At 38.7% G+C, this 72,089-nt stretch overlaps 1 non-coding gene across 1 annotated transcript; it reads right to left on the reverse strand.

Annotated features, from left to right (window-relative positions):
- Window positions 1-11,772: 11,772 nt before the first annotated feature.
- On the reverse strand, window positions 11,773-11,900 carry LOC126058045 (small nucleolar RNA U109). Its single transcript, XR_007513063.1, has one exon. It is a non-coding gene; the product is annotated as a small nucleolar RNA U109 (small nucleolar RNA).
- Window positions 11,901-72,089: the final 60,189 nt, after the last annotated feature.

Consider the following 72,089-nt stretch of genomic DNA (forward strand, 5'->3'; position numbering starts at 1 on the left):
TTTGAAATAAAGGGGACATTTAGCCACTAGGTGGCGATAAATGCTTTATTCTCTGATTGATGCTTTTCCCTAAATCCATCGTATTTGGTTTGGGGAGGAACTCAGCAAAGAGAGCATACGTGCTTCTTCCCGCTCACCTTGTTGTGGGAGCTACAGTATTTTGATTGAAAAATGTATGAAGAATGGACATATTTGCATAGTGGGAATGAAAGATATTACGCGTTAGGATGTCCTGTGAAATGCAGTAGATGGCTTCGTGGAATCAGACTGCCTCACTTTGAATTGAATTCCATGACTTGTTAAAAAAAAAAAAAAAAATTTTTTTTTTTACTTGTTAGCTGCGTGAAAATGCGAAGTTATTTAACCCATCAACTTTTAACCTCTTTCAGTTTCTTTATCTGTTAAATAGCTGCTTATCAGGGTTGTTTATGGAATGAATGAAATAATCTATGTAAAGTACTTAGCCAATAACCTGGCGAGGAGTAAACCCTCAGTAGGTGTTAGTTGTTACTATTATTCATATTCCTACTTTTCATTTCACCCAATGTTAGCTATTTTTTTTTTTTTTTTTTAGCTGACAGAAAAAGTCACTTTTCCATATGAAAATTTAACAGGGTTTGTGTTTCCAACTGAGCCACCTGGATTTTTTGGCTACCTTTTGGCATCCTGCATGCCCTTAACCTTCTTGTTGTTGTTGTATCCTATCAAGTCAATTTCGACTCATAGTGGCCCCATGTGACAGAGTAGAACTGCCCCATAGGGTTTTTTTTTTTTTTGGCAATAATCTTTATTGGAGCAGATCACCAGGTCTTTCTCCCCCAGAGTATCTGGGTGGATTCAAACTACCAACCTTTTGGTTAGAAGTCCAGTACTTACTCGTTTCACCACCAGGGGTCCTTTTAACCTTCTTAATCCATGGCATGACCTCTCATTTTCCCCCAAACAGCATTTTTCAAAAGTTTACTAGTAACCAGTTGCCATTGAGTGTCCTCTGACTCATAGCAACCCCATGTGTGTTAGAGCAGAACTGTGTTCCAGACGTTTTTCAAAGGCTGATTTTTCAGAAGTAGATCTCCAGACCTTTCTTCACAGGTGCCTCTGGGTGGACTCAAACCTCCAAACTTTCAGTTAGCAGCCCAGTAAGGTAACTGTTTGCACCTTCCAGGGATTCCCCTCAAATATCTGTATGTACCGAATCACCAGGAGGGCTCCTTAAAACTTGCTTGCTGGGCTCCATCCAAGAGTTTCTGATGCTGTAGGTGGGGTGGGAGGAGGGGAGGCTGATGATTTATTTGCATTTCTAAACAGTGTTCAAGTGCCACTAATGCTGGTCTGAGGCCCAGCGCCCCCTGCTGTAACCATGGCTTCTACCCTGGCTTTACCTTCCCAGGGAAGGCCTTATGTATAGGTAGTGTACCACTCTAAGGCAAACAGCAGCAACTACAGGCTGTAGCAGGATTTGATGTGTTTGTTTAAAGCTTTCCCTGCCCTTTCTTGGCTGGCCACCATATCTAAAGTTCTTTCCTTCACAGACTGATTTCCTTGAAAAAAACAGATATATTTCAGTATGAGGTGTGCAATTCCTCTTTGTCATTTTTCATATACCCTCTCCTACCTGCACCCCCCAATTTTGATCTAATTCAACTCATATTGGAAACATACTTAAAGGTTTCCAAGTTAATTGCTTGGAGGCCAGCAGTTAGACAAGAAATAGTGTGTGATTCTTCCACATTAAAAAATATCTTTAGCACCATGAATGGCACATGGTAAGTGTTCAAAAACATTTGCTGAATGAAAAGCTTTTCTAGGGAAGGCACGTATGGCTAATGAAAGGAGATCTCATTAGTCAGAAAACTTGCCATTTACTGCTGCTGCTTGACCATGAGAAAGTCACTTGGTCTCTCTGAGCCTCCATTTTCTCTTCTATAAAAAGGAGAATATTATTAATGAGGTATCAAATGACATATACTTGCATTTTATAAACCAAATGCAACTTGACAAATATTAGTTATTGTTGTGATTTACAACCAGAGTTTAATTGGTGCCACTTACATTCTTTTAGGTTGAACCATATGAAATTGCCTCTACTTGACCACTTTTAGCCTGCAAAGATGGCAGCTTCATATGGTTCCGCCTAATAAATCTTCAGTATTTTAAATTAGGCACATGTTTAATGAAACTATTTTTCCAATATGCTTTTAATTCTGAGGAACTGCATTTCTGCTTCTCTCTTTCTGCCCCCACACCCGAGTACAAATGTTGAGGGAATATTTTAAAAATAAGCCCAGTGCTGGCACTGTAAAAATTCAATTTGATTCCCAGTCCAAGATGATCCTTCATCACTATTTTCTCATTGGAAGAAAGATTCTCCTTCGCTTGGAAGCAACTGCCAGATGTTCCCTGCTGAGCTGGCTGTGGGTTTCTGTGCAATGCCGTGGTGCTGAAAGTCTGGTGTAGAATCGTCTTTCCTCACTCTTCACTTCCCACCCATGTACCGGAAGCTGCCTCTACTCTCCCCAATTCAAAGAGCACGTTAAACATTTGTTGTAATCACCCACAAAACCATGTACGCCCCTTTCCTGTCTCTTTTTTAATAATTACAACTGATTTGAATATAGTTGAATGAGATGATTCGCTTTGTAAACTGCGTAACTTGACTCTGAAGTTAGTTCTTATTTCTGTTATGCAGTGATTTAAGGAGCATTGTGAAGGCTTTAAGCCTATTTGCTGCTGGTCCTAGAATGTCTGGTGCTTAGAAAGCCAGTAGGAAACCCTGGTGTTTTAGCGGTTAAGCACGACGGCTGTTAACCAAAGGTCGGCGGTTTGACTCTGCGAGGTGCTCTTTGGAAACCCTATGGGCAAGTTCTACTCTGTCCTATAGGGACACTATGAGTTGGAATTGACTTGAAGGCAGCGGGTTTTTGGTTTTGTTTTTTAGAAAGCCAGTGAGATACTTTTGGGCGAGGCAATGGCTTAGTATTCAATACTTATTCAACAAATATTTATTGTGTACCAACTATATCCTAGGAGGTTCTGGCCACTGGCTCTTTATTGAAATATGTTTATTAAATCATTTTTACAACTGACTGAAGGGTTGGTTAGGGGGAAAGGTAGAAAAAAGTACAAGACCCCTGGTTGTCAAGGGCTATGGGAGGAGGGCTCTCATGAGGGACAAGGCTCAGAAGACAGAAGACGGTCATGAAGAGTATGAACAAAACAACAAATTTCACAATTTTGCCTCAGTCTGATCTCGTGTAGGATAACAATTGCTGATGGATAAATTAGCTATGTAAACTTGCTGTTTTAAACCAAGATATTTGTTATGCCAATCTCTACACAAGAGGTGTTGTGTGACAATGAAGGATACCAATGCCTGAGCCATACACCCTGATTTGAATCCTTCTTCCATGCTCAATAGCTAAGTTATTTTGGATAAGGTACTTAGCTATATTGCCTCAGTCTCATTATCTGTTGTTGTAGTTGTTAGTTGCTATTGAGTCCATCCCAACTCGTGGCGTCCCCACTTGTGCAGAGTAGAACTGCTCCACAGGGTTTCAAGGCTGTGAACTGTCAGAAGCAGATCACCAGACCTGTCTCCCGAGGTGCCTCTGGGTGGGTTCAAACTGCCAACCTTTCAATTAGTAGTCGAACCTTTCCATTAGTAGTCCGGCATTTAACTGTTTGTGCAATCCAGAGACGACTCCTCAGCTATGAAAGAGAGAGAATAATAGTCATGAGTTCATAGGGTTGTTTTGAGGATAAAATGAACCAATGTATCTAAAGTGCCGAGAACAATGACTGGTAAATAAATTAAAAAACCCTGCCGTCGACTCATTGCGACTATATAAATATTAGCTATTTTTAGTTTAAAATAATAGTCTAGAAGATGCTAAATTATGAAAATATAAATATAATACCAACTTTTTTCTCTAGGAGCTGTTGTTGCCTTGGTTTATTTGAAATTCTTCTGTATTTTTTCCTAAAAATCCAGTTTTAAATGGTTTTGAGATCATTATTTCCATACTCTTAAAAACATTCCATACTGTAATCCAGTGGGTTTGTTATTATTAAGTTCTTTCTTTCCCCCTTGATACTTAGGCTAAAACTTTTCTTAATCCCAGTCTGTTTTTTTCTCATTAACATGCTTTTACTGTGCAGGTGACTTACTTTCCTTCTTCATGTTTACCTCTTCCTGATATTTACAGAAGCACAAGAGAGGATTTGTGAATTTAGGCAAACTCTCCTGGAGACAATTTCTTGGGGGTCTTTTACAGACATGGCGGCACCTCTCTCCATTAGGCGGGCGGCCAGCAGCTCCAGCTAGGCAGTGCCACGGCTATTTCTGGAGTTTCTCATGAATAAAAGCAGTGAAAAGTAAAAGTCGCCCATTCGTGAATTAGGAATAATCGGGTTCTAGCCTTTCTTTAGAATTTCCTCGAGGGCTTCAAATTATGTGGGAAACTCACAAAGAACCACATCTAGTTTTTGGCGTGTATATCATTGCGTTTGATAGGAGAATTGTGGGAGAGCTGAATACAATCATGGCTCGCCAGGAATTGCTTAGTAGGATTACAGGGGCCACCTAGACGCTACCCTCATTTAGACAGGAATATATTTCATGCTTTGACATTTCGCGATTATTTTATTTTGTTGTTATATCAGCCATGTTTGGGGGAAAAACACCCACTTACGAGTATTTGTGCTTTCCTTGCATTCTATATTATGATTTAATTCGGTTGCTGAACAAAAGGTCGGCAGTTTGAATCCAGCAGCCTTTTCTTGGAAACCCTGTGGGGCAGTTCTACTCTGTCCTGTAGGGTCACTGTGACTTGGAACTGACTCGATGGCAGCAGGTTTTTTTTGGGGGGGGGGTTTAAACACCAAAAGAATACCCAGATATCTGCGCTGAATTTTATGAAAGAAATTACTTTTTATGACTACTGATTTTTTTCACAATTTTCCCATGTATCATATTACCTTATTGGTTGACATATTTAAAGATGCCATGTTCAGAACCTAGTTAGGTTAATTTTTAGCATCTGTTAAGAAGTTGTGGTGTTTTGGTTGATTTTCTTAAAAATAAACACTATTATCTAATCTTTGTAACCTTCAATAGACAGAAAAAAAAAACTAGCACTGTTTTTATTCTATTATAAAATTAATAATCTTAACAATAGAGATTTTGAAGAAATCCAGAATCTGAGAGATTATGCAAGAGTTGATGGATGGAAAAAACACATATTGATTTATTGAAACAAAAAGTCAGAATAAGCCAAAAAAAGTACTTCGTTGATGGTCCACAGTGCTTTATTCTAGCAGCACAATAAGGCTGTATCCTAACCTACATACCCAGTTTGGTGGTTGCTAGGATGTGAGACCAAGATTCTTAAATTAGGGCTTTTAGAAAGTATAAATCCTCATTTTCTGCTCCCTGTGCAAGTTAAGGCTATCTTTGAGGAAAGTGTGGCATAGAGGCAGGTGAGTTAAAGCAGAACACAACAGGAATATTATCTTGGTCCAGCCAACACCCTAAATCAAGTGTCACCAACCTCTCTGCTCTTGATCTAAAGCCATGTGATCCTCTAGGTTCTTAAAGACAGACAGAAAGGACACCGTGTGATGGGGTTAAGGGTGGGTAGTGATTAAGCATTCAGCTGCTAACCAAAAAGGTCAGTAGTTCGAATCCACCAACTGCTCCCTGGAAACCCTATGGAGCAATTCTACTCTGTCCTATAGGGTCACTATGAGTCAGAATCTACTCGACGGCAGCGTGTTTGGTTTTGGATTTTTGGTCATAGTGATGGTGGTGTAGGGGTAATGGACCTGGGCTCCAGGACTCTATGCCCCTGGCATTTCTGATGAAAGCATAGTTTATGGCAGAGTCCTCTTCCACGACAGTGTGGTGGACGAGTTTACTCAGAATGCGTGGTTCTCTTCATTTATCCATAGCCGATCTAGGCATTTGGAAAACAGATGTACAGGTCACCTTTCTATTGTTCTGTTCTCCATGTAAATAATCCTGGGGTCCTTGGGCCAGAGATGGTACAATGAATCACCAGATCAACTGACCTGCCTTAGCTAGTGGTAAGTTTAGGGTGTTCTGATAGGCCTGAAAGCAAGGAAAGAGATGTTCAGTCTTGCCTAACTATCTCCAGGATCTAGACATCTAAAACAGGGGATTTAGGCATCAGAAGCAGGCAGGCAGATGGTTGAAGGGGGTATCGTGGCCTTAGCTTAGTAATATGGTTTGTTCATTTAACTGCTTTATGTATAAAATTTTGAGCATTTTTTAATCAAGATCTTAAGCCTAGTAAAACAAAGTAGTCATCTGATTTTTCCTGTACAAGGAAAAAGTGAAGCCCAAATAGCTTCAGCATGTCACTCAGTGTCACTAACTATAGAATGGACAAGATCAAATTTGGAAATCCCTCTGGCCCTGTTTCCTAATCTACTCTTTCAGGCTGTGTGCATTGTCTTTTATGCATATTTTATGTATATTATGTATAGTGAACAGAATAAAACCTTTCCTGAATTTACTATGCAACTGAAATAGACTTGATTCTCTAAAATATTTTTTTTTCTAAGAGAAGATTTCCAACATTAGGACAAAGGCTAAACATTTCTGAATTCTAATTGTGAAGCACTAATGTTATGTATTAGTGCCTAGCCTCAGGAAATTCTTACTTTGAGTGCCAAATTAAACTAATTTACACTTACTAACTAACTAAACATTTTGTTAACATGGCCCAATGTTCACATTTCTATCATAATATTATACTTTCCCTACTATTTTATAAAATTTGTAATGAGTGAAATATTTCAGGCTTTGAACCACAAGTCTCCAGAGCTTCCTGGAAGAAGCAAAGGCCCCAAAGATATTACTGTTAACTGTCAGATGATGTCATGAACTGTTCCAATGGCTGGCATAACCTGCTGAGTAGGACGTCATTACTATGAGGCATATCCTGAAACTTGGTGGAAGGGGAACAATTTTTCTTGAGCATTCTCTTATATCTTTTCTTGCTAATCCTTCAATCCCACTAATGCATAGTGCAGTGTTCTTTAAACAGAAATGATGCTGCAGAAAAATTAAATAAACTGTATATAATATGGGGAGAAGTCCTATATAAGCTGATTTGGGAAGGCCACCCAAAGTCTCTATTATTTAAACTATTCTCATCTAGGTTCAACATTTTGACCTATAATATTTTTCTCAGAAAGAAACAGCCAGGCTGCCTCTACATGATTTTGAAGTCTATAGGGTTCATCTGGAGTCCCTGTGCGGTACAAACAGTGCTACTAAAAAAGTTGGTTGTTCGAGTCTACCCAGAGGTACCCTGGAAGAAAAGCCTGGCTATCTACTTCCAAAAAATCAGCCACTGAAAACCCTATGGAGCATAGTTCTACCCTCACACACATGGGGTCACCCAGAGTCAGAGTTAACTCAATGGCAACTGTTTAACTAGTTTTGGATGTTCATCCTAGGCTTTGGAGGTGACCCAGGTGAACAAGTAAATGGTGACTTTTCATTCTGGACTGATGCCTGGCCATTTCCCTGGAACACCCAAGTCATGATCGTGAGTTGTGAAAGAGCAGAGGTTGTCTTAGGATGATGATCTACCTGGCTGAGCATTAGTCGCTCCATGCTGGACTTGGAACACAGGATGTTTCATTAGCTGTGGGAGGAATAATATGATTTCTGACCTATGTTCCCTGGAAGTCAGATTCCAAAGTCCCCTTTGTCCTTGGGTGGTTTAATGCCTCACACATATGCCTTGCTTTGTTGGGGCCTGGCCACCTGCCATTCCTACGATAAAGACAGTGGGGAATGTCTCACCTATCTTGGTAATTTGAGCTTTTTTCCCATTTTCCAGGCAAGATTTCAAACTTTTAATTACCCACTTAGTAAAACCCAGATGTCCCATTTCAAAGACCTATTCCCATTAGGGAATTTTCATTTCCAAGCAATAGTTGGATGAAATCCTAGAGTTTTACTGCATCCTCTTCCAGTACTTTAGCTTTGCTCTTCTTTCTTTTTTTTTTTAACTGAGTAACTATGACTATAAACTTTAAATTCTGAAAACTTTTTTGGGTAGAATTGGGAGTATCCCACAATCTACTGCATTGAAGCTTTCTATCTAAGCCCTAACTGGTTCTTTTCAAAATATTTCTTAGCATGCATTTGGTTTATAAACCTTCTTGGTTGGCTAAGAGGATAAATGACTTCCAATTAGAAAATATGTTACAAAGTGTTCCATTTCTTATAGTTTAAAGAACACTCAGGTCAACATCTTACCACACTTACCTGAGAGTGATTTTGATAAACAGATTCATCATTGGGTTGGAAAAGGGCCAGAGTGAAATGGCTCTTGGACTGATTGACTGTGGTCATGTGTATTGGCGGAAGAGTGTGGGTCTTGTGTGACCTTGTTTACACAGGATATTTTCCACAGCTGTGGTAGTTGCAAGACTCAACTTCAACTGCTTATCTCCAGCGACCAAACTAGCTGGTTGAATCACCTGTTGGTGATGTTCCACGTCAAGCAGCCATTTTCCAATTTCAAGAGAAAATATTTGGGAATTGAAACTGGTTATATGGATATGTAGGTACAATAACAATGTGAAGGATTTAACTTTAATAATCACATTAAGATTTAAATTAAAGCACAGATGATTAAAATCGCTATTTCAGGGTAGACTTTTATGTGACCTAGGGATGATTTACTATGCCTGATCAGGGCAATTTCAGGATAGGATGCAAACTGCAACTCTTGACTGGGTGACAAGTGACATTTTATTTACATTTTACACTCTTCAAAGTGCTTCCAAATGTACTTAGGATCACAATAACTTTTTTTCCTACACCCAGAAAATACACAAATAGGGAAGACCACACAGTGGCCAGCAGAACCACAGACTTTTAAAGTCCATGAGCATCAATCAAGGTGAATTTTGTAGGAGGGAAGAACGAATGTACAGAGTGATGAAGTGGCCAGGCAGAGGACAAGCTTCCAGGTTTGCCCTCCCCTCTTCCCCCTCCCCTTTCTGACCTCATCACCTATTACTGTCCCCTCAGCCAGCTCCAGCCCCTTGAGTCTTCTTGCTGGTAATTGAACACACCGATGTGGTCCAGCCTCAGGGCCCCTGCATTTGCTTTTTTCGCTGGCTGTCCTATTTAAAGTTACAACTCTCCCCACACTTCTTAACCTTTCTACTCCTCTATTTTTCATCACTTCGCACATATTCGCACATATTATATTTGTAGTTTATTTATTTTGCCTATTTTCTGGGCTCCCCTCTTTCTACCCCCACCTCAAGCCCTTCCCTCCCCAAAGCCTATAAGCGCAGTGATTTTAGTCTGTTTCTTTTCCTCCCCACTGGTGGCACAGTGGTTAAAGAACTCGGCTGCTAACTGAAATGTTGGAGGTTCGAACCTACCAATTGCTCCGTGGGAGAAAGATGTGGCAGTCTGCTCCTGTAAAGATTTATTGCCTGGGTAACCCTATGGGGCAGTTCTACCCTGTTCTATGGGGTCCTTATGAGCTGGAATTGACTCGATGGCAATGGTTTTCTAATGGCAGTTGTAGTCCTGGTGCCTAGCCTAGTCCTGACACATATTTTATGAATAAGTAAGTGAAGTAAAAACGTTTTGAAACATTAATAAAAATAGCTCAGAGTCTCTAGCACAGTAAGAGACGCTAGGTAGCCTTGACCCTCTGCAACATTATTAAGAAGGGCCAGACAATTTGATTATTGCGCTTATTTCAATAGTGAGACATGTGGCTAGGTAGGGCTCTGACTTAGAATGGAAGGTTCCATCTCTATAGCTTGAACCTAAGAGACAATTACAGAAACCTGCAAGTATTTTTTGCTATTTCTCAAATGACAAGCATTCTGACATGGAGGTCTGAGATAATAACCTCAGTTGATGTGGCAGCTTAAGAGTAAACAGCCTGATGTCACGGTTTTTATGTAAAATAAGATTTGATGTTAGGGAGATGATAGCCAGCCCCTTATCTATGTCACAGGTACAGCCATCCTGATTCCTCTGATCCCAGGCTTTGCCTACCTTCCTGCTGCTGGACATGATTTACACAAACCTGCTTCATGGAACCTGTTTGCTCTCTTCTAGAATATTGCATTTGTGGAAACAATGTCAGTCTTACCATTCTGTCTAGTTCATAATTTGGCATCGTTTGGCCAGATCTTAAGGGAATTCATGATTTGCAAAACAAATGTAGTTACTCCGAAAACATGTTTTCTTTCATGGCATTTTATTTGCAATATGTTTTCTGTTAAGTATATTTCAAATAATTGATCACGTGTCGGGAGTTGTAAATAACATTATATGAATCTTCTTCATGTCTTTGTTATGAATATCTAAATGCCCATTCTAGAGGAGTGGCTTTTTTCTTGCTCTTTGAGCACTAGAGACATACATATGCTCTGAAATTGGTAAATATGTATGTATACAGAGAAATGCATATAATGTTAACACTATCATTTTTGTGTGATAGACCAGTTTCTGAAACTATCTGGCACAGTTTCTTTGATCCCGCTGCAGAAGCTGAGCGCTGCTTGCATGATTAGGTGTTGTGATGATGGATGCTAGAAGCATGGTGTTTGATTCTCACTGGCAGGTTCCCCCAGCACACTGGCAGAGGGGATGGACCATCTTTAGGTAACATGTGCTCCGATCTTAATGCATATGAGTTTGTAGCATTTCTTTAATTGTCCAATTTGTTTTATGTTGCCAGGTGGTTTTGATTAATGAACCAAAACAAGCGAATTTGTGTACAGGAGACAGAAAGAATTATAACTCAGATGGTTGCTTTTAGGTCAGGACAAGTTACAATAGAAATATATAATCTGGTTAGTGATGCAACGTTAATTCCTTCCATATTGAGGGGGATGAGGTACCTCATTAAAATTCCAACATTTCCTTCCCTCTTTTAATCTTCCTACATACTAGTAAAAATCTACAAAACCATGAATGAAATATTTTTGCATTCCAGACACTGTGGATATTCATCAAAAACAGCTTCAATGCTACCAAGCACTGGACGGTGCAAGGAACCGTCTCCAATGCCACTCTTCTGTCTTTTTAGGAGAGGAAGGCAATAGGCCATCTGCTGCTTTGCTTCAAAAAAGTGCAGAGCGTAAAAGTTGTGTTTCCTCCTTCCTGTTTTTTTTTTTTTTAATATTTTTATTAAACAGTTCTTCTTCCCTTGATTTATTTAAATAGTGCAAATCCAGTGTTAACTAAATGGTAAACAGTATTTCAGTATTCTAAGTGCTTTATATACTTTGACTTCCCTTCCTCTTTCCTTTGTCCTTTTTTTTTTCTTTCCTCTATCTGATTCAATTAGTTTTACTTATTAGCCAACCTTGAAGAAAATTTGCTGTCTAATTTTTTACTTTGGATAAATTCAAATAGTGCACAGATTTCTCCTAAGGGTGTATGTGTGCTGCAAACAATGACAGGACATCTCCGTGTAAGGACAGGGGTAAGTTGTCTGGGCTTTTTGGGTGGCAAAATGTCCACTGATCGTCTGTGCCCAGTTTACACTTTTGTCAGATCGGGCTTTCTTCTTTTCCCAACCACATCCACCTATTCAGTTTTACAGTCAAGTTGAAACTGTTTCATAGTCAAATGAAGTTGGTGAAATACTGCCTTAATAAGCCTTCTTTCTGGAAAGTTATATGTATGCTTGTTTATTAAAAGGCCCTACAATTAAGAAATTGGGTTGTTGTTTTGTTTTGTTTTGTCTTTTATGTTGGAAAAAATATGGAACTACTAACCTCTGCTGTAAGGTTGGGATTTCTGAGAACTCCTTTTTCATTGCAGCCTGTTATGAATGTATCCCGTTCCTAAAAAGAAGAGGTATTTCCACACGTAAAGGAAACCTGTTTTTAACATTTCCTAGCTTATTCAACCATGAAACTGATTTTTTCAAGGAACAATTACTGATGTTTGAGGAATAACTAGAACCCAGATATGAAAAATCTGGTCTATACATTTTTTTTTTTTTATACATTCAGCTATTGCATTCGGTAAGTGTGAATTATAATAATTTTACTTCCACGCCTAAAACCCTTCTATGATTCTTCTTGTTCACACAAGTTAAAACTCCCTGCTTGTATACAAGCCCACCTGCTACCTGACCATACCTGTCTCTACAGATCATGTTTTATCCCTTTTCTTTTATCATGTGGTCTAGTTCTATCAAAGCACTTAGAATTTTCCAAACCTGCTATGCTGTTTTCTGCCTGCATGCCTTTGCAAGTGCTATTTCTTCTGCCTGGAATGCTCCTTTATCCCTAATGTTTTCAGCAGATTCCTACTCACCCTTTCAAGATCCTCCCAAAACCCTAACACTTTAATAACCATTGGGATATATGGTTGCCCACCTACATTTTCTGCCCCTCAGGCTTATTAGGAAGCTGCTTTCTCACAGTGCATGCTGCTGCAGGGGTGGGCTTCTATGGCTATTTGAATCTGAAGAAATGGGTGTGTACTACAAATCACTGTTTTTACAGGGTCTTTTATGAGGTGTCTGAATTTTGGGTTGGAAAATCAGAAATTTTGAAGAAAAATTTTTGGAACATGTTTGTTCCAGTGGACTCTGCAGGGGGGGAGCGGTAAGAATTATTGGGGCACCATGTGTCCCACTGGGCCCTAGGGTAGGCTTATGGGAGGGGGCAAGAAAAAAAACAGTCCTTACTACCTACCAAAAATTCAGATACATTTGATTCAGCATGCTTCTATTAATGAAAACACATGGTATCAACAAAAAATTCAAAGCAGAAAACAACTGGGTCTTGAAAGAGCTAAGTCCTTCTCTGTGATACCTAGGAGGTAGTGGTTCCTCCATTGTGTCTAATATCTTTCTCATCTTTCTCTATTGTCTCACTTATCATACTCTATTTTCATGATTGATACATATGTTTGTCACCTACTAGCCTAAGAAATTCTTGAGGGTAGGGTAACATTCATCTTTCTATTCTTAATGTCAAGCATAGTGCCTGCCAATTTTAGGTGCTCAATAAACAAGTTTTGGATAATTTAATGAATGAATGCATACAGACAAGACTACAATCAACCAAAAATTTCCCTGCATATCTACTCTATGTAAGGCTCTGTATTAATGACTATGGATGGTATAAACATGAGTAAGATATAGCACCTGCACAAAAGTAGTTTATAATCTAGACAATGATTTACAGATTTATAGCCAACAGATATGCAAGTAATTAAGTACACTACAAGAAAAGTGAAGTAAATATTAGAGAATGCATTGTACTTTGGAGGGGCTAAATATGCAGGGGACTGAGAAAGGCTTTAGGAAAGAAGTATCCTAGCCTTAGAAGATTGCACAATGGTTTGCAGGCAGTGAATAGGGTTGGAAGGTGGCATTTCAAGTGAAAAAGCATCATGGGTGAAGGCTCTTCTTGGAGATTTGTACTGATCTTTTTTTGAAAAACTCAAGGCATGGGTCAACAAGGTAAGACATGTGGCTGCCATGATAACAGAAAACCTGTGATGGAAGCTCTTGGATGCCTTTCCAAGATTTTGGATATTTCCTCACAGATGTTATATAGCTATCAAATGTTTTTAAGCTGTAAATGTGCATTATTATGTCTTTATTTTAGAGGGAAAACTGGCCATAAAAAGGAAGATAGATTGGTAGACAAGAAGGAGGAGAGAGAGAAAAGATCAGTTTATACTTTACCCTTTTTACCAGTTTATATGATTGCCTTTCATAAATAAACACCCATCAATAAATTAAATAAATCTAGAACTCTAATCTGACCCAAAAGTCCCTGCATGATGTGAGTCATCCTCACTTTTTCAGCCTCTATGCCTTCTAGCCAAATTCCATTCAATTATCCACAAGTATTTATTGAGTACCTCCTCTGTTCTATGCAATGGGCTAGAATCTTTTTTTTTTTTTTTTTTGTAACAAATACCGCCTTTTGCCTCTTCTCATGGGGAATATATTCTAGTGGGTAAGTGAGTGAAGCGGTTAAAATTCCAAGAAAACAAATGCATTAAATAATTATAAACTGTGGTAAACATGGAAAACATGGTGGCATAGTGGTTAAGAGCTATGGCTGCTAACCAAAAGGTTGGTAGTTAGAATCCACCAGGTACCCCTTGGAAACCCTATGGGGCAGTTCTACTCTGTCCTATAGGGTTTCTGTGAGTCAGAATCAACTTGACAGCAATGGGTTTGTTTGTTTGTTTTGGTTTTGGGTGGTAAACATGATGAGGGAAAGGAAAAGGGGCTGAGCTAAACTACACAGTTTGGGCACTACTTTGAATAGAGATGTCTGGGAGGTCTCTCTGAGGGTGTGGTGCTTATGCTGAGTTATAGAAACATAGTGCATCAAAATGCGGCAGGAAAAAGCCTGCTTCTTGGCAGAGGGCAATGCACAGGCCAATGCTTGGAGACTGGACATAGATCACAGTACATAAGGTGTACAACAGGAGGTAAGGTTGGTGAGCTAGGGAGAGCCAGATTGAGCAGGGCTGCATAGGTAAGGAATTTGGGTGTTTTTCTTGTTACAAAGGAAGGCTTCGCTGTTCTAAGAGGAACATCAGAGATGCTGGGTGGAAATTGGATTGGGGCAGACAAGAAAGGTGGAGGGAGACTATTGCGGCACAGAGCAGAGCCAGGTCTACACTAACCTGGGGACAAAGATTACACTGGGCTTCCCTCCGGCTCCCTCGTGGGGCCCACCCCCTGCCTCAGCCCTTTCACCGGTTCTCCTCTGCTTGAAACCCTAACCCACCCCAGTCAGCTTCTGCACATTTCCCAGCCTGACTCTTTTCCTAGGGAAATCTTTCCAACTTCCCAGAGTAGCTCAGTCTCCCTTGCTATAGATTCCATCACTCCTGTACTTCTTCTTCACAGCATTTATCATGGATATAATTATCTGTTAATTAGTCACCATCAAGTCAATTCCAACTCATACCGACCCCATGTACACGTCAGAGCAGAACTGGGTTCCGTATGGATTTTTGTGACTGATTTTTTGGAGTAGATCACCAGGCCTTCCTTCTGAGGCACCTCTGGGTGGACTGGAACCTTCAACCTTTTGGTTAGCAGCCGAGCACATTAACCTTTTCCACCACATAGGGATTCCCAATTTTCTGTTCCTTTCTTTCTTAATTTTAATTAGAGCTTACACCACGTGTCTGTCAATTTGCCATATTGTGGTAGCTTGCATGTTGCTGTGATGCTGGAAGCTATGCAATTGGTATTTCAAATACCAGCAGGGTTACCCATGGTGGACAGGCTTCACTGGACCTTCCATACTAAGAGAGACTAGGAAGAAGGACCTGGTAGTCTACTTCTGAAAAACTGGCCAGTGAAATTACACGTGGCATCTCAATCTTCACTGCAGTTCTGGAGATGAGTATTAGTATCCCCATTTAATGAGTAAAGAAACTGAGGTTTAATGAGATTAATTAACTTGCCAAAGCATATGCAACTGGTAAGTAGGTAAATAAAATAGAATTCATGTTTGCCTGACTATAATTCTACTAATAGCTGGAGTGGTCAAGGCAATATATAATTAAATGCTCAACTTGAACGGCTGCCATGAGTTAAGAGAAATGTGGAGGTTATATTCTGTACAACCTGATAATGATAAAAATGAGGGAAGAAAATAGTTAAAGATAGTGGAGATGTTTTGATGTATGTACTTGGTAGGTGGGACTGCCACTAAACCCAAAAGGACTATAAAGGGAGCAGCAGGTTGGGAAAGCAGGAGATAAGGAGATTGGCTCTGGTCATGTTGATGAGACATCTTTGTAGTAATGTTAGAACAACAGGAGAAGGGGTTATTATGGATCAGGGTCATAGAAGACAAGGAAGCTTGGGGTCAAGAGCAAAACTGAAGGGATTAACCTTGGGAAAAGTTCTACTCACACTCAGAGGAGAGTTATCAAAGTCCCGTTTCCTAAAGTGAATCTACAGGTCATGAAATGAAGGATCTGGGAGTAGAAGTGAAAACAATACATTGGTAAATGTGCTTCAGAAGCTAGGATAGAGACTTCAGCTCGCTTACTTTGGGCATGTTATCAGGAGGGACCAATCCCTGGAGAAGGACATCATGCTTGGTAAAACAGAGGGTGAACAAAAAGAGGAAGACCCTCAATGTGATGGATTGGCACAGTGACTGCAACAGTGGGCTCTAACATAGCTGCTTTTGTGGGGATGACACAGGACCAGGCAGTGTTTTGTTCTGTTATACAGAGGATTGCTATGCATAGGAACAAACTCCACAGCACCTAATGACAAAGGAAGTGTCTGAACGGCATCTTTTTATTGAGTCATTTTGTGTGTGTGTGTGCTTTTTTCATTTTGAGAAATTTAGTTTAAGTAATACACTTTAAGGACTTTAATTACATCTATTATTATAAAGACAGTCAGAGAAATTAGGATGGTGATTTAAAAAGAATTCCTTCTGAATTTCTGTTCCCTCATAATGCAATTTTCACTAAACAATTGGTCTTCATATGTTGGGAGTAAAGAATGCAGCCTTTTATAGTCAGACAAGAGAACAAAAGGCATTTCTGACCTCTGGAATAAAATATTCAGAATGAATGAGCCCTGCACCAGATGAGTTAAAATGGCCTAATTTTCATTCATAACTTGAGATGTAATACTTGGTACATGAAGACATTACCAAGTTTTAAGCAAAAAAAAAAAAAAAAAATGATATCCATGTTGAGCCTGTTACAACAGTGACCTGGGAGACAACAGTGGATTTCAAATAATATAAATGAAGTAGATGATGGGCCTTCATCCCTTAGGCTGGGTGCTTAACACAATGCTGAGGACACAGTAGGTGCTCAAAAACTATTTGTTCAACAAATGGATCAATGATCGAATTGGTTTCTGAAGGTTAAGAGCTGTTATCATCAAATAGCTGAGCTGCTGTGAAATGTGTATCCTGAGCACACTTTAATATTTTCACTGATATCTAAGAGTTAGGAGAGGGATCACAGAGGGTAAAGAGTGTTAGCACTTGGGAGAGAAAGGGATGGTTTATTGTACTTCTAACAAAGGTCAGTCCTGGGGAGTATTAATTGTGAGTGAGACTGAAGAACATTTGGGTTGAATGTCAGGGAAAGTTTTTGAAGAGTAAAGTGTGTTAAACTACATCAGGGAGCCAGAGGTAGAGACCCAAGGGAATGGATGGAAGTCTCAACAGCTGAACAATTTATAGGGAGACTAGAGGGTCCCAGAGAGGTGGTCGGGAAATCGTGCACCTTGAAGGGTATGCACTAGGTGTCCTAGGAGAGCTTTAAGGTTTTTATCTTGTTTCTCTGGTGTGTACAACAGCACTGGCCCTTTCTAAGACACAAAATAAAATAAGAATGTGTGCATTGGTAGAGAGGCCTTTGCAACTTGCAGGATATTACAGAGATGTAACAGTACTAAAAGGAGCTTGTGTGTTTTGGAAAGTGGTGCTAAGACCAGGTAAGATTCTGGGAGAAGCAGCAGGTAATTCATTCTGCAGTGCTCTGAAATGGTGTATTTATCAACTATTCATATGATTAGATATAAATGTCGACAACAAAGGACCAGCGTCCTACTCTAATTGGAAGAAAAAAAAAAATTAGTGAATTCCTTTCAGGTCTATGATTCTTGTAAAATTAAATTTGAGGACAGTGATGCAACACAGCTTAGAAGTACTCAAAATCTCTAATGTCCCCTGCAGCTAAAAATCCTCTAAAATCAGCCTACATAATGAAGCCTTTGTTATAACTCAAATTTGCTTATATTATAGAGAGTGCTTTGTGCTGCATATTTTGTAAGTTAATTTTAAAGGTTGAGCTATTCTCATCTAGGGAGTGAAATTGCAGGTCACTCCATTGAACCCAATAAGGAATTTTGTCATAAAATAAAAATAGTTTTAACTAAAAAAAAATTCAACTCAACCTCAACCCCAATACAAATCTGCTGCCTTCAATATCCCAGCACTACGATCTAAATTCATCTGTCATTTTAAGAAGCTAAACCCCGTTGCCATTGCGTCAATTACAACTCATAGTGCCCCTAGAGGATAGGGTAGAACTGCCCCATAGGGCTTCTAAGGAGGGGTTGGTGGATTCGAACTGCCAACCTTTTGGTTAGCAGCTGAACTCTTAACTACTGTGCCAGCAGGGTGCTGGCATTTTAAGAAGGTCCACTTTAAAAGAAACATCTTTCTTTCCATCTTAGTATTTTTTAAAAGTTAATAAATATGGTATTAAGACGCATGTGATTGATTTCATAAAATAATAGAATTTATAAAAATAAATTTAGATGTCATTAGTTTTATAAATACATACATACACATGTAGATACATAGAGAGAGAGAGAGAGGGCACAAGAGAGAAAATAATAACAGATGCCCTAATGCCTGTATCTCAAAAAAATAGTCATTTTCAATTTAATAGAACTTTTCTGTTGGTAATTCATGAGCTAGAGGTTGCCATTTTCATTGGTTGGTGAATAGATCATATAGAGAATACTTTCTAAAAGACAAACATTGCGGCCATGTAATATAAATAAGTAAAATAAAGTTTCTTATTTTTAAGTGTGTCATAGGTAAAAAAAAAAGAAAGATTTGCACCAATTTTATAGGCTATGTTCTAGATAGTTTAACTTAAAATATAGGGTACCTGGAATGCCCAAAATTAATGTGAAGAAATTTGTCCATTTTCAGGATGGGCCGTGGAAGAAGAGTTAAAGAAAGAGACTCAAATACAGAAGTTATAATGGGAAGAATGGAATCAGAGATGGCTGACTTCTTGCTAGACAGCTCTGCACAGATGTCTCGGTGGTAACTCAAAATCAATCATTCTCTCTCTCCAGGTATGTGCTCCTCTTAGGTCCATGTCGTAGTGAATGGTAACATCATCTACCAGGTGCCTCACTAAAAACTTCAGACCTGACCCTGTGAGGGACCTGCCACACATCTCTGGAAGATGAGGGCTGGAGAGAAAGGACACTGGTTTATAACATAGCCCCATGCAGTCACCTCATTTTTTAGGTGTTGAATTAAAGCAAACTGCTTTGAATCAGAAATGCCAATGTGGTTACAAAAGTACCTAAAAAAAAATCCTGCTTTTTTTTTTTTTCTCCTGAATGACTATACCTTAGCTCAGGTGGTTTATGTATTTTGAATTTAAAAAGCCTCTTGCCATTGAGGCGATTTTGACTCATAGTCACCCTATAGGGCGGAGTAGAACTGCCCCATAGGTTTTCAAAGAGTGACTGGTGAATTCAAACTGCCAACCTTTTGGTTAGCAGCCGAGCTCTTAACCACTGCCGGACAAATGGTTTTGACTAATCTTTGCTGTCCTTTTTCATCTTTGCTTTGTCACCTTCAGTTAGCAATAAAATTGTATGAGTTGAACAGAGGCAGCATCAGTAAAATCCCTTATTTTCTGACTGGCGTTGACCTTGTATACCAAACAGCCTTTTTGAGGATTAAAGCAACAGTAGTTTTCTGTTAAGATTCCTCATGGATTGCTTATGGCAGAGCCATGGCTCCTGGTATTTACTTATGCTCCTTCTTAATTTTGTCAACAGTTCTATTAATGATTCAAGTCATTAGACTAGAGATTATCAACAGTTTCCAAGACTACTCAAGACTGCCCATTTCAAGGGGTTAAGTGATCTGGTTTTCTTTTCTGAGCCATGACTCCATGTTTTGGTTACTTTTGTTTAAGTGCTCAGAGATTGCCAAGTTTCTTCTTGTCATTGTTTTGTATGTGATAAGATGGAGACACTTAGGCATAAAGGACTCTAAAAAGGTTGTCCCTTTAGGAACATAAATTAAAACCATCTAACTCTCATAGCACTTCCATAATTCAGAATAATAATAGTCATGATAACACTTATGTATGTTTTAATGTAGCATAAAAAAAAAGTCTCATAGTAGAGTTTTCTTTTTAGCTTTCAGGACAGAATAAAGAAAGAGCATGCTAAAGGGGATTTTCAATATCCATTGTGATGGATTATCTTTTGTGAATGAAGAGGGAAACATATCAAACTTAAACATTCAGGCCTTAAAAAAAAGAAAAAGGCTGTAAAGATGGCTGTTGAAGCTGCACCTTACCCAAGGCTGTGAAAATGAAAATGACATCCTTCCCAACTTGCTTGGCAACCTACTTCTTTAAATTAGAACCAACTGGGGAAGTCTCTGGTTCCCAACTTTACCCCCACTAAAATTAATTTCATTGCTGAGAACAAGAACAAAGAGACAGCAAAAAGGAAAATGTAACAAAAATATGAAATATACAGTAATTTTTATTACCTGTTAATTGGTTAATACGTTTGAGAAGTTTATGAATAAACTGATTCTAGTCCAAAACATACAGATCCCCCAAATCTGCAGAACAAGTTCAAGGACCATCCTTCCCTGGTTCTATACCCCCTGGACAGGCTTCCTGACCCTTTGTGGTAGGTGCTGGCAGTGCACCTGGAAAACAGCCATTTGTTCTTCTTTTAAAGTCAACAGGAACCATTCGAGGAGAAATCAAACTGAATACACCAGTTCAGAGACATCCGACAGTCATGTAAGGCTCTCTTTCTGCTCTCAGGCTCCTGGGCAGCCCTGACTTCTAGTGCTATGTGGCACCCCATCTTACAGAGCTTACAAAAAATGGTTTAGTCTGAGAATGATGATGACAGTATCGCACGTTGGTTGTTACTCCAGGCATGTCTTCACTCAAAGGCATTATACTCTACTCCGCTACCCATCTGCAATTAGCACTCTTCAGTGCTATGGAATTTCTCTCTCCAGATTTTCTAGCTGTAATTATAGTTGCTCATTTACAATGGAACATTACATTCTTTTTGGAGCTACTTCATATACTTGGCAGCAGACTAAGGTGATCATATGTCCTGTTTTTCTTTCTTTCTTTTAAAACCGGGACAGGTCTTTGTTTTTGCTGAAGTTTGCCGTTTCTCCTTGTTACTGATGTGCAGCCTCCTTTGTGCTGACGGCTGAGAAAATTCTGGACTGTTGCCCTGTTTGCCTCCAGAGACTGATGTGAAGTCTTCAAAGTAAAGTCAGTGGGTTTTTTAAAAATGGAGTTTACTAGAAACAAGACATCTTCATGCTTATGAGGACCTTGCTCTACACTCCAAAACATTCAAGACTGACAGACTGGACTTGGCCTTTCTGAGGTTTGCAAATGCACTTGAAACCACTTGGAAAAAAAAAAAAAAGTTTCAGCAAGGGCAACAATGAAGTTAAACCTCAGGTTTTTTTTTCCATTTGGCAGCAATAGAAAATGTTTTAAAATATTTTCAGTTGAGTATTTCTTTGGGGAGAATCTGAAAAGGACTTTCTGTCAATTCTCCATAAAAGTGTAATCACGGAATAATTTGTGAAACCCAAAATTCCCCCAACCCCATGATTTTTGCTGCCGTAATGAAAAGGAATATCTAATTCTGTGTGATACGGTTTGGTTAAATGAATCATTACTGCTACTTCTCTTATACCCACTGCAAAGAAGGTGTTTTGTGTTTTTTTTTATGTTGTTGTTTTTCCTATAGCAGGTCCACACTGTAGCTGCCTTATTTACCTAAGAACTGATTTACCTAATCACTAAGATAGAAACAAACACATCATCCGCTCCACTCCTTCAAACCATTTGAATACATTATCCATTTATTTGGTGTTTGGCTCAGGCCTTAATGAGTCATTTAATAACCCCTGTTCGCAGCAAGTTAAGTCGCAACCAGCTGGCATCCACAACTCACAGGATTGTTAACCGTTCCAACCCGGATCAGACACCGAGCTCCAGCCTTCCTGAAGGGCATTATGCAGCTTTGCTCCAGCTATCATGGCAGGAGTTTCCAGCCAATCTGTGCCTTAGGTAATGAAATGGCCGTAAGGAGTATAAGGGTTTCGGGAAATAGATGTCAGTGTCTATTCTAATGACTGGAAGGGCTATTGATAAAGCTGTTTGAGATAGATTATCGTCCTAGAGTGAAAGGCTCCATTCAGCTCATGAGGTCTTTAGGGGCTCAACAAGAAGCATGATGGTCTTAATTCTCATAAAGGTCATTGTATAAGAAAGGTCAATGGCACTCAAGGAATGAAGACTAGGTGACAGATTGTCCATGAAGGAGGACAGAGTGCCTCCACGTAAACTCTGCACCCTCTTGGTATTTTTAAAGAACTTTTGTTTATTAAGGACATCACCCTCTCCTTATTCTATTCTATCTTTCTTTATTAATGGTATTTATCACTCCAACATATTATTGTAGAGTTGTTTATCATGCTTATTGTGTATGGCCTATCTCCTGCTTCGCTACTCCCTCTCCCTGAATTTTCAGCCCCATTCTCTGCCCTCATTAGTCTACCTGGCACAGAAGGGGCCTAAAAAAATGGTTGAATGAATATATGTAGTGAAAGCTCATTTGTAGAAACGGAAAAATATAGAAATGCATAAAAATAATTCAAAGAGATGTTTCAAATAATAAAAATCATTGACCCTAACACACTAAACAATATTATTAACATGGGAAGGTACATACACTCATCCATTGCTACGTGGATCTATGCTTAAATGTATATGGATAAAAATTAATATTCCTCTTAGCTTCTCCTTCATTTATTTCTGAGAGCCTCCCAAGGGGTATACACCCCAGTCTGTCATGGGCAGTGTGGGTCCTAGTCAATCAATCCACATGAGGGAAGTGGTTCTTCTTTACACTCATCCCAGCCCCCCAAAACCCCCCAGTGCCTTTCTATGGGACACTTGGCAATGTCTAGAGACATTTTCAATTGTCATGGCTGGGGGTACACTACTGGCATTAGTGGGTAGAAGCCAGGGATGTTGTTCAATATCCTAAGATGTACAGGACTGTTCCCCTTCCGAAATCAACAAGGAATTGTCCAAACCGAAATGTCAGTGGTACCAAAGCCGAGAAAAGGATCAACACTCTCCCTTTCCTGTTGTGGCTCCCTCCGATCTCATTCCTAAGCTATGGAACTTCTCACTGAGCCTCCCTCCATTGCTTTTTTACTCTTTATGGGCAGACCAATGCCCTTGCCCAGGGTGCCACCTCCACCTCCTTCCAATGGTCACTAGCCAGAGCTGGTAAAGCTGCTTGGAAGAGCCTCCTCCACTGCTTCTCTACTCGTTATCAAAATTGCAGTGTCCTTACTGAAGGTGGAGTCCTGGGTGGTGCAAACAGTTAACGCATTTGGCTGCTAACTGAAAGGTTGGATGTTGGAGTCCACCCAAAGGTGCCCCAGAAGAAAGACCTGACAACCTACTTCTGAAAAATCAACCACTGAAAACCCTATGGAGCACAGTTCTACTCTGGCACATGTGAAATTGCCATGAGTCGGAGGAGACTGAATGGAATTTTTTTTTTTTTTTTTTTTTTTTTTGCTGAGGGTGCCATATCCACATTCTCTCGGCATTTCTGGTCCACAGACAGCTGGTGCCAGATGGGCAACCATGCAAACACCATGAGAATGGCCTCCTCATCTCCTTCGTGTGCTGCACATTATCACCAGGACGCAAAGGCAGCAGTACTTGTGCCCAGAGACTCAGAGGCTGATTTCTGACCGTCTCCATTGCTCAGACTTTTCACTAAGTTGGCCATGAAAAATAGTTTTGGCTCTCATTTCTCTAAACATAAGACATCAAGTTGAGTTCAAGGGGCCAGTTCAGAGACCATTATCTTCATCGACATTTTTCTTCTCCTGACCCTGCACTAACCCCCAAATCTTTCCCCCTTCCCAGCTCCCATTTGTAACAGTGGGTGTTGGGAGACTCCAGAACCGAGGAGCAGAAGAGGATGGAGCGCTGTCTGCAAAGCACCCTTTGGCCTTGGCCATTCAGAAATGCCCTTTGTTTGTTTTATTTTTGTTACCAGAATGAAAATCCATTTTTTTCCATTAAATTATTCTAAATTTTTTTCAGATAAATAAGAAAGCTGTTAATTTTTGTTTATTTCAATCCTCTTTTACATTTTTTAGTAGTGTTATACAGCTTTATTTCCTGAAGTCCCTCATGTTCTTTTTTAAATATATTCCTGGGAATCTGGTGCTTTGGGGTGCAACTGTGAATAACCTTTTAAAAATTATATACTTGAACTTTTTGCTAATGGTCATATCTATATCTCTCTATGGAAATCTAAATATCTATATGTCTTTTTCCTATTGCTTTTTAAATTATTTTATTAATCCTAATACCTTTTCATCTGATTCTTTTAGATTTTCTAGGTTAACACTTATATCATCTGAAAATAATAATAATTTGTTTTCTCATTCCTAAGTGACTTAGGTCCAAAAATGGAAAAAAAAAAAGTGCTTCTTCTAGGCCAACACCTCCACATGAATGGGTGGCTTGGTGCATGGATAGAGCCTTTTTGAAAATTAGAAAAAAGTGCTCCTTTCTCAGAGCAAATGGAGCCCACCAAGAGGACAGTTGTTAAGCAGAACAGCAGCTGCATTTTTGCTCCTATTCATCTCTGGTCTGGAGAACTAGACAAGGAACAACCTGCTGAAAAGTAAGGGTTGGTCCCACTTGGTTCCTGTAATTTTACTTATTTCTATTTCAGGTTTTTTTGTTTTGATCTGAACTTGTAGAACAAAGCTAAATGGTAATGGTGATACCAGTTGTTGCTGTCATTAGGTGCAGTCAGGTTGGTTCCGGCTCATTGTGACCCTATGCACAACAGAACAAAACACGGCCTGGTCCTGTGCCATCCTCACAATCATTGTTATGCTCGAACTCATTGTTGCAGCTCCTGTGTCAATTCCCCTCATTGAGGGTCTTCCTCTTTTCTGCTGACTCTGTACTTTGCCAAGCATGATGTCCCTCTACAGGGACTGATGCCTTCCTGACAATATGTCCAAAGTATGTAAGACACAGTCTCGTCATACTTGCTTCTAAGGAGCATTCGGGCCGTACTTCTTCCAAGACAGATTTGTTCATTCTTCTGAGAGTCCATGGTATATTCAATATTCTTCACCAACACAATTCAAAGGGATCAATTCTTCTTCAGCCTTCCTTATTCATTGCCCAGCTTTTGCATGCATATGATGTGAATGAAAATACCATGGCTTGGGTCTTAGTTCTCAAAGTGAACTCTTTGCTTTTTAACATTTTAAAGAAGTCTTTTGAAGCGTATTTGCCCAATGCAATGCATCCTTTGATTTCTTAACCGCTGCTTCCATGTGCATTGCTTGTGGATCCAGGTAAAATGAAATCCTTGACAACTTCAATATTTTCTCCTTTTGTCATGATGTTGCTTATTGATCCAGTTGTGAAGATTTTTGGTTATTTTTTTATGTTAAAATGCAATCCACACTGAAGACTGTAGTCTTTGATCTTCATCAGTAATCCCTTCAAGCCCTCTTCGCTTTCAGCAAGCAAGGTTGTGCATCTGCATATTGCAGGTTGTTAATGAGTCTTTCTCCAATCCTGATGCTGCATTCTTCTTCATATAGTCCAGTTTCTCAGATAATTTGCTCAGCATACAGATTGAGTAAGTATGGTGAAAGGATACAACCCTAATGCACATCTTTCCTTATTTTAAACCACATAATATCCCCTTGTTCTGTTCATACAACTGCTTCTTGGTCTATATACAAGTTCTTCTGCACGGACACAAGTGTTCTAGAATTTGAAGTTTCAAATTTAGTCAGCTAGTCTTTTATACATTTAAGCATAGATCCACGTAGCTATGGATAAGTTCTGGAATTCTCATTCTTATAGAAGTTATTTATTTTTTTTGGTAATTGAAACAGCACCTAGTATTGCACTCTTAGGTATGCTGCTTTACATTTGATATTTACCACTTTGAAATAGATACGTATAAGTAGCTACCTATATAAATAAATCAAGTTTCTATGTTCCAATAATGATGAATTAGAAAATGGAAAATGGATCACATTAATGACAGTGAACATACTAACTAGTAATAAACTTAACAAGGAATGTGCGTGATCTATACAAACAAGGTCACAAAAGCTTTGGTCAGTGCCTCAAAAAAAGGCATTTATTAGTGGAAAGACATACTAATTCCTAATGGAAAAAACTTAAAATTACAAAGATAATTCTTAAAATAATATATAAATTTAATGCATTACAAATATAAATCCCAGGAGGACCTTCATGTAAACCAACAAGCAGATTCTGAAGTTCATCTGGCAGAGTAAGAGCTTAAATACAATTCATAGTTAAGACACTTCAGAAAGAGGCTACTTGCTCTGCATGGATTCAACACATATAAATTATAATAATTTAGAAAATGCAGCACTGGTACAGGAAAAGGCAAATATATTAGTGTTCCTGAAAACAGAGTCTGCAAATACACAGGTGTGTGGGTGCTTGTAATATATATTTTCTCCTATATATGTATATAGATACATTTTCTTATATATTTATATGTATATATGGAAACACTGGTGGTGTAATGGGTAAGAGCTACGGGTGCTAAGCAAAAGGTTGGCAGTTCGAATCCACCAGGAACTCCTTGGAAACCATATGGGGCAGTTCTACTCTATACTATAGGGTTGCTATGAGTTGGAATTGACTCGATGGCAATGGGTTTGTTTTTTTGGTTTTGTATATATACATATATATAGAGAGAGAAACGTTAGCTTTCCAAATTAACAGGAAAATACAGACTACTGAATACACCAAGTTGAAATAATGACCTATCAGTCTAAAAGAAAATCAGCACCTCTACCTCATATCACACTCACAAAAGATACTAAATGGATTAAAGACTTAAATGTAACAAATGAAATTATGAAAGAATTAGAATAAAACATGAGAGCTTTAGATATATACATAATTTAGGGTATGCTTAGGTCTTCTCAAGAAAAACATGAAACCCAGAAGCAATGCAGGGAAAAAGGAAACAACTATAAAAACATATAAAATTGGCAGTAGGAAAATGACCTCATAAATTAAAAATAAAGTACAAATTACTTACAAAAAATTACTTATGGGGGGGGGAATAAAAAAGAAATACAAAATAGGCAAATGGTTAATATCCTAAAAACATAAAGATGCCCCACAAAGTAACTCTTCTATACATCTGTCAGTTTGTTATATTGTTTGTCATATGCATCGGAAAGCTGGACAATGAATAAGGAAGACCGAAGAAGAATTGACACCTTTGAATTGTGATGTTGGCAAAGAATAATATATATACCATGGAGTGCCAGAAGAATGAACAAATCTGTGTTGGAAGAAGTACAACCAGAATGTTCCTTAGAAGCAAGGATGGCGAGACTACGTCTTACATACTTTGGACGTCTTGTCAGGAGGGATCAGGCCATGGAGAAAGACATCATGTTTGGTAAAGTAGAGGGTCAGCAAAAAAGAGGAAGACTTTCAACAAGATGGATTGACACTGGCTGTAACAACAGGCTCAAGCATAACGATGATCGTGAGGATGGTGCAGGCCTGGGCAGTGTTTCATTCTTTCATACATAGGGTTGCTAGGAGTCGGAATGGGCTGGACGGCACCTAACAACAGCAACAACAAAGTAATTAAATTTGAAGTGGACTTTTTATGAGTAACCTTTTAATCATCATTACAGATGAGGAACTGAGGCACAGAGAGGTTAAGTAACTTGCCCAAGTTTACACAGCTCTCAAGTAGTAGAACCTGCATTTGAATCCAGGCAGTCTCTCTATAGCTGCTGTAGCTGCGCTCTTAACTACCATGATTTACTGCCTCCCCAAACTGAATTCATATTGGTGAATTGGGGGAATACGGAAATTCTCATATACCACAGGTGGGAGTTTAAATTGATACAAACTTTTTGAAAGGCTATTTATAAGCATTTAACACCTAAAATGACTTTTTCCACCAAACCAGTAATTGCCCTTGCTGTCAACAATGCACAAGGACATTTCCATGCTGTGGCATTATTTCTAAGGTATTTTTATGTGCAATTCATAATATTTTGTCTCTAGGTTTATGTGTGTATGTGTGTGTGTGGGTAGACAGAGAGAGTTTTATTTAAAAAATGAAACACTTTATAGCATATGTATGCAATCTCCACATGCTCACCTTTTGTTGTTGTTACATTACATGCTGATGTTCTAGAAGGATACACACCAATCTGCTCTGGTGCTCACTTCTTGGCAGGTGATAAATGACGATGCAGCTGGGGTTAGGGATGGAACTTTCACTTCTTAATATATAGACTTCCGCATTGTTCAATTTTTATAGTGAGCCTCTGGTAATTAAAAAATAATTAAAATGAAATCTCCTTGTAGCCATAATTTTTAAAGAGGCTTTTTGTGTGTGTGTGAGGAGGAATGGATTTTGCATATTAGCCATTATTTTTCCATTATCTATTGAGCTGCAGTATTTTCTTATTTAACTATGGATTTGAAATGTCATATTAGTAGATTTTTCCTAATATTAAATGATTCTCACTTTCATGGGATAAGGTCCTCTTTTTTTTCAGAGCTCAATGGTCTATCAATGTTTGATTAAATTTTGTTTAAGATTTTCAAGTCTATTATTGTGTATAAGATGGGTCAATAATTATCTTTTTTTGTGATATTTTTGTTAGGTGTTGGTAGTAGGGTTGGCTAGCATTAAGATATGGATTTGGTAATTTTCATATGCTCTGCCAAAATTCATGTAGTGATGAAATTTGCTGTTATTTTTAATAGTTTGAACTTACCAGTAAAATAAATTTTTATGATTAGTCTTTGTTAAGTTAAAAATATTTTGTCTCTTCAGAGTTTCTTCTACTTTCTGAAAAACTGGTCATATGTATTTTCCTAGAAATTTAAATTTAATTCAGTTTTTAAACATTTGGAATGTGTTGTACAGTGGTCACTTATATAATTGTTTGTATACACTGTAGCTCGTTAGTAATGTCTAGCTTTTGTTTATTTATACTCTTTTATTAAGTTTGCCAGAGATTCGCCTATTTGCTTTTTTCTCCCTTAGTTTCAGCTCTTTTTTTTTTTTTAAATAAGGGATTAAAATTAGAATATTTTCTTTGATTTACATTTTTGGAACATTGATTTTTGACATTACCATTAGTTTGTTTTCTTAAACTTTGTAAAGAAATATGCCTGTGCTTTATTTTTCTTCCTTAGACTTGTATAGAAGCAATGTTAATGATCTCATTTTGTTTATACAAAACTGGTCATCCACAAAGTCAAAATTATGCCATTAGCTACTGTCTCCATTTTCTTGTACAGTGGCAATTTTAATGAATATGTAAATATGGTAATTACTTCTAGAACAAAATACATATATGTTTACTAATAAATGGCTTGCTTTTCTGTTGGTGTGCTTACAGGATCGTAGAGGCAGTAAATGGAACTGATCGTGAAGTCAGTATATAACACAAAAAAGGTTGTTTACTTAGGAAAGAAAAATACCTCACTATCTTAACAGAAATGGCTAGACTGAAGCCAGGAATTCTTATACCCATCTAACACCTATACAGTGAGGAAGACAAAAGATAAACAAGGATAAAAATAAAGGCACTTTCTGAGCTAGAAATTGCCTGCTTCCTCATTTCTGAAGAAATCCTCCTGCCTCTTTCTCACTTGGTGGCTGATGAACCCTTTCTGTGTGTTCAGTTCTGCTCAGAAGCTGAAGTTCTCCATGAGAGTAATTCAGAGCAGCCTGGCCCAGTGTTTGGGATTTGTCTGTTTGTATGATTAGGTGGACAGATTTGGGTCATGGTTTGGAAAATGCTGCCCTTTTGGAAATAGTCTAATTCACGATAAGAGAAATGTTACTCAATGCTACAAGAAAACATTGAATTAGCACAAGGCTCTGAGAAAGTTCTAGATTTAGGAGTCTGTCAGGTCTTCCTTTAATCCTGATGCCAAGATTCTCTAGGAGTAAGTATACCCATGGGCCAGACAATTAACCTAAATTTCAGCATCTCCACCTGAAAATGGGAATGATATTACTTATCTTTAGGGTTTTTGTGAGGATTAAATGTAAACTGTGTGTAAAACATTTTTAGAACTCTATATAAAACACTTTTACAATACTGTTGAATAAGTGGCAAATCTATTTTTAGTAGGATGATGTGACTACCTATTATTTCAAAAAAGAGACCTAATGTCTTTTATGATTTTCAACTCAAGGCATCCCTGACATTCCTCAGTCATATCTTTGGCATGTTTCTGTCATTCAGCACTGTAATTACTTTTATGACACAGGCAATTCAGTTCCACAAACATTTACCAAGTGCCTGTTCTGTTCAAAACTAGGTAATGGAGATACAAGAATGAGAGAAGCAAGGCTCCTCCCTTCACAAATACAGATTCTAATCTATCAGATTCACAACCTGATTACTTGACCCAAACAATTCTGATTAGCAACCGCCATATGTCCAACACTGTCCTCTAAGTTTAATTTGCCTGAAGCATTATTCCTCTGAGTACCATGGAATTTTACTGCTTTCATCCATTTAACTTGTCTTACTTTCATGTAAAATTAGATGTAAGAACAGAAAGAACTTGGGAAGAACTCTTGACCCTTCAAAAGTCCAAAGTGGAAACAGTTACACTTTATTAAAAATGAACAAGTTTAGCAAAGTGTTTTAAAATAGAATGATATGGTTGCTCAGCAGGTCATGGAAATGTCTTTAGAGGAATTTGCTGAAGGAAGGACTCTCTTCAGGGCAAAGATCAGAGATCAGCCATCCACAACATACAGGGTGCGGTGTTTTTCATTTTAGCCTGTTAGGTATCATAAATAAACAGGGACATTGTGAGCATGTATTGGTTGTAGCTGTCTGTTTTTGAGAGGTAAGGAAATGTATATAATTTCTACATGTGAAAGGAATGCAATAAATTTTCAGAGTTTTGGGGGTGAAGGAAGTAGGCTTTCTTCCAGTTTTTATGTGTAATCCTCCAGGATTCTGTGAATTAGTCTTTCCTCTCTATTGTGACTTGTTTGGTTTAAAAGGAATTCAAATTCATGTGTTTGAAACAGAAGTTATCTTCACTATCTGTTTTTCTTTTCTCTGTCAAAAAATATGAAGAGAACCAGCTTTTTAAATGTGTTTATAAAATCACAATTTCCGTGCATTCATTTACCACCTATACATAATACATACATGGTAACTGGAACCCTGTGGCACAGCGGTTAAGAACTCAGCTGCTAATCAAATGGTTGGTAGTTTGAAATTACCAGTCACTCCTTGGAAACCCTATGGGTCAGTTCTACTCTGTTCTATAGGGGTTATACGTCAGAATTGACTTGATGACAATGGATGGTGATAATGCAAAATACGTAAAGACAAAATAGATCAAAAAAAATTTTTTTTTCTATGAATGAGTAAGAAAGGAAATAACCAAAAATATTCAAACCCATCAAGGCAATTCCAACTTATAGTAACCCTATTTTTTTATAGGACACAGTAGAACTTCCCCATAGGGTTTCCAAGGCTGAAAATCTTTACAGAAGCAGATACATCTTTCTCCTGTGGAGTGGCTGGTGGGTTTGAAACCTTGACCTTTCAGTTAGCAGCAGAGCTTTTAACCACTGAACCACCAGGGTTCCTTCCAAGAAAGGAAATACTAGGCATATAAAAGCTTTGGTGCTGTTTCTGAACTGAGCTGTAGAAAACTTTCTGACAAGTAAGGCAGTTCTGGATTAAAGTATTTTGTGTGATCATGGGGCCTGTGTGGCGCAGTGGTTAAGTGTTTGGCAGCTAACCAAAAGGTCAGCAGTTCGAATCCACCAGCCACTGCTTGGAAGCCTTATGGGGCAGTTCTACTCCATCCTATAGGGTTGCTATGAGTTGGAATCGACTCAACGGCAACGGGTTTGGTTTTTTTGGACTGTGGATGCATATTTGCTTAGGTAAATACGATCTTAAATAAAAAAAAAGATAAATAGGTAGGTGGAAGGTTGAAATGATCTACTCACTCTGTCTATGTTATGTAGGTATTGTGTGTTCCAGTGTTCTGCAGTTTTCTGTGGAACAGTAGTTCTGAGACATCAGTAGATACTGAATACCTCTAAAGGATCTCATTGTCAAATAAATTTTAACTGAGTTAAACAAATTTGCTCAATGCACTTAATACGCAATAAACATTGTGAATTTCCAAGAAGTATATATATTATAGCCATTATTTTCTAAGTTTGTTATTAGAATTGTGTGTGTATATAATCTCTGTAAACATCTTTCTGGTATTCTCTGCTTTCAGCCAAGATCCATCTGACATCAACAATGATACCCCTGGTTCCACATCCTCTTCTGAATCAGACTTGAATTTCTGGCAGTGCCCTGTCAATATACTGCTGCTGGTGCTTTCGAATGATCTTCAGCAATATTTTACTTGCGTGTGATATTAATGATATTGTTTGATAGTTTCCACATTCAGTTGGATCACCTTTCTTGGGAATAGGCATAGATATAGATCTCTTCCGTTTGACTGTGTGGATCATAACAAATTATGGATAACCTTGCAAAGAACAGAAATTCCTGAATGCTTAATCATGCTCATGAGGAAGCTGTCATTGATCAAGAGGCAGTTATTCGAACAGAACAAGGGGACACTGCATGGTTTAAAGTCAGGAAAGATGTGCATCAGGATTGTGTTATTTCACCACACCTATTCAATCCACCAGGTGCCCCTTGGAAACTCTACGGGGCAGTTCTACTCTGTCCTACAGGGTCGCTATGAGTCGGAATCAACTTGATGGCAATGGGTTTGGCTTTTTTTTTTTTTATTCAATCCGTATGTTGAGCAAATAATCTGAGGAGCTGGATTATATGCAGAAGGACAGGGCATCAGGATTGGAGGAAGACTCATTAACAACCTACATTATGCAGATGACACAAACTTGCTTGCTGAAAGTAAACAGGACTTGAAGCACTTACTGATGAAGATCAAGGACCACAGCCTTCAGTATGGATTGTATCTCAACATAAAGGAAACAAAAACCCTCACAACTGGACCAATAAGCAACATCATGATAAACAGAGAAAAGACTGAAGTTTCCAAGGATTTCATTTTACTTGGATCCACAATCAGTAGCCATGGAAGCAGCAGTCAAGAAATCAAAAGACGCATTGCATTGGGCAAGTCTGCGCAAAAGACCTTTTTAAAGTGTTGAAAAGCAAAGATGTCACCTTGAGGACTAAGGTGCACCTGACCCAAGCCATGGTGTTTTCAATCGCCTCATATGAATGTGAAAGCTGGAGGATGAATAAGGAAGACTGAAGAAGAATTGATGCTTTTGAATTGTGGTGTTGATGGAGAATATTGAATACACCATAGACTGCCAAAAGGATGAACAAATCTGTCTTGGAGGAAGTATGACCAGAATGCTCCCTAGAAGCAAGGATGATGAGACTACATCTCACATACTTTAGACATGTTATCAGGAGGAATCAGTCCCTAGAGAAGGATATCATGCTTGGTAAAGTGAGTGGAAAAGAGGAAGACCCTCGATGAGATGGATTGACACAGTGGCTGCAACAATTGGTTTAAGCAAGCATAACAACGATTGTGAGGATGGTGCAGGGCCGGGCAGTGTTTTGTTCTGCTGTACATATAAGTCGGAACTGACAGAAAGACACCTAACAACAACAATATAATCTCTCTAGATTGTTTTTTCCAGGAATACGCTACTTTGAGATGCAATTTTATAGGATCAGTTCTAAAATCACTGATCTCCTGCAACTTCTTTCTTTTTCTAAGTGTTTGGCCTTCTAAATTTTGGCCTAGGTAAAGTCATGGAGCTGAGTCACAGAACATTTACTAGTATTATTTCATATGATTGATTAATTAAGATTTTAATGTACAGTTACCTGGAATATTTAAAGTGTAGTTTACTAAGATGGAAGGTATAGAAATAGCTTTATGCTAGTCAGACAACTACAGAGTGTTATATCTGTCCTAAGGAATGGATTTTAGGAGGTTTATGTCAAGTGGGAGTAAGTCCCCAGAAAACAAGATGGTGAAAGGCTATTCAGAGCCTTCTAATACTGGAAATATGCATGAACTGGGAACAATTAACCTGGATACAAGACTACTACTTAAAGACTACTACTATCTTTACACATTTGAAAGAATGACATTCAGAAGAGTAATTATATATGTACCACAAAGTGTAAAACTTGATCTAATGTATGGAAATAACCAAGATGCAATTTTTTGGCTCAACGTAAACAGACAGTTTTTTTCTAGTCAGAATAGTCTAAGAATGGTCTTGGGAGGTAGTGGTGTTCAGACTTAAACCAAATAAGTGCTTAGCGGGAACGTTGTAACGGGAAATGGAGTAGCCCTAGTTCAAAAATTGCAGGATAAGATGGCATATAAGATCTTTTTTAACCTAGAAATTTTATGAATTCTATTATAAAATTTCATATTAACATGAGAATCTATGTAAAACTGAAATTTTCTACACCTCAATTCACAAGATTCTTATTTCAAGCAGTAAAGACATAGAACTTCAACAGATACATTTGAAGTTCTTTAGGATTGACCTATAAGTATTTTTGTAAATTACTTGAAGAATAGTCTCTAAGTGAATGCTTCACTCCTTTGAAAAATAGAAACAATCTAACAAATTACCTCTAATTTGATAAATGTTTTATTAGTAACAGGGTAAAGAGAGTCAGGACAAAATATGGACTACACAATCAGAGCAGTGGTGTATGTAGTCATAAAAAAAAAAAACTACTGTTTTTCTATATGGAAATCCATCTACTTAAATGTCATTAGTGCTAATGCTCTAATGTCATTAGTATATCGATCTTGAAATAATATTGAAAATAATTAACAAGTTACATGGAGTTGACTCTGACTCATGGTGACCCCATGTGTGTCAGTGTGACTGGTTTTTCTGAAGTAAATCACCAAGACCCTCAATGACATGGATTGACATGGATTGACACAGTGGCTGCAACAGTGAATTCAAACACAGCAACAATTGTGAGCATGGCACAGGACCAGGCAGCGTTTCATTCTGTTGTACACAGGGTTGCTCTGAGTTGGAACTGACTCAACGGCATCTAACCACTACAATGGATCAGCAGGCCTTTCTTCCAATATGCCTCTGGGTGAACTCTAACCTCCAACCTTTTGGTTAGCAGCTGAACACATTAGCCATCTGCACCATTTAGGGACTCCTTGAAAATAATAGCTGCCTTTTATTAGGGCAGCTTACCCTGTGCCAGGCATATTTATGCCTCATGATAAGATTATTCCTATGAGTAAGAAATATTATTATTACAAATGACAAAGCTGTGGCTATATGAAATTAAGCATCTTGCCCAGTCACTGCTATAGAAACTTCCAGTTGCTCAAAATATATCAAGCACAGGTAGAACATAGTGTCTTAAATAAAGTGACTTGAAGCAGGAAAAGGAAGGTGGATGATTCTACCTTATATAGCTCCAATATGTCTTAAGTTTGATCATATTAGATGAAGATTTGTAAAGTACTCAGAACCAAAAGTATTACCATAATCTGAGTATCATAAAAATCAAATGACAAGTAAGACACCATAGTCTTCTAGTGAACACGTTATATGTTGTTGTTTGCAAGAAACTGAACATAAATGAATATTCCATCACATACTCAGGAACACACAATTGTTTAACAAAGTATCATAGTGAGTGTTGGCGTTGAGCAATGGTGTCCTCTACTACAATTTCCCAGTGAAGGTGTTAATTCCCTTATATCACTTTCCTAAAAAGCATTCTCTTCCTCTGATAGCATCTATCAAGTAATAGGGATCTAACTAACCTCATGAGTCACTGGATTATTCTGTTTGTTTTCTGGGGTGACTTCTGCATAAAACTGACTGGCTGAACATGTGCATTTATCTCTGCTCCATCCTTAAAATGACAGTAAGGGACTCAAACAAAAAAATATATATATCAACTCTAACGACAAACAAATGGAGAAGAGAAGATAGTAGACAAAAGAAGAAACACAACTTTGGAAGATGGAGAGTAAATGGAGGAATAGCAACTGAGGTAGCACAGGAAGCTGAAACGTAAGTGCCTGTAGAGGTAGGTGAGGATGAGAAGCAGGTGAAGCACCCTTCAGAACTCCAGAAAGGCCCGGGATGTAATGATCCCAGGTAGTATGGAAGATGGAAGAGGCTATTACACAGCAGAGGGATTGGTTGAATGTTGTTTACAGAGGTGTTAGACTTTCTGATCTTTGTTCCCACATGTTGAATGTCTAGACTCAGTGACACTAGACATAATGGAGTAACCTTCCAGTCACCCTACCCCAAAGCCTAAAGTCAACATGCTTTCTCTTTTCACATAGAGCTTCCAGTCAGCTTTAGTGTGTTACTCTTGATTATGAACAGATAGACAAAAAACATATTTGAGGAAAACCTCCGACATAAAACTTAGATACTGTTTTAGTTATCTAGTGCTGCTATAACAGAAATACCACAAGTGGATGGCTTTAACAAACAGAAACTTATCTCCTCACAGTTTAGGAGGCTAGAAGCCCAGACTCAGGGCACTGTTTCCAGGGAAGGCTTTCTCTCTCTGTCAGCTCTGAGGGAAGGTCTTTGTCTCTTCAGATTCCATTTCCTGGTTCCTTGGAGATCTCCATGTGTCTTGACATCAATCTTCCCCTGGGTCTAGGAGGTTCTCAGTGCAGGGACCCTGGTCCAAAGGATGTGCTCTACTCCCTGCTCTTCTTTCTTGGTAGTAGTGAGGTCCCTTTCTTCTCTGCTTGCTTCTCTTTCCTTTTATCTCTTGTAAGATAAAACGTGTGACTCAAGCAAGGGCGTGACTTGAGTAAGGGTGGTGACTTAAGATACACTCCATACTAATCCTGTCTGAATAACATATAGAGGTTAAGATCAGATCACAAAATGGAGGACAGCCACATAATACTGGGAGCATGGCCTAGCCAAGTTGACACATATTTTTGGGGGGACACAATTTAATCCATGACAGACACCCAAACAAAAAAAAGAATTGAGCTCTAAAAAGAATAGGGATGAAAAAGAGAGCAGAGGGGAAAACATACTTAAAAAAACAAACAATAAGCCTTGTTACTATGAAAAGAAAGGAGAAAATAATGAATCCATGAAATGAGAAGGAGAATCAAAGAAAAGTAAATGGATGATGGAGAGAACAGTAAAGGGTTCATGAAAATTACAAAAGAAGCAAAGTATTAACATATTCCACATGGAAGGGACATGAGTCTCTGGATTGAAAAAAAAAAAAAAAAAAGGGTCCACCAAATGCTCAGCACAATGAAACAAATAAGTAAATGAAGAAAAAAAAGAAAAAAAAAACCTAAAAAACACATGTAGAAAACTTATAGAATTTCAGGAATAATGAGAAGATCCTACCTTCCCAAGGTAGGGTGGGCATGTAATGGTTTGTTGTTGTTGTTAGGTGCCATCAAGTCAGTTCTGACTCATAGCAACCCTATGTACAACAAAACTGAACACTGCCTAGTCCGGCACCATCCTCACAGTCATTGTTATGTTTGAGCCTATTGCTGCAGACACTGTGTTGGTCCATCTCATTGAGGGCCTTTCTCTATTTCAGGGACCCTCTACTTTATCAAACATGATGTCCTTCTCCAGGGAGTGGTCTGTCCTGATAACGTGTCCAAAGTACTTGAGACAAAGTCTCCTCATCCTCTCAGGCTTGTTTGTTCTTCTGGCAGTCCCTGATATATTCAATATTCTTTGCCAAAACCGTAATTCAGGCACCGATTCTTCTTCAGTCTTCCTTATTCATTGTCTGACTTTCGCATGCATATGAGGTGATTGAAAATATCATGGCTCTGGCCAGGCACACCTTAGTTCTCAAAGTGACATCTTTGCTTTTCAACACTTTAAAGAAGTCTTTTACAGCACATCTGCCCAATGCAATGCATCATCTAGTTTCTTGACTGCTGCTTCCATGGGCAATGATTGTGAATCCAAGTAAAATGAAATTCTTGACAACATCCATCCGTTTTTCATTTATCATGATGTTGCTTATTGGCCCAGTTGTGAGGATTTTTGTTTTGTTTATGTTGAAGTACCATACATACTAAAGGCTGTAGTCTTTGATCTTCAACAGTTAGTGTTTATCAAGTCTTGTTTGCTTTCAGCAAGCAAGGTTGTGTCATCTGCATATTGCAAGTTGTTAACCAGTCCTCCACCAATCTCGATGCCCTATTCTTCTTCATATAGCCCAGCTTCTTGGATTATTTGCTCAGCATACAGATTGAATAAATATGGTGAAAGGATACAACCCTGACACATACCTTTCTTGATTTTAAACCATGCAGTATCCCCTTGCTCTGTTTGAACTTCTGCCTCTTGGTCTATGTACAGGTTCTGCATGAGCACAATTAAATGTTCAGGAATTCCCATTCTTTGCAATGTTATCCATAATTTGTTATTATCCACACATTCGAATGCCTTTGCATAGTCAATAAAACAGCTAGTCATCTTTCTGGTATTCTCTGCTTTCAGCCAAGATCCATATGACATCAGCAATGATATTTGTCCTTCCACGTGCTCTTCTGAATCTGGCTTGAATTTCTGGCAGTTCTCTGTCGATAAGCTGCTGCAACTACTTTTGAATGATCTTCAGCAAAATTTTACTTGCATGTCATATTAATGACATGGTTTGATAATTTCTACATTTGGTTGAATCACCTTCCTTTGGAATGGGCAAAAATATAGATTTCTTCCAGTCAGTTGGCCAGTTAGCTGTCTTCCGAATTTCTTGGCATAGATGAGTGAGCACTTCCAGCACTACATCCATTTGTTGAAACATCTCAATTGGTATTTCATAAGTTCCTGGAGCCTGTTTTTTGCCAATGCCTACAGTGCAGCTTGGACTTCTTCCTTCAGTACTATTGGTTCTTGGTCATACGCTACCTCCTGAAATGGTTGAACATTGAACAATTCTTTTTGGTATAATGACTCTATGTGTCCCTTCCACCTGCTTTTGATGCTTCCTGTGTCATTCAATATTTTGCCCACAGAATCCTTCGAAACTACAAGTTGAGGCTCGAAATTTTTTCTTCCGTTCTTTCAGCTTGAGAAATGCTGAGTGTATTCTTCCCTTTTGGTTTTCTAACTCCCTATCTTTTCACATTTCATTATAATATTTTATTTTGTCTTCTCAAGCTGCCCTGGGAAATCTGTTCAGGTTTTACTTCATCTTTTCTTTCATTTGCTTTGACAACTCTACGTTCAAAAGCAAATTTCAGAATCTCTTTTTAGATTAATTTTGGTCTGTTCTTTCCTGTCTTTTAAATGACCTCTTGCTTTCTTCATATATGATATCTTTGATGTCTTCCCACAACTGTCTGGTCTTCGGCCATTAGTGTTCAATGTGTCAAATCTATTCTTGAGATGATCTTCACATTCAGATGGGATATACTCAAGGTCTATTTTGGCTCTTTTAGACTTGTTCTAATTTTCTTCAGCTTTAGCTTGAACTTGGACATGAGCAGTTGATGGTCTGTTCTACATTTAGTCTCTGGCCTTGTTCTGACTGATGATTTTAAACTTTTCCATCATCTCTTTCTACTGAGGTAGTCAATTTCATTCCTGTGTTTTCCATCTGCTGTAGGTCTACATGTATTGTTGCCATTTATGTTACTGGACAAGGTATTTGCAATGAAGAAGTCATTGGTTTTGCAAAATTCTATCACGTAATCTCTGGCATTGTTTCTGTCACCAAGGCCATATTTTCCAACTACTGATCCTTCTTTGTTTTCAACTTTCACTTTCCAATGACCAGTAATTATCAATGCATCTTGATTGCATGTTTGATCAATTTCAGACCTCAGAAGTTGGTGAAAATCTCCAGTTTCCTTATCTTGCCATGAGTGGTTGGTGTGTAAATATAAATAATACTCATATTAACCAGTCTCCCTTGTAGGAGTATGGATATCATCCTATCACTGACAGTGTTGTACTTCAGGATAGATCTTGAAATATTCTTTTTGATGATGAATGTTCCACCTTCTTTCCTCTTCAATTTGTCATTCATGGCATAGTAGACAATGTGGTTGTCTGATTCAGTATGGTCAATACCAGTCCATTTCAGCTCACTGATGCATAGGATATTGATCTTTATGTGGTCCATTTCATTTTTGACAATTTCCAGTTTTCCTAGATTCAATTTCACACATTCTGTGTTGGAAACCCTGGTGGCGTAATGGTTAAGTGCTATGGCTGGTAACCAAAGGTTCGGCAGTTCAAATCCACCAGGCGCTCCTTGGAAACTCTATGGGGCAGTTCTACTCTGTCCTATAGGGTCACTATGAGTTGGAATCAACTCTATGGCATTGGGTATGTTCTGATTATTAATGGATATTTGCAGCTGTTTCTTCTCATTTTGAGTCATGGTATCTCAGGAAATGAGGGACCTGAGAGCCTGACTCCAACCACATCATTAAGGTTGACTCTACTTTCAGGATGCAGCTCTTCCCCAGGCATATTTTGAGTGCCTTCTGACCTGAGGAGCTCATCTCTTGGCACTATATCAGACAATGTTCCACTGCTAATTATAAGATTTTCACTGTCCAATTTTTTCAAAAGTAGACTGCCAGGTCCTTCCTCCTATTCTGTCTAAGTCTGGAAGCTCTGCTAAAACCTGTCCACCATGGGTGACCCTGCTGTTATTTCAAATACCAGTGGCAGAGCTTCCAGCATCACAGCACTATGCTATCTACTACAGTATGACAAACTGACAGACACATAATGTAATGGTACATATGCATAGAAAAGGAAATAAAAATTACAAGAATACTGGAAGTTAAAAGACAGTGTATCAATGCCTACAAAGTTCTGAGTGAAAATTATTTTGAACCTAGAATTTTATGCCCAGTGTGGCAGACAGACACTTAGGATGATCCCCATGACCCAGCTTCTGAAGTTCTTGTCCCTGTGCAATTCCTACCCCTTCAGAATGGTTAGAATCTGAGACTTGCTCGTAACCAACAGAATATAGAAACGGTGACAGGATGTATGTGATTATATGTATAAGATTATGTGAATTTGTTACATATAGTAGCAACTGTCTTGTTGGAGTCTCTTTCTCTTTTGTTGGTTTCTAGGAAGCAAGGAGACATGTTGGAAAACTTCACATGACAAGGGACTATGGGAAATCTCTTGGAGCTGAGGGTGGTATCTGGCTGACAGCCAGCAAAAAAACTGAAGCCTTCAGTCCTATATCTGTAAGGACCTGAATTCTGCCAATAACCTTAGTGAGCGTGGAAGCGCCCTTCCCCAATTTGCCCTCAGATAAGACTGAAGTCCCAGTTGACAACTTGATTGCAGCATTGAGAAAAATCAGCTAAGCCATGCCCTGACTCCTATCCTGCAGAAATTACACATTGTTTTAAACCACAATGTTTGTGGTAATATTATTACATAGATAACTAATACATCCAGCAAAATTGTTCAAAATATGGCAGTAGAATAAGATATTTTCAGACATATTAGGCCTAAAAAATCTTAAATTTGACTGCAATTCAGCTCCCTGAAAGCTTTACATCTGTCAGAAAAGGATGGCATTCAAGAGAATCTAAAGCATGAAAGAGTAATAAGTAACAAAAATAAACAAAGAAAAAAAAGCTTAACTGGCATGTGGCAATCATGGTGGGGGGCATTTCACTGTGAGAAAAGTTATCAGACATCTCAAGAGGAAGAGAGAATAATGTAACCCATTTCTCTGTAACCTCCACAACACTATTCATAACACTGTGCTATGCAAAAAAGAACAAAAATTTTTTTTTGTTAACAGTTCGTAAATAGATAGTTATAAGAATTAGTGAATAAGAAACTCAGAATAACCTAGTGCAGACTGTACTTCTAGCTAGATTTGTACATATGGTAACACCATCATGAACAGTGGTACCTTCAACTGAAAAGGGTAGGCGGGTATTTGCATGAATTCTGTTTACCAAAGGACTCGTCTCCTCCCAGCAGGCAGAGTGATCCTTCTTTGTGCAACATGAATTAGATGAATTAGATCATATTACTCTTCTGTTTTTAAACCTCAACACTCACTCCAGCACTCACTCCATACTAATCACAGTTTGTTCCTTCCTCAGGGCCTTTGTTCTTATTGTGCCTTCTGCTTTTATGTCATATGGCTCACTGCCTCACATCTTTCAACTTTGCTCTTTGCCTCAGTGAAGTTTTCCCTTGCTTTGCTATCTCAAGTAGTAGCTCCTTCCCTGCTCTATTTTTCTTTCGAGCTTTTATCTTTATGGTAGAGAGTGGTTAAGAGCTACAGCTGCTAACCCTACGGTTGGTAGTTCAAATCTACCAGGCACTCCTTGGAAACCCTATGAGGCAGTTTCTACTCTGTTCTTTAGGATAGCTATGAGTTGGAATTGACGGGATACGAATGGGTTTGTTTACTCGTTTTTTGGTACTGGATTTGGAAACCTTGGTGGCGTAGTAGTTAGGAGCTACAGCTACTAACCAAAAGTTCAGAAATTCGAATCCACCAGGAGCTCCTTGGAAACTCTATGGGGCATTTCTACTCTGTCCTATATGGTCGCTATGAGTTGAAATCAACTCAGTGGCAATGGGTTTGTTTTTTTTTTTTTGGTTTGTGGATGCATATTTGCTTAGGTAAATCTGATCTTAAATAAAGAGTTGATAAATGGGTAGGTGGAAGGCTGAGATGATCTACTGACTCTATGTTATGCAGGTGTTGAGTGCTCCAGTGTTCTGCAGTTTTCCGTGAAACAGTAGTTCTGAGACATTAGTACGTACTGAATACCTCTAAAGAATCTCATTGTCAAATAAGCAATGGGTTTAGCTTTTTTTTTTTAACCAGGTTTTAAGTTCTTTGAGGGAGAGGTTTTATCTTTATTTCCTATTCTAACCCCGAGCATGTTGTTGGTGATCTGGTATATATAAAATTGGTGATCAATAATATTTAAGTGAATAAATGAATTAATTAAGTAAATTTCAAAGTAAAACATTCAGGTTTCTTCATGTATAGAATGAGATATAATAGGACAATAATCTGAACAAGATTTCATTCTATACTATTTAAAGTTCTTCTAAATGTGCATACTTACTTCAAAATACTAAATGTAAGAAAGTTACTCATAGACAGTTCCAGTTGTGAAAAAAAAAAATTCAAGGTAATGTGAAAAGAATGCATGCTTTCCATTCTCTTCATACTTGTAAATTCATATCATTTAAATCTTCTAAACACTGTCCCAACTGTGTCATTTTATAGTCAAGAAACATGAAGGTAAAGGCAGGGATAAAGATTGGTATTGTGATATTTGTTTTTCAAAATTCTAGGCATTATTGACTCTAAAAAAATTAGTGTTCTCTTTATTGGACTGGAGCGTTAGGCAGAATATAAGAGCGTGTTTACCCCTAACCTGACCATCACGCTTGATTAAAATGAGAGCATTGCACTATGCATTAGGGGCCATAGATGGAGTCTCTGAAGTAATTCCATCCCCTGCTAGTTACTTCCTTTTTTTTTTTAAGTTGGATCTCTACCTGATTGCTGTGGCATTAATGAATTTTACTAATAAGAAGAACAGCTGAGAAGTGAAAAACCAACTCCTAAATGAGCTGAAAATCCAGCAGGTCACTAAGTAGAAGAGGTGAGTGTGCAAGTTCCTCCCAGTAGTTGTAGTCAATGAGATGCAGCCCATTAACTGGAAGGCTGGGTTTTCAGGAGCCATTGTTACTGCGGCATGCATTCTAGATGGGATTGGAGACAAGAAAGGTGATATTTCTGCCTGTGATTATTAATTTTTTGTTTCTACTTGGCTAGACTATGGTGCCCAGTTGTTTATTTAAACACTAGTTTAGACCCTGTTACCCAGGGAACCTTATGAAGTAGTTACATGTGATTAAATCATTTGACCTAAAAAAAAAAAAAAAAAAATTTATTAAAACAGATTACCCTTCGTAATGTGGGCGGGCCTCATCCAATCAGTTAAAGGCCTTAAGAACAAAAGGGGAGTTTTCCCTAGGGTATATTCTGCCTCCAGACTATAAATAGACATCTTGACAGAACTCCCTCACTCTTTACTCTTTCCCTCACCTGACCTGCAGATTCTGGAACATAAGCCTATGGAACTCTCCAGCCTGTTGCCTGACCTACAGATTTTGTGCTTGCAAGTCCTCCTGCAATCAAGTCAGCCAATTTCTTAAAATCAATCAACTAATCTCTCTCTCTCTCTCTTCCTGTTTCTCTAGTGAGCCCTAAGACCCTGACTCTACTGGTAACACTAGGGTCCTAATTTGATTACTTCAGCTCTAGTTCTGTAGTATTCTCATTCCACTCCAATCTCCTATACTTAGCGCTTGCTGACATCATGACCTCAAAGAGCAGGTCAGGAGATAGCTTTAGCCTAGGGGTAAATACTCAGTACTTACGGAAACTTTTTTTTTTTTTTAATTGTACTTTAGAAGAAGGTTTACAGAACAAACTAACTTCTCATTAAACAGTTTGTACACATCCCCAGGACATGTCAATGCTCTACTTTCTTGACCTTGGGTTCCCTACTGCCAGCTTTCCTACCCCCACCTGCCTTCTAGTCCTTGCCTCTGTGCTGGTGCACCCCTTTAGTCTCATTTTGTTTTATGGGCCTGTCTAATCTTTGGCTGAAGGGTGAACCTCAGGAGTGACTTCATTACTGAGCTAAAAGGGTGTTCAGGGGCCATACTCCTGGGGTTTCTCCAGTCTCTGTCAGGCCAGTAACTCTGGTCTCTTTTTGTGAGTTAGAATTTTGTTCTATATTTTTCTCCAGCTCTGTATGGGACCCTCTGTTGTGATCCTGGGACCCTCTATTGTGATCTCTGTCAGAGCAGTCAGTGGTGCTAGCCAGGCACCACCTAGTGGTACTGGACTCAGTCTGGTGGAGGCTGTGGTAGTTGTGGTTCATTAATCTTATAGAAATTTTTTAACCAGTAACTTTCCTCCTGGGATTTAGAGGAAAAATAAATATGTATACACAAAGTTATCTATTACATTATTATTTATAATAGAAAAAAATTGGTAATCAACTTAAATGTCCATAATGGGAAATTAATTACATGAAATTCAATATATTTGTATAATGAGAGGATACGTAACCATTAAAATTACATTTTTTGCAAGCTATGCAATGACAAGAGATAGGTTTCCAAAATAATATTAACGTAATGATGGCTATAAAATTGTACATACTAACTAGGAAAAAAAATAAAAGACTGGAAGGAAATGTGCCCAAAGGTGAATAGTGGGTTATCTTTGGATGCCAAGTTTTTCATTTATTTTCATGCAATTTTAATATTTTATATTTTCTTTATAATCACTGGAAAATAATTATTGAGAAAATCATTAGCACATAGATCAGTTGTTCTCCAACTTTAGTTGCCTAAAAAGGATTTGGGAACTTTTCTAAGTCAGATTCTTCAAGTGTCCTGCAATCGTAGGTCAGAGTGAGACACCTTTTAAATATTCACTGGATGCATGCATCATGAACTACTTGGAGAAACAAAAATTGGGTGTGTATCCATCTATCTTTAATCTATTTGTCTCTTATCTAGCAACGTGGTGTAACATGAAGGTAGGATAGGTGGTCCCATAACTGGTGAGATAACAAGGCACCATCAACTTCCCAACAACTGATTAAAGATTGAAAGTTTACCATTGACTTGCCATCCCTTAAGCCTGTGATTCACAACAGAAGGAGTGCATCAAAATCACTTTTGGAACTTTGTGAGCATGTGTATGGGACCATGGTCACTGATACACACACACACACACACACACACACACATACACACACACACACACACACACGGATTTCCCAGGCCAGAATAAAAACTTCTGAAATCAGAATCTTGAGGTAAGAGGCTGAAAGTATGCGTGTTGAAATGGCTCCACAGGTGACTTTGATATCCACCCTCTTTATTAATCACTGTTGTGACCAAAGATTCTTGTTGTTAAAATACAAGGGGTAAAGACTTTGAGGCTGTTACCAATTATAAGCATCTTAGTAAAATTGAATTTGTCAGGTCTTTTCCTGAAAGCAGATTTCGATGACGATAGAGGGAAAGAACATGAAGATCTTGGAGCATGAAGAAGAGTGGAGAGTGATTAAAACAAAACGAAACAGAAACATAGAATGTGGATACCACGAGTCCTAGATATTAAGTAACTACCAACCTCATCGTTTTTTATAAGTGAGGCCCTGGCACTTCAAGGGTGTTTTTACAAACTACAAAAATAAGTAGGTGCTATTGGTGAGTAAAGTTTAAATGTTAAATTGCTCACATTTTAACAATAGCTGACTAGTCAATGCAGCAGAAAGTAGTCATTTCATTAGCGTTTTTTGCAAGACCAGTAAGTGGTTCATTACGAATTATGCACTACTTATGCAGATTTGTTTTAGACTTACACCTCCAAGGCCACACTTTCCTCATTCCTTAATTTTCTCCTGGAGGTAAATGGCTGGTCTTCAAATCGGTGCCTCTCAAGTGTTCTCATTCCAAAAAGGTGGGTCAATTCAGAAGGGAAAGAAGCAATTTCTGTGACAAAAATGATTTAAAAAAAAAAAAAATAGAATGCATTTTAACTTCTTACCTGCTAGGTTTTAAAGCTGGCTCACTCTATGGAAGTATGAGCTGAGAAATAGATAAGTTTCCTAACGGTGGAGGTAGAGGTCACAGGAACTTTTCATCAGAGAATAATCGTTGCCTCAGAGCTGGCCTGGCATCTCCCTGAAGACCTGAGAAATTCTTTAGAAGCTCTGCATGTAAGGCAAGACACAGGAGATAGCGTGACAACTTTAATTTGTGTTGGGCCTGTTCTCTATTCAGAAACTTAATCCACTTTCTCGTCTTCAGTTTACCAAAGAATGAGGAGGAAAATTTTTCTTAAAGAGTACTTCTAAAACAGAGTCACTTAAATATCAAACGCCAGAGAAGCAGACTAATTGTTCCATAGAGCATGTTCATTCTTAAAGGAGCTCAAATAACGAGACCAGGAAAGGTCAGTTGGAAAGATAGCGCACAATTAAGTAAAGAATTAATCAGTTCTATTAAACTCTTCCCTTCCACCTTCCTGGTGTAGGCTGCAAAGTGACTTGTGTTAATTGAGCTAGTTAACACAGGCAACATCAGTCAGATGATCATTAAGTAGAATTATATCTGAGTTATGTGAGGAAGACACAATGCTCACCTGAATAGATTTGGGTAGTGTATTTATGTACTTGACCCTGATCCATGGGGCATGTTGTTCAGAACATGACACTTGAACTTCTCAAGTTGCAGGAGTCCCTTGTTCCGTGTTCTCTGAATACCTGGGGTACCCATGCTGAAGCACTCTGCTTTTGGTCTCTCCTTTTTAGGCTGGATTTACACATACAGCACAAACACCACGTAGCCTGTTTGTCGGCTATAGATAAGCCTGTGTTGAATGAACAAGCAATTCTATTGCGCCTCTTTGAACACTCACTTCTGGGAGCACCTCACACAAACAAAACATTCTGGGAAACCAAGCGTTTTGCCAATGATTTGAAAGAGTGGTATAGAAAGTAAGAGTTGGAACAGAACTTCTGTGTCACTGGGCCCATTTTACAGATGAGAAACCTGAGCCCTGAGAGGTTAAGATAATGATGCTGATATACAAAATGTACAACCTGAAATAGGATATATATTTTCCTAGATAGTTGTCTATGTTATCATTAACTCAAGACAACTTCCTGAGTTGGGTAGGAGGATTACTGGCATTTTTATAAATGAGTAAACTAGGGTTCAGAGAGGCTAGGAAACTTCCTAAAAGCAGCCTTTATGAAAAGTGGCCTTTTCATAACTGAACTCCCATTGATTTGAATCCAAAAAGTATTCTCTCTCTTATGCATAGGTGCTTCTCAAACCTAGCTGATGTTCAGAAGCACGTGAGAGTGTAAAGATGGCTTTGGAAATGCTGTCCTCTATCGCACTGCCCCACTGGATCCTGCCTGAGGTCTGGAGGCCCAGAGGGAGCCTGGTTGGGTTTGCATAAAGAGGCACTGGCTACTAAACCTGTTCCAATCCACCCAGTATTTGTTTTATGCCCTTCATCCTAATTATCTGACCTTAGACCCTCAGCCCATACTCTTCCTTCCATCTCCAGTGCTGTTTGCAGTGTTGCTCCCAAGCCTCCCGCCACCCAAAAAACAAAAACCAAACCCACAGCCGTCGAGTCGATTCCGACTTATAGCGACCCTACCCAGCTAACCATTAAATTGTTTTCTGTTTCTATAGATTTGTATTTTCTTGAAATTTCATAAAACTGGAATAGTAAAATATTCTGACTTCTTTCACTTAGTATAATATCTTTGAGGTTCATCCATGCTGTGTTTTGTCCTTTTCGTTGCTGAATGTAATCCATTGTATCAGTCTACTTTAGGGACAAAAGCCCAGGCTCTTTAGCTCAACATACAAACCTTTCATAACCTGCCCGCTACGTGTATTTCTAGCACCTATTGACATCTTGCTTCCTTCCTGAGCCTGATGTTTTACTTGAGTAATACTGAACTACCTATCCCCTTTTCCTATTTTTTTTAAGACGTGCCTTTTCTAATAATAATAACTAATATAATAAAGCTTTTGGGACTCAACAGCAACAGATTTGGTTTTTGGTTCTACCTGCTTCCAATACCCTTGTGATGCACATGCCCGATCACTCACTCCCTGCACAGTATTTTTTTACTTGACTCATTTCTATTTTTTTTTTTCCCAAAACTCAATTCAGGAGCTATCTGCTCTAAGAAGGCTTATCTAACGCACAGCCGTGTCACCCCAAGCCTGAACCTACAAACAATTGGCGGGTGCCCCAGTGGTCCATAGCTTTCTATTCATAGCACCTAGTATTATGAACTGTTTCCCTACGGTTATCAGATTGTAATATCATTGGGGGAAGAAACCATGTGCTTTTTTTTTTCTTTGTCATTAGCATATAGCACAATATGACAAATGATAGGAATTCAATATCTTTCTTTGAAAACACAAAAAATTCCATCTTTTGCTTGTATGTCTTGTGGCTAATCATTCTAAAAATCCCTCAACTAAATGGGAGAAGAATCTGAGCAGCTTTTATGACTAAAAAAGGGTAACTGCAGGGAATTCTTTTCCAATAGAGTTGTGCTGTGAAATATTGGTGGTCTAGAGTTACTACAGTCCGTGTCACAAAGTATTCATAGATGCTTCAGGGATTAGAACTTTTCATGCACTAGTTCTTAAACTAAAAGGAATATTAGATATTCCCTAATTCAATCCTCATGCTTTAGTGATAGGTATTACTGAGATATTACTTACTCCAGTTTACACATGCTGTGACTGAACCGGTAGTCCAAACCTGGCTTTTGTGGACTATTTCCCCATTGTAACAGGTTGCACCTAGTTTCTAAAAGATGGAAGCCATGAGCACAGTTCCAGGGATAAAGGAAGGAGCTATAAGCCAGACCACTGTTGTCTGAATCCTGGGTTTTTCACTCACTTGTGGAGAAACCTTGTACAAGAGACTTTGCCTCTCTGTTATCTCAGTTTCCTAATTTGTCAGTGTGGATAGTTAATTACATCCACTGCGCTAGTGACTGAGCTGTTGTGTCTTGATGTCAAGCCTTTCTTCTGTTCTCTGCTTTGGGGTGTTGTGGTTGGGGAATGTCCCCTTTGCCATCTGGCTCTCTGTTTAAAAAAAAAAAAAAAAACCCGCATTGCTTTTGAGTTAATTCCAATTCGCAGTGGCCTTATATGACAGAGTAGAACTGTTGCATAGAGTTTCTAAGGAGCAGCTGGTGGATACAAACTGCTAACTTTTTGGTTAGCCATCTGAGCTCTTAATCACTGCACCACCAGGGCTCCAGCTCCCAGCTAAGAGCTGTCAGTTGGGATCATTGGAGAGAGACTTGAAGATGAGAGGTGAAGAAGGGACATATTCCTGTTTTTACTTTCTATTCTTGTCAGCTTCACCATAGCAATACTCTTCACTCCAACAGCAGCAGTTTGTTTTAGCAGCGAGAGCTGATTTCATTTATTTATTTATTTGAAGTGTTTCCAACATTGGCAGAAACAGCCTTGTTGAGCCTCACCAGAAATACCAGCACTGGCTGAGCACTGTCACCCTCCTCAGAAAACTCAGTTTTAGCTCCATGAGGCCCCACCTTCAAGTTTCTAAATTTTAATAATTCCCAACTCTTCCTTTCGTTCCCTAGCAGTAGCTATTATGTCCCTGCTCCCTTTCTGCCTTTTTAGTTCTTTAAGAGCTAGTTGGCAATTCTTACTAGATTCTCTCTGCTAAAATAAGTGATATGTTTTCTGTCTCATGACTAGATCCTGTTATGTCTTCCTTTTAGGATTTTTAGGAAGATTAAAATAATTATACATGGAAAGGGCTTTAACAGTCCCTGGCACATAGAAAGGGCTCAGTAAATATTCGTTGTTACTATTATTAATTACTATCATTGCTTAAGAAGAACAGTGTATCTGTTATGAATACTTCCTCGTATTTGTTGTCTTTCTCAGAGACAACAAATTGTTCTCAGGAACAATGAAGGAAAGGTTAATCATACAGACCTCATAGCTTAGTTTTTGATCTTTCTATATTCGTGTATCCATTTGGAAATTTTCAAGTTATTTGGGAGGCACAGGAACCTAGGAATCTTGGTCCCCAGATGAGCTTCATGGGAGTCATTACTCCCTGTAATAGCAGCTCTCACACAACTATCTATGTAACTACTGCAAAAAGAAAAAAAAAAAATCTCTAGAGGAAGTGTTTTGCCTTTGAGTCATCCACATTAATTTCTAAAACAGAGAGCAGGACAATTGTGGAAAACTGAATCATTCTCTTTGAGGTTTGTTTTTTCTGAACTCAATCCTCACCAGTATTATGGTTTCCATATGTTCCCTTCTTCTTAGGTTACTTGTAGTTTATACACTGTCTCTTTTTTTAAATTACTATTTCTCACATTGTCTGCTAAACATCCCAACACATTCGTCTGCTTATATATAGATTTTTTTTTCTCATTATTTCAGATGCTTTTCTGGTTAAATAAGAATTCTAGATTTCATTTCTCTATTCAGTGATCCCAATGGATCGTCTCTCAAATCCTTTGCTACGTAACTGGTCAATTTTCTACTTATTTTTGAATAAACCTATGCAGAGAAAAGATGATAAATTTGTGATTATTGGTCTTCTGAGACACACAAGAAATCATCTTTTATGTTTTGGAACTGAAGGAAAATAAATATTGGGAGTTTTGCTTCTGTTTCTTTTTTTTTAGGTGTAGATATATACTATTTATGAGACTGGCTTGGGCTACTAAGATCCCCAAGTTAGTTCTGCCTTTACTTATTAGTCAACATTTTAGCATTTTTAGTTAGAGTCCAGGAGGTGAAGATTCTGTGGTCACAATTTTTGCGTGTGTGTGTGTGTTTGAGAGTGGAAGTAGGTAGGGTGAGAAGCGGTGACAGCAATAATTGTCTTGAGTTAATTCAGGTAACACTATCTTGGTCGTAGTTGAGTAGCCAAAACATGCACAGTACACATGGCTGCTTTAGTAGCACTAATAAGTATACTGGTGAAACCCTTTGAAATATTATACTTCAACAGTTTTATCATACTTTGTCCAATCTTAAAAGATCCAACCACAGTTATGAATTGAATCAATTTTATTATGGAGAAAATTTATTATTTTTTCCTGCTTCTGTTCTAAATATGCCCCCACAATTAAACTAAATTCTAAACTAAAAGAACATTAATACAGTTGAATAAAGTCAAACCAACCAAAAGAAAATATTTTCTCTACCATCAAGGTTTATATTCTTATAAGGAGCGGGTATATATTAATATAGGTAAAGCTAGAGATAGTTAAAAATTTCAGGTAAAATTTTCTCCCTTCTTTTTTGTTACAGAAAGAAATTTACCAACAATGGCCCTTACAGGGTCTTCCTTGCTACTCTTTATGCAGAGAAAATACTTTATTGGGAGGGAAATGGGAAACAGGCAAAGGATACTTCCTGTTTCTTAACATGTCTTCTTTTCTCTTTTAGTCTTCTTTGGGTAAAGGTCCCTCCTGGGATTTTCCATTTTATTTTCTGTAGGCTCAAAGGTCTTTCTTCATTGTTTCACCATGTGCTGTTTTGGCTCTTTTTATAAGCTTGCCAATTTACTCCCACTGTCTCTTAGTATTTAATTATCCAACTACCTCTCAATTAAAACTCATTCCAACCACTGAGGAATTGCTTTCTGGCACTTACTAGCTCTTTCCTTATGTATATATTACATATGATTAACCTCTGGGACTTTCTTGATGTATATTTTTTAATTCCCTTGTTTCCCAACACTAATTGGTGCCAGTAAGGAAAAAAAGAAAAAAAAAAAACTATAGCTGAATCTTTAATGAATGATTTGTTCAAAGGTTGAAAGAATTGGTAAAGAAAAAAGAGACAGAGGAAACTAGGACTCAAATGGTCTGCTAATCACTTAAGATAAACAGACTGTTAGCTGATATACTAGGAGCGCCTGGTGGATTTGAACTTCTGACCTTTTGGTTAGCAGCCAGACTCTTAACCACTACATCACCAGGGTTTCCATAAAATTTTAGATGTCTCGTTAATGCATAGAAGAATGAACTATGGCAGAGGGTCTGATCTCTTCTAACTTCACAAGGGGGAACGAGAAGCAAGACCAGCTGTCCAAGGCTGATTCCTATGAAGTGAACATCAGACATACCTCCTCTCTCCAAACTTTTTACCAATTCTGACACCAACAGTCCCTCCTACAGCATCCACTACTTCTCTGCAGGGTTTGATAGTTCATTGCAATGGCCATATAGAACTCACAGACAATACTCACTATTATTAGGGAAGTTTTTTTTTTTTTTTAACAGGTTATAATTCAGGTTCAGGGATGCTCAAGATACAGTCGTCTTGCTTTTGCTTGACAATATGCGCCTGCACAATTGAAGTCTAATGACACTCTGCCTTTGCCCTGGTTTACATCCTCAATATTCCTGAAGTGTCACGGTGTCATGGCTATCATCCATCCAGAAGCTTGATGATGTTCTCTCTGGAGCCCATCTGTGAACCATTGTATCAGATGGGAGGGTCACAACTGAGCAACATGGTAAATTGGATTTGCATAAAATATTCCAACTTCTCCAGGTTGAGCTCACACTCTTTACTTGTTTTCACCTTATCTGTCCTGGTTCCAGTGTCATATCTGCAGAATATCTTTTGGTTATATCTGAGTAGATGATGTATATTCAGATCTGCTGCTGTTGCTCCAGCCGGAGAGTAGCGGGTTCATTCCAAGGAACGTACTCCCTGCTCAGAGCATTTCTCCTGGAAAAAAAAAAAAACAAAAACTGATATCCCAAATATCTGATATGCAAGAAATCTGATCCAGGTTGGCATTGAGGAGGAGATTAAGAAGGTATAATGTATCCACCAGACTATGCTTCTATTTGGGGGCTGCCTGAGAAGTCTATTCTCCATTTTACACCAAGTCCCCAGGGTGAGTCCTTTCAGTGGTTTTTTCCAAATTAAGATTGTTTTTCCTTACAGTACTTTTTGTTTCAAGGAAAGGGTCTGCTGCTTTCCTTTATAAGCTAAAGACAAATCGATAAGCACTATAAATTGTGAGGCTGAAATAAAAGCTCTGGTCTCCTTATTTAGTGATGAAAAACTGTGAGATTTAAACATTCCTTTAAATGGTGTACAGATACAAATCTATTCTAATGCACTTCTAGGCTTGTCATTTTTTCTATTGTAGTGACATTTTCTAATGATGGCCACATTTTCAGTATTCAAGACTTGGGATAAATGTGTCTTTCTTTGGTCATTTAAGGCATGAAAACAATCTTTACTTTGTAGAAGATAAAACAGAATGTTATATATGAACACTCCCAGGCCTTTTTAGTCTTGGAAGTTTTGTGCGGTGGGTGAATGAAAAATAAATGGTGTCTAGGAGTTAAGAGAGGCATCCCTGTAATAAGGAAGAATGAAGAGCGGTTAAGTGAAATGCTATCAAGTTGTTAGAAATGGAATTTTAAGGATTCCAGAGTTACCTTTAATCTCCCTTTTTGGACTAGAACACAAATATTGTATAATTCAGTACTTTCTCTTAAAGGATTGATATTTACATAGATGGAATCTGAAAAGGCATATGTTGCATGTTAGTTGTTGTTAGCTGCTGATGAGTTGATTCTGATTCATGGCAACCCCAGGTGTCCAGAGTAGAACTGTACTCCACGGGGCTTTCAAGGCTGTGACTTTTTAGAAACAGATCACCAGGTCTGTCTTCTGAGATGCCTCTGGGTGAATTTGAACTACCAACATTTTGGCTAGTAGTTGAGCATATAACCATTTGTGCCACCCAGGGACTCCATTTTGTTGCTTCTTGTTGTGTGCTGCTGTGTTGATTCTAATTTATAGTGACCCAATGTGACAGAGTAGAACGGCCCCGTTGGCTTTCCTAGACCATGATTTTTGTGGAAGGAGCCCTGGGGACTCAGTGGTTAAAGTGTTCTGCTGAACCAGACACTCTGAGGGAGAAGGTTGTGGGAGTCTGCTCCCATGAAGATTATAACCTTGGAAACCCCACAGGGTGGTTCCACTATGTCCTATAGGGTCACTCTCAGTTGGAATTGACTCAACCACAACAGGTTTGGTTTTCAGGTTTTAATCTTTATGGGAGCAGATCAGCAGGTCATTTAGCATTTCTCCTGCAGAGTGGCTGGTAGGTTGAACAGCCAACCTTTCAGTTAGCAGCCAAGTGCTTAAGCAGTGCTCTACCAGGGCAGATGTGTTGCATAGAGGTGTACATTCTGTGGGATTTGTTGAAAACGTTTTCCTAAGGAAAAATTACAAAAACCTTTCCCCACACGTGGGAACAACTTTTTTCTACAATAGACTTCTTATATTAAAGTATTTGTTGTGATAAAGATCTATCCCAATGGCGATGGCAGGAACTTGGAGTAACAAGATTTTACATTAGTAAGATTTTTCCAGTACACTCTGGGTAAGAAGGAAGAAAATGTACCATTTGAATTTTGAGGGACTAGAGGGAAAAGAAACTTCTAAGGGATATATTTTCCTGTCTGTTACTGTAATTTATTAAATTTGAATTACTTTATAAAAAAATTAAAAAAATTGGTCTGCCTTTGAAGATATCATTTTCATTTTTTCCCATATCCATAAAGCCAGTGGTAATATGTAGTTGTTTGTTTCATAAGGCATGTGCTAATATCCTTTTTCCCCTTTTATAGCACCTTCCAAATATTACAATAAAAATATTCAAATATCAGATTTTCTGTTTTTTTTCTTTGTTAACTGAATGAACACTACTTTATAGCCGTCCCATGCATGCTTCAGAAGCCTTCTCTAGGATGCTTATTTCAAATTCATCACCTCGGTAATCATTCACTTTTTATGCTATGGCTTTGTATGAACTAGTCATTCTTCCACTGAATATCTTTTGTTAATTTTGAAGTCATTGAATAGTACTTTATGTATCCCAAGGCCACTGGCACTTTCTTTCTTCAAGATCTTCTATGCATAATGCAATGCCTTATTCAGATGTCAGCAATCTTTTGTTCATTATTAGCAGCCTCCATTTAAATAGTGATTTACAAAGTGGAGGGTCATTGCTCCCTGAGAACAGGTATGTGTGCGTGTGTGTGTATGCACATGTATGCATGTGTGTACTTGTGCATGTGAGGAGTGGATTGTGTATTTCAAAAAAGCATATTTAATATACACGCTCTATTTTCTTCATAATATAAACTAAAAATATTAGCAGGTGTGAATATTTAAAAGATAGGGCAGAAAGCACAAATGGAGTATGTCTAAAAATGAATAAGCAACTGCTTTGGGGCAAGGAGTCAATCATTAGCTGAAGTGGAGGTAATGGCTTGTCTGAGCTGCATGTTGTTATTTTATGGTGGTAAGTTGTTATCTTCACGACTGCCATAAAGAGGATGTATTTTTACATATGTATCTGTAAGCATGTCACTGGGGAAACTAAAATATGGTACAAATGAGTAAGGCTGTCATAGCTACTCTGTGACTGTGGGAACAATTAATTCTCAATATGCAGATTTTTGGTTTTTCTTGGCTGACATCATATTCTTGGGTCATCTCCAGCCAGCTACTGTGTATTCAAAGAATATAAATCAAGGTTACTAACAAGAACACAGTAGAAAGATAAATCTTTAAGAAGTCAGAAAAAAAATCATTTGATCACTCAAAAATAAATTAAAAAAAAAAAGAAAGAAAGAAAACATTATTTAAATGTATGTGCTCATACTACTTTTCTAAAATATTGAAGAGAAGAATCTGCAATCAAATTTTACTGGCTCTCTTTTATCCAATAATTGACTATTACAACCCATACATCTTGTTCTTTTCCTTTCTAGAGCCCTCATTTTGGGTTTTTATACTTCTAAGCATCATTAGCCAGCACCGATCAGCAGTCATAGAGAGAAGTGATAAGAATTGAAACTTAAATGGATGTTATTAAGAAGTTATAGTAAAAAAAAAAAAAAAAGTGAGAAAAATTTGACAGGGTTTAGGAGGCCGTGATTTGTGAATTACCTTTGATTTCTGTTCTCCACCTACTATGTTACGTGTAAGAAGTTCACCATTGAGTTTCTTAAAACTAAAGCTTTTTTGTTGTTGTTAACTTTTTTTTTTATAGTTAAAGATCAAATCTCAAATAAATAATCATGTATGTTATAAACAAACAAAAAAACACAAAAAGCCAACCAGTTGCTGTTGACTTGACTCTGACTCATGCCGCCCCACTGTGTGTCAGAATAGAGCTATGCTCCACAGGGTATTCCAGGGCTAATTTTTCTTCCAGGCACTTCTCAGTGGACTCAAATGACCAGTGTTTTAGTTAGCAGCTGTCTTAGTGATCAGGTGCTGCTATAACAAAAATACCACAAGTGGATGGCTTTAACAAAGGGAAATTTATTTTCTCATCGTCTAGGTGTCTAGAGGAAACCCTGGTAGCATAGTGGTTAAGTGCTACGGCTGCTAACCAGAGGGTTGGCAGTTCAAATCTGCCATGTGCTCTTTGGAAACTCTATGGGGCAGTTCTATCCTGTCCTATAGGGTTGCTATGAGTCGGAATGGATTCGACGGCACTGGGTTTGGTAGTTGTCTAAAAGTTCCAATTCAGGGCGTCAGCTACAGGGGAAGGCTTTCTCTGTGTCAGCTCTGGAGGGAAGCCCTTGTCATCAATCTTCCCTGGACTAGGAGCTTCTCTGCATAGGAACCCCAGGTCTAAAGGACGTGCTCTGCTAACGGCACTGGTTCCTTAGTGGTGTAAGGTCCCCCCATTCTCTTCTTGCTCCCCTTTCCTTTTCTCTCTTGTAGGATAAAAGATGGTGCAGGCCACACCCCAGGGAAACTCCCTTTGCATGGGATCAGGGATGTGACCTTAGGGAGGGTGTTACAATCCCACCCTAATCCTCTTTAACATAAAATTACAATCGCAAAATAGAGGGCACCCACACAATACTGGGAATCATGGCCCAGCCAAATTGATACACACTTTTTGGGGGACGTAATTCAATCCATGGCACCAGTTTTTTTTTTTTTTTTTTTAATTCAATCCATGACAGCAGCTGAGAGCATTAACTGTTTGCACCACCCAGGAACTGCCATATTTATTTCTGGATATAGATAATTTAAATCTAAATGAAAGAGATTATTTTACAAACATTTTTAACACAGAAATATACATATATTGAACATGTGCACTTTCCCCAAAATATATATATATATTTTTAAATTACCTGATTTTATGTTCACTTGATTCTGCCATTGGAAATTTGTAATTTTAAAATGCATTTCCTTAAAATCATAGTAAAAATAGTTTAGCAGGAATGCATTTTTACATCAATTTAAATTTTTGCTATCCTATCCTTTCAGGGGGCTGCCTTCTTAAAGAATATGATGTCTAACAAATGATAATTTTTTATTATTAGTTATTTAAATGGAAATAACAGAAGGAATAACTTTTTAAAAAGAAAAAAAGTACATAGACATCAGTAACAGACACTTTCTGCTTTTCCACCTCCTTATATAGTCATTGGAGCCCTGGCGGCGCAGTGGTTAAGAGCTCGGCTGCTAACCAAAAAGTTGGAAGCCCTATGGGGCAGTTCTACTCTGTTTTATATGGTCACTATGAGTCAGAATCGACTTGATGGCAGTGGGTATAGTGGGTCTCTATAAGTCAGAATCAACTCAACAGCAATGGGCTTGGTTTTTTGGGTATCTTAGAGACTGACCAACTGTATTATTTTAAATAGCACCATAAAAAAATATGTTTAGTGTAATCTTAAGAAAGTAGAAGAAAGAAACTGACAGCTTAGCCTTTAAGCTCAGAATGATGGCTGTCCTATAACCATTCAAGGGCATTTTTTTTTCTGCTCTAAATATTTTGATAAATAAAAATAATAATTACCTTTTCATGAAAGAAAAAAAAAAAGGCTCTCAAGTGAATAAATGAGTTCTCAGGTGGTAAAGCTCTATGGAGGGGATGGGTTTTAGGTAACTCCAGGCTTCTCTGCTCCAGGAGGGCACTCAGGCTGGAAGAGGCCGACTCCAACTGCAGCTTTATTTGCAAACACACCCAATCATCTGGGCTCTGAAAGCCCCAGCTTGCTCTCGGAACTAAAGTGTGAGTTGGAAGCTAATTCCGGGCATTTAGACTCTTCGGAATTCTCGGTTTTTGCACTTTATACTTAGAAGGAAGGTGCTATAGGCTGAAGGCCAACCAGGAACTTTAGAATTTGTATCTTTCTGGAATCAAATTTCCATGGACATTTTCTTTTCAAATTAAATTCAACTGGACACATATACAATGACAACACAAGGCTACCAAGCTTCTTTTTAAAAGCAGAATTAATGAATTATAATGGAAATACTCTGCCCTGCCTCAGCCCCCTCTGGGTGGCTATGCTCCATCCCCAGTTCCTACTGAAAGGAAATTTTTAAGCAGTCATGTTTTGTATCACATGGCCTTACTGCCCCCTCAGTAACAGCTGGTAGACAATGTGTGGTCATTCCACATAAGCTCAGGCAATTCATAGGCTGGTCAGCCACCTATGATGTCACCTGGCATACAAACACACATACACAAAGAACTGAATTGTAAGAAGCAATCTTGGGAATTTAAACGAAGGCACACCAAGGTTTATTAGCAGTGGGAGCTGAGGCTTAACCACTGCATCACCAGGGCTCCTTATATATATTGTTGCTGCAGTTGTTAGTTTCCATTAAGTCACTATATAACTATAATTTAATAAGAAAAGCCATGGCTATGGGAAAGAAAATTTGCCATCACCTAAACTTTTACCTTTAAATAGCTGTGGGATTTGGAAAGAATCAACCAGTCTAAACGTTTCTTGTTTTCGTCATAGGTATAATGGGGCTAATGATACTTCTCAGGCTGTTATGAGAATTCCGTGTTGAGGAACGTGAATACCCTTTGCAACCATGAAGAGCTACTGCTCTTTATTATGATTGCTGTAGAAGCCTGATTGACAGATGGCTTGAAATCTCAGAACATGGAAAGATCCTTCAGAATGTTACGCACTCTTTAGGTAAATAGCAAGCAAGAGGCCCTTTTGTGATACTGAAATTCCACAAAGAAGTAAGTTTTGTGAACAGACCAACCTGGAAATCAGAGCAGAAGAGAAAGCAAGGAAAACATAAAAGTCAAACCTGATTGAAGGTATTTGAACATTTATTAGAAAATTGAGTATGGGACAGGTGTATGGGAAAGGCCTATGTTCAGGTGGCAGTGTAAGGTTATTTTACGGGTGACGCATCTAATGATATTGCCAGTTGTCTCCCATGAGAGAGTTAGAGGCTACTGATGCTATGATTTTATATCAGATAGAATCCCTAACCTCCCCAAGGCTCTCATTTGCCTAGATTTTGAACTTGCAAAGAGATCAAAGAACAGCGAGAGGGTGAGATAAACATGCCTTATGCAAACTGGGAAGAAGAAGAGCTCTTGGAAATGAATGGGACATTTCTGTTCTATTCTGAAAGAAATTAAAAGCATTTTGCCTTCCCCTGTTTAAAAGAAGAGGCCTCCAAAATTTCCTCAGTGAACATGAAGACACAGATGTGTAGACATCAGCCAAAATGAGGCTTAGCACATAAAATCTGTGATGAAAATTCCAGTATTTACATAAAAACTCTTGACATAATCTTGGCATTGAAGTAAATGTCCAGCTGAGCGAAGGCAGCAGGCTTAGCAGCTCTCAGGAAGGATCTAATGAAAGAAAAACCTACGATTCCTTTATTCTTAGAGCATCATACCAGTCCAAGCTTACCTCCTAGAAGAAGGATCTTCACTGTATCAATGCTAAGGAAATTTCAGGGTAGAAGTTTATTTACAGAGTGGTGAACTTTAATGTACATATTTTACTTCTCTTTTGAAGTACCAAGTTATGTTCTTATAACTTACTGAAAAAAATCACTCCAGCAATACCCTGCCACATTTTAATCGTTGTTTTCACAAAACAGTATAAAGTACCTTAGGAAGGGCATTTCCAAGTTCACCTTCACAGTGAGTTTTCCAACTTGCTCCCTAGATGGTAAGACAGAAAGGCGTATAACAAGTAACTTGGTAACTAATTTTAAGCGGGAAACAGATCTATCCCTTTCCTATTTTATGATTTGTGCCTATTAATAGTAGAATACAAACAGAATGTATTGGCCTTAAGTAGATGCAAATAATATGATAAACAGTAGAGGCATGGCAAAATATAATAGAAATGGACTTGGGTCTTTTCGTTTGCTTATGATTTATTTATACTTGAAAATTTATGTGGTTATTTTGTGACCCATTTTTTTTTTTTTCCGTCAAGTAAACAGGCGTAAGAGGTAGCTGTAAAATTTGCCAGAACTCCTGCAGAAAATTGATGGGAATGTCTAAGAAATGGGTAAGGGGAAGCAGGGAAATTCCATCAGTCAGGGTCTTTCAGGAAACAGAGACCTCATCCCAGGACCTCAAGTCGCATAAGCAATGGCTGTGTATGGTTTGGGAAGTAAGGAAACATGAGGCACCTTGTAACACATAGGCCTCCCAGAGAACTGGGGCATTGTTCCGAATGCCTCAACAGCTCTGACAGTCTATTATTTCTGTACCTGATATCTTCTCTCTGTCTCTGTTTTCATCTCTTATGGCTAATGCACACTGTTTTCTCTCTGGGAAGTTTTCTGCTGTGTGTTTTTCTTCCATGCAACTCTGTATCTGCTTGCCTTATACCCAGCTTCCCAAGAAAGGATCTGATTGGTGGGTTTAACCAGTGTACTCTTCTACGGCTGAGTGGACTGTTTGTGTTGGACCACCTTATACGTCACTGGCTCTCCTTATGTCAAGGTTTGAGACAGGCTCTGATTAACTGTTGTCAGGTTTGCAGGGTTATGTGACCCAAATTATAACCATCTAAGCTCAAAGAGGAGTCCCTGGTGTGGTGCAGATGGTTAAGCACTGGGCTACTAACCTAAAGGTCGAAGGGTTCAGATTCCTCAGAGCACAGCTTTGGCTATCTGCTTCTGAAAGGTCACAGCTATGAAAACTCTATGGAGTACCGTTCTACTCTACCACGCATGGGTTCACCATGAGTCAGAATTAAATCCTCAGCAACTCATCTTTTATTTTTAGAAGCTCAAAGAACTGCCTTTGTTCACTTTGCCCAAATGGCATTTCAGGCTCACAATAATGACTTTAAAGAGACAAATCAGTTGGTGCTGCTAGAATTTCTTGGAAAAAGGAGCTGAAAGTGATGCTAGTAAGTAGTAACCCAAGTGTAAAACAAGGGCATTAGGGAAGAATGAGTCAGCAGCACTGAGCATTGAGAAATCAAACAAAGATAGAAGTGGCATTCAGCAGCTCATTTTTTGAGTAACAAAGCGGAACTCTGATTTACGCTGTAGGGGCACCCTTTAGGAAATGATAACATCAATAAATAGAAAGATTATATACATTTATAAACTAATTTTTTTAATGATCAGGTTTAAGATAACAACCAAGATAGGATTTCTAAAGGGCTCAGAACATCTTTAAGTAAAACTCTTTGGACCTTCTTGCATGAAAACCTGTTTCTAATCATAAAGCAGGTAATCATTGTGGTCTTCAAATTAATTGTCAAAATAATTTCTGGGAAACTATATTTATCAACATGAGCAGATAGTCAAGATTTGTTGTTAAATGTACAAAAAGCATATTGTAAGATAATGCGCATAGTATGATTACAGTTTTTGTAAATAAGAACATATCAACGTATATGTATAGAAAAGAAAAAAAGCCTCATAGTATAAATACCAAGATCAGGCTTAAGTTATCCTTCACTTTGGACTCTATATTCTTCTCTGTTGACTTTCGTTATTATTATCATAAAGAAACTTTTTTTTTTTTTTTAAGTTTCCCATTTTGCCTACTGCCCTTTCTCTCTAACACTATTGGAGAGAACTTGGGGGCAGGAGCTGGTGTTGGGTCACGTGCAGATATGAAAGGGGGAGAATAGGCTCTAGGTGCAAGTGCCAGGAACAAGACAACTCCTGGCAAGCAGAGAAAAGTCTCCATTGGACCAGTACCAGAAAACAGTCAGTTACTAATATCTAAATAGGACTCTAGCTCTAATTAGCTGTGTGAACTTCGGCAGCTCACCTAACCTCACAAAGCTAGGATGAGGAGTTTGGACTTTATTCTAAGCATATGGGGAAGCCAAGTGAATGTTTTAAGCAACTGACCTGACCTAAGTTTAGAAAGATCAGCCAGGCAGCAAGATGGGGAGCGGATGAAAGGGAGAAAGGTTGGAAGCCGGGAAAACAGTTAGGAGGCTAGTGCAATGGTCCAGTGGAGAAATGAGAAATGATGGTGGCTTGAACCCAGAGTGGGTGGATCGGTAGAAATGTAGCAATCTAGATTGAGAGAAGAGTATAGATTCTACATATATGTTGGAGGGAGAAACAAAAATATTTCCTCATAGTTTGGTATAACATAAGTCACAAAACAACAATAATAATTCTCAAAATTCAAGTGGATAGAATAAGCGAAAAATGTAGAACGAAACTCAAATTCTTAAAAAGACCAGACTCACTGGACTGGTTGAGACTAGAGGAACACCCAAGACTATCCCTCTGAGATACTCCTTAAACCTTCAATTGAAGCCACTTCCAGAGGTCACCTTTCAGCTAAATAACAGATTGGCTCATGAAATAAGCAATATCACCCATGAGTACTGTGCTTCTTTAAAAAAAAAATCATCTATGTGAGACCAAACAGTCAATAAAAACCAAAACCAAAACCAGTGCTGTCGAGTTGATTCTGACTCATAGCGACCCTACAGGACAGAGTAGAACTGCCCCATAGAGTTTCCAAGGAGCACCTGGTGGATTTGAACTGCCAGCCCTTTGGTTAGCAGCCATAGCACCTAACCACTATGCCACCAGGGTTTCCAGTCAGTAGTTACGCTAAATTAAAGATGAGAAGGTAAGGGGGCAGGGAAGCTAGATTAATGGAAATGGAACAACCAGAAAGGAAATAATGAGAAAGTTGATACCTTGTGAAAAATGTAACCAATGTCACTTAGAAATATGTAGAAATTATTAAAAGAGAACTTAATTTGCTATGTAAACTTTCACATAAAATGCAGTAAAATGTTATTAAAAAAAAGCTGCCGGATGGCCCTGATCAACCCGTTCTGTTGGAGAATTATGTCTTTCCATCCTGCTTTCCCTTTCTCTTCCTCCTTCTTCTGCTCAGGACCTCCTCTTTGGCCACCAGGACCCCAAAGCAGTGCAGTTCCTAGTTGTTGAGGAGCTCTCTAGCAAGACCTTGTGCTCAATTTCTTTCTTAATAGACTTCTGTCATCATTTCTTATATATTGTGGTCTCCATTGGTCCTACAGAGTGACTACAATTTTTTTTTTAAGTAGTATTTTCCACTAAGTAGATACTATTTCATGTAGTATGTCCCAAAGAAATGAAAACATTTGCATTTTAACATGGAATAAATCTTGTTGCAAAGGTCAGCCATTGTGGCCACATCAGTGGGGGCTTTAGTTGGATGGGGGAGGACCCATTAATGTCCCTAAAATTACACCAGTTTATTTAAACCTCTCACTTTTACTCAAAGCAGGCTGGCATTAGGAGGTTCTCTTTTGTGAATTCTGTACATCAGAATTTTTGTAGCACTTTTAAAGATGCACACAACCAAAAGCATAAGACATGTCTGGACCTGACTCCTTCCTGAATTATAATTTCAAAATTAACCCAGGCAGGGATATTTTCAAAAGTTCCATAGGTCAGGTATCAGCAGACAACTTCTGCAAACGGTCACATAATAAATGTTTTAGGGTTTGTAGGTCGTGTTGTCCCTGCCCCAACTATTCGATTCTGCTGTTGTAGCTTAAAATCGGTAAACAAGTGAGCATAGCCATGTTTCCATAAAACTTTATGTGGCTGTAGTTCACTGAACCCTGCCATAGTTAGTGCTCCACCTGGTTCTCCAGTGTGACAGGTGTCCCTCTTGGTTTGATCCTGGTTTGAGGATTTGCATCAATCCTTGATCATCCATTCAATCATGTGGTGCTATGAATCACTTTTTTTTTTTTTAATAACTTTTATTAAGCTTCAAGTGAATGTTTACAAATCCAATCAGTCTGTCACATATAAGTTTACATACATCTCACTCCCTACTCCCACTTGCTCTCCCCCTCTTGAGTCAGCCCTTTCAGTCTCTCCTTTCTTGACAATTTTGCCGGCTTCCCTCTCTCTCTATCCTCCCATCCCCCCTCCAGACAAGAGTTGCCAACACAATCTCAAGTGTCCACCTGATATAATTAGCTCACTCTTCATCAGCATCTCTCTCCCACCCACTGACCAGTCCCTTTCATTTCTGATGAGTTGTCTTCGGGGATGGTTCCTGTCCTGTGTCAACTGAAGGTCTGGGGAGCATGGCCGCCGGGATTCCTCCAGTCTCAGTCAGACCATTAAGTTTGGTCTTTTTATGAGAATTTGGGGTCTGTATCCCACTGATCTCCTGCTCCCTCAGGGGTCCTCTGCTGTGCTCCCTGTCAGGGCAGTCATCGATTGTGGCCGGGCACCATCTAGTTCTTCTGGTCTCAGGATTATGTAGGTCTCTGGTTCATGTGGCCCTTTCTGTCTCTTGGGCTCTTAGTTGTCATGTGACCTTGGTGTTCTTCATTTTCCTTTGCTCCAGGTGGGTTGAGACCAATTGATGCATCTTAGATGGCCGCTCGTTAGCATTTAAGACCCCAGACGCCACATTTCAAAGTGGGATGCAGAATGATTTCATAATAGAATTATTTTGCCAATTGACTTAGAAGTCCCTGCAAACCATGTTCCCCAGACCCCCACGCTTGCTCCACTGACCTCTGAAGCATTCATTTTATCCCAGAAACTTCTTTGCTTTTGGTCCAGTCCAACTGAGCTGACCTTCCATGTATTGAGTGTTGTCTTTCTCTTCACCTAAAGCAGTTCTTGTCTACTGATTAATCAATAAAAAACCCTCTCCCACCCTCCCTCCCTCCCCTCCTCGTAACCACAAAAGTATGTGTTCTTCTCAGGTTTACTATTACTCAAGATCTTATAATAGTGGTCTTATACAATATTTGTCCTTTTGCCTCTGACTCATTTCGCTCAGCATAATGCCTTCCAGGTTCCTCCATGTAATGAAATGTTTCAGAGATTCGTCACTGTTCTTTATCGATGCGTAGTATTCCATTGTGTGAATATACCACAATTTATTTACCCATTCATCCATTGATGGACACCTTTGTTGCTTCCAACTTTTTGCTATTGTAAACAGAGCTGCAATAAACATGGGTGTGCATATATCTGTTTGTATGAAGGCTCTTGTATCTCTAGGGTATATTCCTAGGAGTGGGATTTCTGGGTTGTATGGTAGTTCTATTTCTAACTGTTTAAGATAACGCCAGGTAGATTTCCAAAGTGGTTGTACCATTTTACATTCCCACCAGCAGTGTATGAGAGTTCCAATCTCTCCGCAGCCTCTCCAACATTTATTATTTTGTGTTTTTTGGATTAATGCCAGCCTTGCTGGTGTGAGATGGAATCTCATCGTAGTTTTAATTTGCATTTCTCTAATGGCTAATGATTGAGAGCATTTTCTCATGTATCTGTTGGCTGCCTGAATATCTTCTTTAGTGAAATGTGTGTTCATATCCTTTGCCCACTTCTCGATTGGGTTGTTTGTCTTTTTGTGGTTGAGTTTTGACAGAATCATGTAGATTTTAGAGATCAGGCGCTGGTCGGAGATGTCATAGCTGAAAATTCTTTCCCAGTCTGTAGGTGGTCTTTTTACTCTTTTGGTGAAGTCTTTAGATGAGCATAGGTGTTTGATTTTTAGGAGCTCCCAGTTATCGGGTTTCTCTTCATCATTTTTGGTAATGTTTTGTATTCTGTTTATACCTTGTATTAGGGCTCCTAGGGTTGTCCCAATTTTTTCTTCCATGATCTTTATCGTTTTAGTCTTTATGTTTAGGTCTTTGATCCACTTGGAGTTAGTTTTTGTGCATGGTGTGAGGTATGGGTCCTGTTTCATTTTTTTGCAAATGGATATCCAGTTATGCCAGCACCATTTGTTAAAAAGGCTATCTTTTCCCCAGTTAATTGACACTGGTCCTTTGTCAAATATCAGCTGCTCATATGTGGATGGATCTATGTCTGGGTTCTCAATTCTGTTCCATTGGTCTATGTGTCTGTTGTTGTACCAATACCAGGCTGTTTTGACTACTGTGGCTGTATAATAGGTTCTGAAGTCGGGTAAGGTGAGGCCTCCCACTTTCTTCTTCTTTTTCAGTAGTGCTTTGCTTATCCGGGGCTTCTTTCCCTTCCATATGAAATTGGTGATTTGTTTCTCTATCCCCTTAAAATATGACATCGGAATTTGGATCGGAATTGCGTTAAATGTATAGATGGCTTTTGGTAGAATAGACATTTTTACTATGTTAAGTCTTCCTATCCATGAGCAGGGTATGTTTTTCCACTTAAGTATGTCCTTTTGAATTTCTTGTAGTAGAGCTTTGTAGTTTTCTTTGTATAGGTCTTTTACATCCTTGGTAAGATTTATTCCTAAGTATCTTATCTTCTTGGGGGCTACTGTGAATGGTATTGATTTGGTTATTTCCTCTTCGGTGTTCTTTTTGTTGATGTAGAGGAATCCAAGTGATTTTTGTATGTTTATTTTATAACCTGAGACTCTGCCAAACTCTTCTATTAGTTTCAGTAGTTTTCTGGAGGATTCCTTAGGGTTTTCTGTGTATATAATCATGTCATCTGCAAATAGTGATAACTTTACTTCTTCCTTGCCAATCCGGATACCTTTTATTTCTTTGTCTAGCCTAATTGCCTCTGGCTAAGACTTCCAACACGATGTTGAATAAGAGCGGTGATAAAGGGCATCCTTGTCTGGTTCCCTTTCTCAAGGGAAATGCTTTCAGGTTCTCTCCATTTAGAGTGATATTGGCTGTTGGCTTTGCATAGATGCCCTTTATTATGTTGAGGAATTTTCCTTCAATTCCTATTTTGGTAAGAGTTTTTATCATAAATGGGTGTTGGACTTTGTCAAATGCCTTTTCTGCATCAATTGATAAGATCATGTGGTTTTTGTCCTTTGTTTCATTTATGTGATGGATTACATTAATGGTTTTTCTGATATTAAACCAGCCTTGCATACCTGGTATAAATCCCACTTGATCAGGGTGAATTATTTTTTTGATGTGTTGTTGGATTCTATTGGCTAGAATTTTGTTGAGGATTTTTGCATCAATGTTCATGAGGGATATAGGTCTACAATTTTCTTTTTTTGTAATGTCTTTACCTGGTTTTGGTATCAGGGAGATGGTGGCTTCATAGAATGAGTTGGGTAGTATTCTGCCATTTTCTATGCTTTGGAATACCTTTAGTAGTAGTGGTGTTAACTCTTCTCTGAAAGTTTGGTAGAACTCTGCAGTGAAGCCGTCCGGGCCAGGGCTTTTTTTTGTTGGGAGTTTTTTGATTACCGTTTCAATCTCTTTTTTTGTTATGGGTCTATTTAGTTGTTCTACTTCTGAATGTGTTAGTTTAGGTAGGTAGTGTTTTTCCAGGAATTCATCCATTTCTTCTAGGTTTTCAAATTTGTTAGAGTACAATTTTTCATAATAATCTGAAATGATTCTTTTAATTTCATTTGGTTCTGTTGTGATGTGGTCCTTCTCATTTCTTATTCGGGTTATTTGTTTCCTTTCCTGTATTTCTTTAGTCAGTCTAGCCAACGGTTTATCAATTTTGTTAATTTTTTCAAAGAACCAGCTTTTGGCTTTGTTAATTCTTTCAATTGTTTTTCTGTTCTCTAATTCATTTAGTTCAGCTCTAATTTTTATTATTTGTTTTCTTCTGGTGCCTGATGGATTCGTTTGTTGCTCACTTTCTATTTGTTCAAGTTGTAGGGACAGTTCTCTGATTTTGGCTCTTTCTTCTTTTTGTATGTGTGCATTTATTGATATAAATTGGCCTCTGAGCACTGCTTTTGCTGTGTCCCAGAGGTTTTGATAGGAAGTATTTTCATTCTCATTGCTTTCTATGAATTTCCTTATTCCCTCCTTAATGTCTTCTATAACCCAGTCTTTTTTCAGAAGGGTGTTGTTCATTTTCCAAGTATTTGATTTCTTTTCCCTAGTTTTTCTGTTATTGATCTCTAGTTTTATTGCCTTGTGGTCTGAGAAGATGCTTTGTAATATTTCGATGTTTTGGACTCTGCAAAGGTTTGTTTTATGACCTAATATGTGGTCTATTCTAGAGAATGTTCCATGTGCGCTAGAAAAAAAAGTGTATTTTGCAGCAGTTGGGTGGAGAGTTCTGTATAAGTCAATGAGGTCAAGTTGGTTGATTGTTGTAATTAGATCTTCTGTGTCTCTGTTGAGCTTCTTACTGGATGTCCTGTCCTTCTCCGAAAGTGGTGTGTTGAAGTCTCCTACTATAATTGTGGAGGTATCTATCTCGCTTTTCAATTCTGTTAAAATTTGATTTATGTATCTTGCAGCCCTGTCATTGGGTACATAAATATTTAATATGGTTATGTCTTCCTGATCAATTGTCCCTTTTATCATTATATAGTGTCCTTCTTTATCCTTTGTGGTGGATTTAAGTCTAAAGTCTATTTTGTCAGAAATTAATATTGCTACTCCTCTTCTTTTTTGCTTATTGTTTGCTTGATATACTTTTTTCCATCCTTTGAGTTTTAGTTTGTTTGTGTCTCTAAGTCTAAGGTGTGTCTCTTGTAGGCAGCATATAGATGGATCGTGTTTCTTTATCCAGTCTGTGACTCTCTGTCTCTTTATTGGTGCATTTAGTCCATTTACATTCAGGGTAATTATAGATAAATAAGTTTTTAGTGCTGTCATTTTGATGCCTTTTTATGTGTGTTGTTGACAATTTCATTTTTCCACATACTTTTTTGTGCTGAGGCGTTTTTCTTAGTAAATTGTGAGATCCTCATTTTCGTAGTGCTTGACTTTATATTAGTTGAGTCGTTACGTTTTTCTTGGTTTTTATCTTGAGTTATACAGTTGTTATACCTTTTTGTGGTTACCTTATTGTTTACCCCTATTTTTCTAAGTAAAAACCTAACTTGTATTGTTCTATATCACCTTGTATCACTCTCCATATGGCAGTTCAATGCCTCCTGTATTTAGTCCCTCTTTTTGATTATTGTGATCTTTTACCTATTGACTTCCATGATTCCCTGTTATGTGTATTTTTTTTTAATTAATCTTAATTTGTTTTTGTTATTTCCCTATTTGAGTTGATATCAGGATGTTCTGTTTTGTGACCTTGTGTTGTGCTGATATCTGATATTATTGGTTCTCTGACCAAAGAATATCCTTTAGTATTTCTTGTAGCTTTGGTTTGGTTTTTGCAAATTCTCTAAACTTGTGTTTGTCTGTAAATATCTTAATTTCGCCTTCATATTTCAGAGAGAGTTTTGCTGGATATATGATCCTTGGCTGGCAGTTTTTCTCCTTCAGTGTTCTGTATATGTCGTCCCATTCCCTTCTTGCCTGCATGGTTTCTGCTGAGTAGTCAGAACATATTCTTACTGATTCTCCCTTGAAGGAAACCTTTCTTTTCTCCCTGGCTGCTTTTAAAATTTTCTGTTTATCTTTGGTTTTGGTGAGTTTGATGATAATATGTCTTGGTGTTTTTCTTTTTGGATCAATCTTAAATGGGGTTCGATGAGCATCTTGGATAGATATCCTTTCGTCTTTCATGATGTCAGGGAAGTTTTCTGTCAGGAGTTCTTCAACTATTTTCTCTGTGTTTTCTGTCCCCCCTCCCTGTTCTGGGACTCCAATCACCTGCAGGTTATCCTTCAGTCCCACATAATTCTTAGGGTTTCTTCATTTTTTTAAATTCTTTTATCTGATTTTTTTTCAGCTATGTTCGTGTCGATTCCCTGGTCCTCCAGATGTCCCAGTCTGCGTTCTAATTGCTTGAGTCTGCTCCTCTGACTTCCTAGTGTGTTGTCTAATTCTGTTATTTTATTGTTAATCTTTTGGATTTCTACATGCTGTCTCTCTATGGATTCTTGCAACTTATTAATTTTTCCAGTATGTTCTTGAATAATCTTTTTGAGTTCTTCAACAGTTTTATCAGTGTGTTCCTTGGCTTTTTCTGCAGTTATCCTAATTTCATTTGTGATATCATTAAGCATTCTGTAAAGTAGTTTTTTATATTCTGTATCTGATAATTCCAAGATTGTATCTTCATTTGGGAAAGATTTTGATTCTTTTGTTTGGGGGGTTGGAGAAGCTGTCATGGTCTGCTTCTTTAAGTAGTTTGATATGGATTGTTGTCTCCGAGCCATCACTGGGAAACTAGTTTTTCCAGAAAATCCGCTAAAAAAAAAATGCAGTCAGATCCCTATCAGAGTTCTCCCTCTGGCTCAGGCTATTCAGATGTTAATGAAGCCGCCTGGGGAGGGTGGGGGAGGGAACAGAGAGATAGGAGAGTAGCATCTCAGAATATAGCCAGAGTTGCTTGTCTTGCTTGGAATGACTATTATATCTGAGACTCCTGCGGGGTGCGTCGCCTGTGTGTGCTGTCTGTGTGGAGATTGCCCCCGGGGGGTCTGGCCCGCTGGAGTCACGGTCAGATCCTCTGCTTCCAGCCCCACGCCCAGCGTCGAGGCTCCCCTACTGGGACGGTGCACTCTCGACTCCAAAATCAGTTGCTGCCTCCCGGGGACTTCTCATCCCTCCAGCCACGTGGCCCTGCCGCCCCCGAGAACCAGTTGGGCCTCCTCCCGGGGTTAGTTCAGATGGGTGGAGCAGGTCCCCGTGCTTGTGCCATGACCGAGTGTCCCGGCTGGGACACTGTTCTCCCCGCTCCAATACCAGCCGCTGCCTCCCAGGGACTTCTCCTACCGGCTGCGTCCCACGCCGCCCGCGCGACCCAGCTGGTCCCCTTCCCGGGGTTAGTTCAGGGGGGTGGAGCAACTCTCCGTGTTTATGCCGTACCTGCGTCCAGTCCAAATCCCTGCGGGACGGTTCCCCGGCTCGGATGCTGCTCTTTCTGCTCTAAGACCAGTCACTGCCTCCCAGGGACTTCTCCTACCGGCTGCGTCCCACGCCGCCCATGGAACTGGCTGGTCCCCCTCCCGGGGTTAGTTCAGGGGGGTGGAGCCGCTCTCTGTGCTTGTGCCGTACCTGACTGGTACGCTGGCTCCAGGCTCTGGAAACAATCGCTGCTTCCCTGTATTAGTTCGTTCTCCGTCTCTAAATCTGTGTTTGTTGTTCAGGGTTCGTAGATTGTTATGTATGTGATCGATTCACTTGTTTTTCCGTGTCTTTGTTGTAAGAGGGATCCGAGGTAGCGTCTGCCTAGTCCGCCATCTTGGGTCCGCCCCTGGTGCTATGAATCACTTTTATATGGCCTTTCTTGCCATGGCCTTCTAACTCCTACAGAATTATTGGCTGGGCCATAATCTTTCAAAGGATTGGTCGATTACTCTGCAAATTGTGTGATTTTCATCTACGAAGGAAATCGATCAATTTGTGATCCTGATTG

This window comes from Elephas maximus, chromosome 1, assembly GCF_024166365.1.
Source record: "Elephas maximus indicus isolate mEleMax1 chromosome 1, mEleMax1 primary haplotype, whole genome shotgun sequence".
NCBI lineage: Eukaryota > Metazoa > Chordata > Mammalia > Proboscidea > Elephantidae > Elephas > Elephas maximus.